Source organism: the organism of the source record quoted next, unplaced genomic scaffold (assembly GCF_019419815.1).
Source record: "Pyrus x bretschneideri cultivar Hongxiangsu unplaced genomic scaffold, Pyrus_bretschneideri_v1 Contig47, whole genome shotgun sequence".
NCBI lineage: Eukaryota > Viridiplantae > Streptophyta > Magnoliopsida > Rosales > Rosaceae > Pyrus > Pyrus x bretschneideri.
In genome coordinates, this window is record NW_025999784.1 from 2515001 (window position 1) to 2569509 (window position 54509).

Sequence of the window (54509 nt, forward strand, 5' to 3'; positions counted from 1 at the left end):
CAACTTGAAGATCACCCATCATATCGGCAAGACTTTGACTACACCGAACAAGCTTGAGTGACTACCGTGCAGAGTAATACACTACTCTCGACACAAAGAAGCTCCCTCTCAAGGTTTGTGATAACCCCAGCAATAATCTCAAGAAATTTTTTCTGATGTGGAAGATCAGTCAAAACTGCAACCACAGAGCATACTCGGAATTTCAAGAGACTTTACAACCAATGCTCTACCAAGAACGATCCCTGACCGACTTGGCTCTAGATACCAATTGTTGAATAAGAAGAGTATCCAAGATAACTCTAATGATCCCAAGAAGAAGAAAATAGAGCACACTCTTAAAGAAAACTCACAAAACAAACTAATTAGTAAAGCTTTTCTTATTTAGCTCTAGGCTTTGTTTTTCCTTGGATGATATACAATGCTTGGGGACTTGGGTATTTATAGCAAACCAAATGAAAGCTACACCACACACTTACTTCACCTACAACATCCACCTACTTCACCTACAACCTCCACTTACTTCACCAACCTCACACACTTTGCAATTGTAAGCAATTACATCATCAAACTAGATATGGACTTGGGCTTTAGATTGGGTTGTGGATTACTTATTGTTTTGGGTTGACATTGATTCTCAACATAAACCTCAGGCTGTTTGATGCAAATCCAGAAACAATGCCAACCGTAGATGTATCCGAAGCAAGCTCTTGGTCAATCTGCAATACACCTCTTCTCAAAAGAATCTGGTTGTAGAATTGGTTATCAAAAGTGGAAGATGTGTTTTGGTCCAAAAATGTAGAAGAGTTATTGCTAGCTACACAGAGTGTGCTCAACTTTGAAACCAAAGCTGGATCCTGAGGGATCAGGAGATCGATCCTAACCCTTGAAAATTTGAGAGCCTGTTTTGGAAAAAATTACCGTGGCAACACCAACCGTGTGTCCACCCAATAGGGTCACCATGGCATTTAAGGTCATCAGAGGGGGCGTTGGGGGGGGAGCGAAAGGTGCAGTCACATAGGGTTCCAAATTTGAAGGGGCTCCCAAAATTTTGCCATCTAATATTATGTAATAATGTTCTATATTTAGAAAATGACTCTTGTTAACATTTTAAAATCTCATTGCATTCCTTATAAGAGTAATTTTTTTCCTTTTTAAATATAAAAGGGCAATGCTAGGAAGACTAAATTTTTAAACTAAATGATGTGTCACCAATAGAAAATGAGCACGTATATCAACTCATATGTCTAATTTACAAAATTTAGTCTACAAATTTAATCTCTCTAACGTTACTCAATATAAAAAATTGGAGTACAATGAGATATTCTGATTGTCAATAATAACACCCCAAAATACAACGGTTTTTCAACTTTATTGTATAATAATGTCATATATTCAAGTGAAATTTTATAGTTAAAGTTTTGAAGTTTTTTTTTTTCATGTTTGGTTGTTTAAGATTGAACTGCTTTTGATTATTTAGTGAAGGTTATGCTTGCAGCTTTTTTAATTATAATTAATGACATATGTAAACTTGCAATCAGTGAGTGCTACAATTTGTTTTGATTTAAGTGATTGTTTTCTTACATCAATACATTGTTTTACCTTATTTTTTTTTTAAAAAAAAAAAAACTATCTTAAGGAGAGGCCATTTTATAAATTTCGCACATGACCTCTGAAATCTCAGAGACGGCCTTGAGGGTCATCCCTTTGGTAGTGAAAGATTGCGAAGCCTGAGACGCTGAAAATGATGGACTGGGCAAGTTAACAATGTTTGGGTTTGATACGAGCCCGTCATAGCGTCTGTGGGAGCAACATAGCGTGGTCCTCCTGCAAGAACAACTGAATCTCGGGTTGCTAGGGTTACGATATCTGCGCTGGACACAATTGAAGGACATACAGCCTCTAGGCTTTTCTCGATCTCGTCAATAAGCTTGTATCCTCGTACAATCAAGTTTGGCCCTGCCGATTTTTTAGATGACTTCTTCTTGGTTGAATCTATAAGTATTGATATATCACAAACTTGCAATACATATAAAGTTCATTAGTTCATAGTTAACGTACTTATCAACTTCCTTTTTTCTCTTTCGATGAAATGCTATTTAATTAAAACAGCATCAACTTTTTATTTTCTTTTTGAAGAAAATAATTTAGGCGTTAATTGTTGATGAAATGAGAGATTGATACTGATAACTAGTATCAAACTACATTCGAACTGATGACAAAAAATTGTGTAACACCTACACTTTGGTCCTAACTTTATAAAACAAAGTTAATTACTAAAATATTACCTAAATTAAGAAGAAGAAGTATTACGCAAGTAGACGTATATATAAAAAATAAATGATAAAATATGTGTTTGAATATAAGAATGTAGCTTTACCCTAACAAAGCAGTCATGAAAATGCACACGAATAAAATATGTGTTTCAATATAAGAATGTAGCTTACCCTAATAGAGCAGTCATGAAAATGCACATGAAGCAAGCCTCCAGTGATAGATGAATCAGTTGCAAACCGTCTCTGCACGACTTGCCGTTTGATCGATTCAGCTTGGGGACATGTAGCATTATAGAAACCAACCCTAAGGTCAGCCAATACAAGCGGAAGAAGAAAGAAAAATGCTAGGAGCGAAGTCTTAATGATCTCCATGTCTAATGTTTGTCTCTCTCTACAAAAGTAGTAGCCTAAAGGGGAACAATAATAAGGAATCTGATGTTGATAAGGAGTATTGGTTTATGCAAATACTTGGGAGTTTAGAGGAGTATTTATAGAGGGGAAAATACGAGTGATAAACTGGGAGATCATTAGTGTTAACTACATTGAAATATTTGAGAATCGAAGAGAAAATGGAGAAGAAAGAGTAACTAAGAAAGATGAACGAGGGAGAATTTAGAGAGAGAAATATGAGACTTGTATATTGACTTAAAAGAATGAAGATTACACACTCTGTTTTTATATTAGAAAGCCTAACAACTCTAACCAAATACTAACAAACTTGCTAATTGTATTTCTAACTGTATTGTTGACTTGTACCTATAATACTCCCCCTCAATCTCAACTATGGAAACCCAGTTTGAGATTGGAAGAACATCTGCAATCACTGTTATGAAACCAAAAAACAGAACAAAGTTGAACCATCTGCAATCTTGCAATCCATCTTCATCCACCTCAGATTCATTCCATGTCATGATATCTTCATGTATATCACCTTGTTCCATATCAAAACCATTCCCATGTGGGTTATAGAGCATATGAAAAGTATCATTTGTGCCAACATCAATCAAATTTTGAATATTTTCCAAAACCTCTGTCTCTTGTTGATCTTTCCAAATTTTGCATAGTTCTAACTCTAACCAGTGTACTGAAATCATGACACCCTTCCTCTGCCTCTAGTAGGAGCTTCACAAAGAACAACCTTCTAAAGTAGTCGTAGCACACCCTCATGCCGGTATAACAACTTCTTACGAGATTACCCTTCGTGGGATTTACCGTCAACAATTTCATTTAACATTGGCCTCGGCCTTTAAAACAAAAAATTAACAAACTATAGTGTGACATCGGCCTTAACTATAGTACCATGGGATCACCCTTTGTGGATTTTACCAGAAACAACTACTTTTAACAATGGCATCGGCCTTCACAATTTCAACAACAGAAAATCAACATCTATGTAGGATTACCCTTTGTGGGATTTACCTACTCACAACATGGAATTACCCTTCGTTGGATTTACAGTTGACAACTTCTTCAAACTTCATCTTTTCCTAGGACACTTATAATCGGACTTACAGTAGATACATGCTAACAACTGAGCTAGTTAAACTCAACATTATAGATTGTGATAAGGAAATATACTGCATAAACTCCTCAGTTTGCCCCTGAACAATCTTCTTAGACATTACACTTCTCATTTTAGCACATACCATAATTAATCTGAATAACCATGAACTAGTATATGCCAGAACTCAAGAATTCACACCCATTTCTCCAAACGTGTCAAGATTCGTAGAAAAATCAAACCCATTAAAGAGAGAAAGATTCATTTCTTCAAATCAATCTTCAGCCCAACAATGCAATGTGTGCATTTCAAGATATGACCAACGCTTCTGTAAACCTTCAAATGCAGACTGCTTCAAGGCAAAAGAAAGATGGCTCCATGCTCTTAATTCTCAACATATCAACTTAAATGACTTCTAATCACAAGAATGGCTTACTGTAATTTTTCTCATTCCATAACTAGTTTGATAATGGTGTAACGTCCTTCTTGAACCAGAACAACTTTGTGCCCAATACTCTAATTGACATAAGCAAGAAATATGACACCATTTTGCCGAGAAAACCCCATTTTAATGAAATCTCAAAACACGAACCAAGAGAGAAAATAAGCAGCAAAACATTAAAGATGCAGAACCCAAAGAGAACAAAGAACTATCTTGTTTGGAGCAATTAGTCGAAACCGTTAAAAACCCCCAAAAAACCCAGAAAATATTCATTCTAATTGTTCAAGAATTCGGAGAAAAGAGACTGAAAACATAACCTTCACATGAAACTTCTAAGTTGGGCATTTTGACAAACACCTGGACTGCACACATGTCTAATCTTTCTTCCATACTAGAGAATAGAGTAGAGATCAAAGAATTCACTGACGCATTTCTTCAAATAGTTGGAGAGCACAGAATCGAAGAGAAAATGGAGAAGAAAGAGTAACTGAGAAAGATGAATTAGAGAGAATTTAGGGAGAGAAATATGAGACATGTATATTGACTTAAAAAAATGAAGATTACACACTTTGATTTTATACTAGAAAGCCTAACAACTCTAACCAAATACTAATAAACTTGCTAATTGTATTGATATTTGTATTTCTAAGTGTATTGTTGACTTGTACCCTTAATAATTAGCTGGAGTACTTAAAAGAAAGCGGGAGTGTGTGAAAGGTCAAAGGGTTAAGATATACGTAAGTAAAAGGACAAGGATTTTGAAGAATTATTTGGATGCTTACAAAAAGTATTTGCGCGTTGAATTATTTCTGTTATACTATGGAAGTAAATACATTTTTCCGAAAAAGGACAAACATAGGTGACAAAGTGCTAAATAAATAGCAAATTGACGAAAAAAAAAAAGTGACAATTCTACCGTATATGTACACTATTTAGCTCTTTACATGTAAACTTTTTAGAAGATGATGTATTACAATTTGACGGTTCATCATGAGTATATTATTTGTTACTATAATTGTCGATTTGTCCGACAACTATAGATGAGTAAATAGTCTTCAAAATGAATGAACTTTTCCAAAGATGATCATAAAGAGAATGAATCATTTCAGGCATAGTGCTATTCACACTTATTTTTACTTCCAACACTCTTATTAATTTTTTTGCCATTAATCTCCTTTAATTCATTTGATATGATGGTCAAAAATTAAGAGGGGTATGTGAGAAGTAAAAACGAGTGTGTAAATAATATTGCCCAATTTCAATTATTATGTATATACCATAAAATGATGTCAGATCATCACAATAATAGGAATGACTTCGTATACGTTAAGAGATAAGTATTGTTCCTATGTACATATCTAAGTTGGTATATTAAAACAACGACAGAAATTATCTCACGTGGTTCTATAGTTCCCATCCATGCAATTTCCCTAGCAAGAGTCCTCTAGTCTATAAATGATGAGCATTTGGCTTTCTGGTAAACATTGTGATTTGTGTATGTGGACTGACTTAATAACATTCTTTTTGGCGTGTGATAAACACATCGGGATCAATTTATGTGGGTACTAGGGCTGGGTTCGGTTCTTAACGGTTCGGTTTTTTCTTAAAACCGAAACCGAACCGAAATTTCGGTTCGGTTCGGTTCGGTTCAATTTTTTTTCTGTTTTTCTCGGTTCGATTTTTTTTCGGTTCGGTTTTTTTCGGTTCGGTTTCGGTTTTTTTTTTTTCCCTCCAAAATTGAAAAAAAAATGGAAATATGGATGCTGAACAGCTGCCTGACCAATGTCTTGCACAAGCTTTACTTCCCCAACCTGGATTACAGAAATCCAATAGTATCCATCTTTCAAAACCTTTTTGATTTAGGGACGGGAGGGGGGAGAATATCACACTTAATAATCATAACAAATGATAGGCCATACACAAAAACCAGGGTGCCAAATCACTACAAAGTATAATAATAAAAATTAGAAGAAAAAAAAATGAGAGTTTTAACAATATATTAAAAAGAAAATAAAAAGAGCTGAAAGCTGAAAAGTGAAAGCTAAGCCTACACTAAACCAATAAGCTGCAAGTTGATTTGGGATTAAGCTAAATGCAGAGTGATAAGAAGTTTCAGAAAATATGGATATGCTAGCACAAGGAATGCATTTCTCAATCATCTTCACACAAGTAAACAAAGCAAAAATTTCATATAATATACGAACTCTGACAACTACTATTAGAATCACAGAGCATTTTTAACTCTTCAAGCTCTCTCTCTTCTGCATAGAAAACTATAGATAAGGAACCAATATGGGAAATGGGAGGAAAAGAATGAACAAAATTAGAAGTGCAGCCAGACAAAACATCCATTTACAAAACGGGTAGAGAAGTGAAATAACAGGAACATACTGAATCTCAAAACTCCAAATAATTTCATCATTGGCAGCATAATAATAGACATCCAATCTGTAAATCCAATGACACGATTGAAAAAAAAAATAAAAAAAAGAAAATCAAAGCTCATTATTTTAGCTAACACCGTTCATTTGCCTATTAGACTGTACAATCACAAACATAACATCTGGTCTTTGTGATCATTTCGCAATTCTGCAATTACAAGCAAGACCACAAAGAAATAAGAAATACCAACATCAGAACCGCCATTACAAGCAATAAACAAAGCTCCCCAACCAACTTATAAGTGAAAAAACAATAATTTATTACGATTAATTAATTTAATATGCAATTTGTTCAAATACAACAGTAAAATATCCAATTTTTACCAGCAAGACGACGCCTTTCCGCTCGCACAGCTGGGATGTCAATGTCTTCGCGAGGAAAACCCTACACATTCGAAGAGGACGGAACACCAAAAACCCTAAATCCCCAAATATTGTTAATTAAAAAAAAAAAGTAACTATATTAAAAATAAATAAATAAAAGATTGACCTCGGAGTCAAGGAGGTCGCCGGAGATTCCAGGGCCGCCGGGCTGAGTAAGAAGCTCGATGATAGCGTTCATCTCCGCCTCCAGGGCAGTCATCTTCTCCATCAGGCCCATCGTCTCCCCTTTCAGATTCGTTCCCACCATTATTAGGTCATTGAAATGTTTGAACTACTTATCAGGGAGTCAGGGTTATGTGTTAAGGCTTAAGGGTTTTGTTAAAAACATTAAAAAATTAAAAATAACCTCACAAATCCTAGAGGCATGAGGGTTCGAACCCATGCCTCCAGCTCCCTAAAGTTTCATTGAAACCAACTTGGCAACAGGTTCTGTTTTGTTATGATTGTATGACTAAACAATTTATAAATATTCAAAAAAATTATATATATATATATCGGTTCGGTTCGGTTTTCGAGCCTCAAAAACCGAAACCGAACTCCTTAAATTTTGGTTCGGTTCGGTTCGGTTCGGTTTGAAAATTTCGGTTCGGTTTTTTTGCGGTTCGGTTTTTTTCGGCCTCGGTCCGGTTCGGTTTGAAAATTTCGGTTCGGTTTTTTTGCGGTTCGGTTTTTTTCGGCCTCGGTCCGGTTCGGTTGTCGGTTTTTTTCGGTTTTCGGTTTTTTGAACCCACCCCTAGTGGGTACAGAAGTATGAGAGGACAATGATTATTAAGGATAAGGATGGCTGATTATTGTAAACAATAATGATGATGTTTGTTGAGACGTGATCAAAATTGATTTAGAAATGCAATATGTATAGTAAGGATTTTGAGTTTCTCAATTCTATTACAGTAATGTTTGGTAAGAAGCCACTCATGTTTACGACGTGATCATACAAACGTCATATCGAGCCGTTTATTTACTTATATATATATATATATATATCATTATTTAAAAACAATCTTTAAAAAATTCATCCAATTTGAATACTATTTAGCCATCTATACATGTCAAATAAATTGATGTTTATGGTAACAAATAACATCTGTCATGATATGTGTTTGATTCGTATGATGACTATACAGTATCCAAATTAATTAGATCATTTTTTTCTTTTTTTTACAAAAATGATCTCTAAATGATCAAAAGAGAATGAATGATTTTATTTATGATGTTTATATGGTACAATATTGTTACGTCGTTATTAAAAAGAAGAATAAGTTCTTACATGAAGGAATTCAAACAGTATCCTCTCCTAATGCAACTAAGCGTTTAATATCGTAACTTTGATCAAAAGTCATGAAGGCCTGCACGTTCAATGCAAGCGCCAAATGCGTTCCTCTGCTTCATATATTCCAGTGTCAAATATATTTTAGATTTATGGGTTTCATTCTCCCAAATATACAACTTTCGAGTGTCATTTGGCCGGTGTTTTTGGATTTGTCAATTTTCTATTTACAAGTTCCTGTTATATCCGGTATTTTGGTAAAACCAAGGCGGCATTCAAACTAAATATGTGAACTGCATATATTAAGTGATGTCAAGCACGTATAACGATTTTACACATCAACAAATACCATTAGGCGTTGAAGTTAAGGTGAGCGGCCAACTCCTTAAAGTATCTCAAAGGGTACCACCAAACTATCGAATTGATCGAGAGGTATTTTGCCATTGACACAGTCCGATCAGTGAAATTTGCCTTTAGAGCAAGGATGAGATTAGATAGGTGCTGCCACCAGAGGCAATGCCCAAAATCTTATCTCGAATGATCGTTTGTACATTCAACGGCTTTTTGATTGGAGACTCCCCCCGTGACGCTTAACCTTTAGGATCAGTGATTAGATCATCAGTATCCAAAGATTCACAAAGAGGTGCTTGAGGACCAAATTTTAATACTGTTCCAGCTCTAGCTGTGGTTTCTAACCTGGTTGGTGATTGACTCCATCGGAGGATACTATGTGATGGTATCGTGAAGCTAATTTCATATGGTACGATCAGCTAACACTCCTAACACCAACTAAGCAAGTTCGCCTATAGAAGAGATGCTATGAATTATGACTGAAACCGGATAAAATTCAGTTCAGCTAAACAGAAACTTGTAAGCCAATTAAATTGCATGCTATTATCTTGTAACCACTTTTCCTGTCCTGATAGATTCAGCAATGTTGTACACTGTTCCACGGCAATATAACAACTCATACAAATTTAACTGTACCTAAATGATTGCCTAATTTCAAGATTAATAAGGAATCAATGAAGCCGACAGGTAAGCAAGAGGATCTTCCATTGTTGAATATATGTTTACAAATACCGCAAACAAAAAGAGAACAGATAGCTCAACAACCTTAATAAAATCACGGTATCTAAACTTTCGTAAAATTGCCTTTCCTTCATATTTCAAAACTCCAGAAATGATCAACAATTCAGTTTGAAGTGCAAAATGTACTAACCCAAGCCAGAAGGTGATTACCACATCTGACCAGGAAGCAAGAACCAGCAATAGGCATCCAAGACAACTCATGTAGTCTCAAGCAAAAACACAGCAAGGGTTTACGTGCTTTTTTATGAATTTGTGAGACGAGTATGAGCTGATGGGTTTATACACAATCCTGTGCACTAGCATTACCTTGTAGAGGCTGGGAAATTAGTGATAAACATGGATGAATTCAAGTATATGGCTTTTGCCTCCTGTTTTAGATTCTAAAGTTCTGAGAAACATTACAGTTTTGAGGTGGATTCCATCTGGTTAGGCTTAATGCCTAAAGCGATCCATTTATATAGGACTGTTTGAAGCCTCATCCGGGTCATCAACTCTAAATGTTTTCGGAACAAAAACACAGTTCTGATTTCTCCAGATCAATAATGTTTTAAACCCTCAGATTGCTTTCCTAGGTTCGGCATACCTGAGCAGAGACTATTACTGGTAGAGGAGGATGGAAATAAACAACCATTAGATCCTGACAACAACACATGTCCCAGTCCAGCAGGAAGCCATAGTGGTATACAACCCCAACGTAATGTTTGAACAGTTTGTAAGGAAATGCTTAGAGAACAAGGACCAGGAACAACCACCACTGATGCGGCATACCACTGTATTTGATTTTGAGCAGAAGCTGCATTTGTCCAAGATGGATTACAAGGGTAAACCCATGGAGCAACTGGGTGACAATTCAAAGCATTTGACACACAAGATCCTTGTAACCCCTTCCCCTCCCCTTGCATTATGTGTTTGGGTAATTCACTTCCCCGGTTATTACACGCTGTCTTTGAAGACATGCTTGAGGAGGGCTTCTCTCGACTTTCTCTACAACTGACAGAGCCCATCTTAAGACATGTCCTCGGGTATCTAAGATTAACAACAGTATCCAAAGATTCACAAAGTCGTGCTTGAGGACCACATTTTAATACTATTCCAGCTCTAGCTGTGGTTTCTAACCTGGTTAATTGGTGATTGTACTCCATCGGAGGATACTATTATGTGATGGTATCGTGAAGCTAAATGCTTGTTCTTTCGTCGGCCAGCACCCACAGGAACATTTCTCAGTGTTCCCCCAGCTGTCTAATATCTCTGGCAGTTTTTCCAGTAGTGGCTAGGCTGGTTGACATTGTAGTTATTGGAGTAACAAAACTTGGTGTCTAGACTGCCACATCGCGGACATGGAAGGAATTTGTCTGGCTTCTTAAAACCTTTTTCTTGGTCTAAACTATTGTCCTCCTCCTTCATTCTAGGATCTATTCTCACCACATTCACCGATATCTGCCTTTTCTGCCCCTCGATTTAATCTTTGATTATTACTTGGGAGCATGCGGAAAGACACGTTGATTGAACTAAATCACTTTAACGAGACCATTTGCCCGTTAATGACCAGTATGTTAACCAAGATTAAGAATATAATTCATAGTTCTGAAGTAATTATTAAGAAGTTAAGAAATATTTATGAAGTAATTATTAAGAAGTTAAGAAATATTTATATATAGAAACTTAATATGCTTTAACAATGTAAAGTGTGAATAAGAAATATAATACATTCATCAATTAAACTGAATAGCTAAGACGGAAAAGTATCTTCCATTCAATCTTAAGAGCAGAGGAGATATGAAAAGAGGAACAATATTAAATATCCTCACAATATATTGTCATATATAATTTAACATAATCTAGTTAGCAACTTGTTTTAGAGACTAATCTGCCTTTTCTGCCCCTCGATTTAATCTTTGATTATTACTTGGGAGCATGCGGAAAGACACGTTGATTGAACTAAATCACTTTAACAAGACCATTTGCCCGTTAATGACCAGTATGTTAACCAAGATTAAGAATATAATTCATAGTTCTGAAGTAATTATTAAGAAGTTAAGAAATATTTATGAAGTAATTATTAAGAAGTTAAGAAATATTTATATATAGAAACTTAATATGCTTTAACAATGTAAAGTGTGAATAAGAAATATAATACATTCATCAATTAAACTGAATAGCTAAGACGGAAAAGTATCTTCCATTCAATCTTAAGAGCAGAGGAGATATGAAAAGAGGAACAATATTAAATATCCTCACAATATATTGTCATATATAATTTAACATAATCTAGTTAGCAACTTGTTTTAGAGACTAATCTGCCTTTTCTGCCCCTCGATTTAATCTTTGATTATTACTTGGGAGCATGCGGAAAGACACGTTGATTGAACTAAATCACTTTAACAAGACCATTTGCCCGTTAATGACCAGTATGTTAACCAAGATTAAGATATAATTCATAGTTCTGAAGTAATTATTAAGAAGTTAAGAAATATTTATGAAGTAATTATTAAGAAGTTAAGAAATATTTATATATAGAAACTTAATATGCTTTAACAATGTAAAGTGTGAATAAGAAATATAATACATTCATCAATTAAACTGAATAGCTAAGACGGAAAAGTATCTTCCATTGAATCTTAAGAGCAGAGGAGATATGAAAAGAGGAACAATATTAAATATCCTCACAATATATTGTCATATATAATTTAACATAATCTAGTTAGCAACTTGTTTTAGAGACTAAGCTGCCTCCTCACCGCAAAGATTTGATCCATATTTCCCAAAAAGTGGATCCTGCTCTAATAGCAGGTTTCAGCTTCTCTACTGGGGCGCCTTCCACCTCTCTTTCCCTCGTTATTGATGCCACTACAGATGCTCCTATCAGGGTGATTACTCCCACTGGGAAGAGAAGACAAGAGCACCCGGTCCTGTTTTTGAAGATTCAGCGGTCGGCTTCGGTTGGATAGATGCGTTGGGGTGGCATTGTTTATCCTTACGTAATATTCGGTGTTGATTGCTTGCTGCTTTTACTATATTAGAATGTTTTCATGGTTTCGGTGTTACCGGTGAAGTAGACAGATAAAAATACTTGAGACCAAAGGGGCGGGGGAGTGGTTTATCGCTGGGTAGAAATGGCTTTCCAGCCCCCTGGATGGCTTGCTGTGAGGAAATCCTGTGCGGTATATGGCATGTCTAGTGGACCCAGGAAGGCCAAGACTAGCTCATTCCCCAGAATTTGGTTAGGGCAGCGGTGGTCTTAGTCCTACCGGGTTACCTTGATGCATCTCTCCCAGCTTCTCCTTTTGTAGTTGAATGAACTCCTACGCCTGGAACTCCTCTTTACCACATTTCTTCCTTCCGCAGGAGCTACTGCAAGGGTCATGTTCACTACTCCTGCACCTATAACTCCAACAGGAACTTCCGTATCTCTATTCGCATTTTTTACCCATATATAGTCTCTACGCTTGAAAAAAACTTTTCGATCGCATCTGAAATGACAACAAGTGCTTGCATTTCCCTACCAAAGCCCTTGAACTAACCTTTTAGGCATGAAGGGCATTCTGAGGCTGAATCTTTTGGATTCATAAGGCACCCTCGCCACACTACTGCATAGCCTCTTCTTGTCAAAGTTGTGCGCCTTTACTTCGTAACCATCTCAGTTGACTATTAAATTACTTCGCGGCTTCTCCTGTCGCAACACGAGAAGGCGAGATGGCGCCCATATGGCCTTTCAAAAAAGCTTGGATGACAGATCATTTAAAAAAAGCTACGAAAACCAAGGTTGGGTTCTCACCTTCCTCCAACGGTCGTGCTCCCATATACAACCGATTGTGCTTAATTATACAGTGAAATCTTACTTTTTTCTATCAATATACAAGCTAGCGGGTGGCCAACCCACCCGGGGGACTGCCGAGCAACTATTCCATGGGACCTCTATGGCCAATGTAGAGAAAAGAACTCCATACTGATAACTGATATAACAAAAATATAGTTAGAAGGATATTATTGTAATTAAGATATATGGCTATATAAGGGATTGTATAACTATCATTTTCTTAAGTTCAATTGTATACATTTTCTCCAATCAATCAATACAATCTCTCTTGTTTCTCTCTTTCATCTTCCTCTTCTTCTGTACCAATTCTTCATCTTCTACAATGTAGTTAACATGGTATCAGAGCCACCAGGCTCACGCCTTTGATTCTGGTGGTTCCATTTCCTTTTTTTTTTCTCTTCATATGTTTCTAGCTTAGTTTCTTTCCAAATTTTCATTAGATATTCGGTGCTTCCGCAATTGTTCTTTAGGTCTTCTGGAGTTCACAAAATCTTGTGCTGCTTCGTTGGTAAAATTGTCCTCATGAATTGATGTTTCGTCAAACTCCGTCTTCAACCTTGGTTTTGATAAGAGACAGCAATCATTCCCATTTGATTCAACCACCAGCGTGCCACGGCCCTGCTTTTGTTCAGCCGTCTTCTGGGACTTCGCCGTCGATTTCGACGTAGGGGAAACATTAGTGTTCGAATTCTCAGTGTATCTTGAGTTGTGTTTCTTGGATCGAGACCCATGTTGGTTTTTCACAGGAGTCACTGCTCTGGCGTTCTTGCTGATCAAATCCATAGGAATGTGACAGGAAAAAGAGAGATTATTCGCCAGACATAACTGGGTTCATTGAGTTTAGATAAGAAAATCAATGAGTGCCTAACCAGACCATCTTCGTGGGTTCTCAAGGGAAGCCGAACTGCAGCGTTTAGAGACAAACCCACCGCCATTTCTCACTCGGGTTTTGCTCAGTCTTGGTTTTCTCAGTGCAAGTTGGTAGATTAATTTGCCAAGGCTTCTGGTTTGCTTCCTCTGCATGCTTTGGCTCAAGATTAAAGTTCTGATTAGGTTCTTGATTTCTGGTTTTCACAGTGCATATAATATGTTTGATTAAATGTTTCAGTAAGAAAATGTTTGCTATTTTGTCAATTAGTAAGGCTAATAGCCAAAGAGTGGTATATTGAATTTACACTCCGCTTGTTCATCTTTCTTGTGAGTCTTTTCTGGGATATTAGTGTGATATTTAGGATATTTGGGTTCAAGATTCTTCATTGCTTCAAGATCAATGGTTTGTCATGGACTTCATTTGGTTGACTGGATTTTCGAACCATGAACTGTGCAATTTTATGGTGTCCAATTCTGCCTCTCTACCTCACTGAAATTCTATTGTCTCTTTATTGGGTTTGAATTGTTCAGAAGCTTATAACAGCCTATAATGTTGATTTCTTGGATTGTCATTCTCCTTGGTTAATTTTGGTATCTGGGAAGATTTAGGAAGCTATTAGGAGTGTCAATCTCCTTGGTTGATTTGATGTCTTGGAGTGTCATTCTCCTTCATTAATTTTGGTATCTGGGAAGATTTAGGAATCTATCAGGAGTGTCATTCTCCTTGGTTGTTTTGGTTTCTTGGAGTGTCATTCTTCTTGGTTGATTTGTTGCCAGTCTCTGTAAAGATTTAAGAGGGGTAATTTGCATATACAGTGAGTTTGTTACTATGACTTCTCAGTTCAAAGTCAAAAATTTGTTGGAACTACAGTTTAGCTTCAGCAGTAGTAAAATGTAGAGAGTTACTTGTTGCATTTGTTCCAGCAAGCTTGCTATTAGGTTAATACAAAGTTGGTGTAGTTAAAAGTGCTACAATGTTGGATCATCAACTTTATTCGAAATGGTTTGAATTCGGTTTCGGTTTTGCGATTAACTGCGGCTTCTTCAGACATGTTTGATTGGAATGACGAGGAGCTTGCAAACATAATATGGGGTGCGGCAGGTGAGAATGATGATCATATTGTACTGTAACGAGGCAAGTGATGATTATTGCAGCAAGAAGGAATGGAAACAAGAATCTCAAACCATCAAGCCTACCGAACAGAAGACCCATGGGCCAAAATTGACTTGCAAGACAGAAAGTTGGAACGCAGTTCTAATTTTGACAAAACCTGGCTACTTCAAACTTCACTTGGATACTCCAAGTATAGTTTGAGGGGGAGTAATAACTGATATAACAAAAATATAGTTAGAAGTGTATTATTGTAATTAGGATATATGGCTATATAAGGGATTGTATAGCTATCATTTTCTTAAGTTCAATTGTATACATTTTCTCCAATCAATCAATACAATCTCTCTTATTTCTCTCTTTCATCTTCCTCTTCTTCTGTACCAATTCTTCATCTTCTGCAATGTAGTTAACATGGACAAGCTCACCTCAGAGGTGAGAACTGAACAAATTGAAGAACATCCCAGACCTGGCTCCTAGGGCGGCCTCCAAGACCTGTTTTCTTAGAGTTCGGGGGCAGAGATTGTTCGTTGACGGCTCGTCGAATGAAAGAGGATCTGGTATCGGTATTGTTCTAGTAACACCAGAAAAGATCGAGAAGAGCACCAAGGTTGGAACTTCGTAAGGACTGGGGCTAACCAATTAATCAATAAACTTTGGCACAACTACGTCCATTTTAGCAGCACCCATTCAAGTTCAATTACGGCTACGACCCTGTCAAATTTTCCAGCATCTCACTGGGTGCCAACTACAACTTCCTCAAATTTTTCGAAGATGTCGACGACAATGGTTAGCAAAGGTTAGTAAAGCCACAAAAGGGCAGGTACATGAGAAACCCTCGAAGCATGTGATCCTGTGCTCGTTGTACTGAGTTCTCTGTTTATATTATTCACATACATGGGTTCAAGTAGTTGTAGCTCGACTTCCCTCCTTATGACATTCTATCTCGGCATTTGACTCCAACAAGGACTTCACGTTCTCTACTGAAAATATATATTGAACCCTATTGAACTTGGATGGGAAAACGTCATTCAACTAACTCCAGTTCTCGTAACAGTGAAATCATCGGCAAGTTAATCACACCTACCGATCTCAGGAACAAAGGATCATATTCCTACATGCTACTACCAGAATCCGTCTTCGACAAAAAAAATTAGGTGTCGTAGGATTGAAAGAGCATATCAGAAACGCAAATTCTGATTTATAGTTTCAGAAACCTATTTAAAGTTGATTGTTAACACATCTTAAAGGTGAGTAATATATATGTATTCAAACTATCAAAGAAAGTCACCCTCCCACATCCTCATTTCTATTACCTGGCATTTCACATTCCGAGTACAAAGTTTACATTTATTAATGGGCATTTTTCTATAATATAAAAATCAATTATTATATTTAAATCGTTTATCATTTTTATAATAAAATGTATCAAGTTCGATTCTCTCACACCATTTAATAAATAAATAAAAAATTATTGCTTCTAAAGTTTCATGTAGTTTCATACGAATATTAAACGCATAAAAAAAGTTCGCTTAGATCGTGACTTTACAGCTTACAGATATATAGAACATCCTCAAACCAAAACTTGGGACTTGGGAGTGATCTTTAAGCTTTTCCAGGGGTTCTTGGGTCATGATGGCTGTTTGCTCCTGTTCCCGGATAGTCTTCACTTTCTATAGTCACCCTTCCTTCAATAAACGCCTCTCCCCCACCCACATCAAACACCTCCTCTCCATTCACCAAATCCACTAGACCCTGCCAGAAAGATAAATAAAGGTAAAATTAGGCGACAAATTACAATTCATTAACACATATATGTTTTTATGTACGAATCTCTGCATATTTAGATTGCTGAATAAATCAGGTAAATGAGATAATTATTATTAATATTTTGAAAAAGTCATTATGCATTGTTTCATACTTTATTTTTTTTTTAAAGCTTTTTAACCAAAATGGTCACTGAGATCCGCATAACTCCTTACTTTGGTCCTTTTGATTTAAAATCGATAGAATTGATTCCTAAGTTTGTCCATCATCAATTATTTTGGTCATTCGGGGAAAAATCTCCGGGAAATAAGGAGAAAATGACAAAAATACTCTTAATTTTTGTCAAATTAGTTTGGCCCTTTGTTTATTAGTTGAGGATATTTTTATCATTTTGTCCTTATTTAACAGAATTTTTCCACAGAAGGTTCAAAATAATTGATGGTGGACAAATTCATGAATCACTTGGATCGATTTTAATCTCAATAACTAAAGTGAGAAGTTATGCAAATCTCAAAAACTATTTTGACTAAATGCTTTTTTTTAATTTTCTTTTTACCGTGTGGAAGTGCATGATAACTTTTTTCACTAAAAAGGACTGCCTTATGACTTTTCACTAAAAAATGATAATAACAGCGCTCTAAAATAATTATCATTGGTAATCACTACTTTAAAGAAAGAACAAGAAGAAAACAATGAATGAGAAGGCGAAGGAGCGAGCTGACCGGAGATTCTTGGACCGATAAGTCTTCCTCCTCTGATTTGAGGCTCCCTACAAAACAAGAATAATTTAACCAATTATTAATCCATTTCTTTTATATAAGAAAAATGAAATAAACCACTATTTTTACACAAATAAACTTGTGCATATAGATAGACTGCAAATGTTTATATCATGTTGCATCAGCTTAAGACTTACCCCAATTGACCAAATAAAAATATTTAAAAACTAAAAGGAAAGAAAAAGGGAAACTCTTGAGCCTTACTGGTTGCAGGAACCGCAGACAAAAATAGAACATGAGAGAAAACCAATAAGAGTACCAGCAGCAGTCTAAGGAAAGGCTTCTGCAGCATATTGATCAAACACAAGGAAGAAGAAGAGGATAATGAGGTTAAGAGGTTGGTGAATAGCAAGAAGAGGCTTGTAGTATGATTGCTTTTATAGAAAGACCACAAAGAATATTTATGAAATTCTTTATCCCACCGCAAAAGTCAGGTCAAATTATTTCGACCTATCCAATTTAATTTGATATAATTTGACAAAAAAAAAATAATTTGATAATATAATAAGGGCTAATAACATTTTAATGGTTCTCAAAAACAGCAATAAACTTCTCTAATTTTCACACAATACATTTTAAGATTAAAATTGTGTTAATTTATTTTGTCTCTTTAAACATCTAATTTCATTAAATTGATTTTTTTTTCTAATGTGGTGCACATATAACTTATATGATGGCTCATATAGGTTTTACGCTCTCCTTATCACCAATTTAACATATGTTCAAAAGATCATAAATGAATAGACTTTTGGTTTGGAAAAAAAAAGGGACTTTGTCCTAAAACTTGATTATAAAAACATTTTATGACCTAAATCTTTATTTTCTATATTAATCGGAGAAATGTGGATATCCTGCTTGTAATATATATATCCACCACTTGTGAAAGAAAACTAATAATTTGGTGTCATCTCATTTATCGGCATAACATATGAATAAATAAAACATACACTCGTATATTATTTTGTTCTTACAAAAGTTCATTTGTGAATTATTTGAAAATGTTTATTTTTGTTTTCAATATTATTATTATTTGGCATATGACACTTTAGAGCAGTGGTGGCGCTGTTGGTGGGTAGCAGAGTGATAAAAATTCAATTGAGACTTAGGTTCTGCAAGAAACAGTACGAAAATAGTAACATTTATGCATTCTAGTGCAGATTTTGCTCTCATCAAACTTCCTCTTTTAATATTTAATAATTTAACTTATTAACATTATGGTTGGTAAAAAAGAATATTATTGATATGCCACTAAATAATGTAAGGAATCTCCGTGACTACAATTGATGGACCTCTTGGGAAGTTTGGAGAGCTTGGACGGTGGAAAGACGTCTTACTTTCGGCTTTGTTCCATTGTCGCATATGGCAACGTCGGCAAGTTCGTTTGTCATTAGGGTTAAGATCCCACTGACTCACTGACTCACTGACTTAGGGTTTGTGGCTGCTGGCCCCAGTGATGGAGATCGACTCATACATGTTCAAAATAATAGACAATTACAGACATCCCCTACCAGTTCTAGGGAGAGCCACCTAAACCTTATCAGCTTCTTTTTCTCTCTCTTCCTTATTAGAGATCAAATGAGATCTCACCCAAAATAAAGCGATCGAATGAGATTGGTTTCTACACTAGTGAGTTTGGTACTCCTTTTTGACCTCTGGCATGCACTCCTTTCATATATATATATTTTAAGGGTTGCCCTCGATCCTCATATGTTGAGTGCACGAAAAACCTGAACCTGTTCCATAGTTACAGTGTTTTAAGGGTAATGCTAAAGAGACAAATTTATCAAATCTTATATACTAACTGATATGATTATTGATGATTAGATTATTACTTAAGTGTTGATTAACATGTTTATTTCTTATTAGTGACACATTATTTAATTTCTAAATTAACGTGCTTGTTTCTTATAGCATTTTAAAGTTTTGAGGACGTTTAAGATACTTTGTTAATGAGTGATCAAGATTGGGCAACATTTTTTTATATTCATTTAGTAAGGCCTACTTCATAATGTATTTTAACGATCCGAACCGTCTATCTTTTAGGTCCTCTCTCAAAGATATGTCTACCACAAATCACCAAAATCTGAAACAATATGACCCGTTAGATTAAATAATAGTCATTTTAGTGTTTCTTTGCAAAACCGTATTGTCCATTTTCTCTACAACAATGAATGTCTTAATAGTTTTGGGTTTTTAAGGATGAAGTATGAATGATAAATTGAAATACAGTTCAGGATACACTCAGACAACAATTAAAGATGAAATGAGACAATAGACTAAAGTCATTTTGTAACTAATTTTTTCAGCATTTGTAAAAAAAATTAGCTTTATTTGACACAAAAATGAGCTAAAATTTTTTAAGGTGCCCTCTTAGTTAAATTTTTGACTTCGTCCCTAATCTTATCAATTATCTTTTAATAAACTTGGAGATTTCTCATACTTTATGGTTTCTAGATCTCTTGTTCTAAACATTAACGTTGATTGATCTTCTCTTTGTCACGCTGCGTCAATTTTACATTCTTATCTAGATAGGAGATCATTTTTGGTGTTCATTGAACATCATCACATGGTGATACTATTCCACTAAAATTATAAAACATGTATTTGGTTTTTTTTTTATTAAAATACCCTGAAATAGGGTTGTATGAACCTTGTTACTTATCATTTTAACACATGAAAAAATACATCACGTAACAAGTCTTCCAGAAATAGATTAAAGGGTAATTCTCAGTTTACCATGCTAAAGTGAGGATTGAGTGACACTTTCATAATTCTGTTAGAAGCTCAGTTAACTGATGGCATGGTGCCTATGTAGATGAAAATTTGAAAACCACGATACTTCAGGGTAGTAAACTAAAAATTACCCTAGATTAAAATATCTCCTGGTCCTAATAGGTGTGCTAGACTTAAAAGTGAATCTAAATAGGAGTAGGATTCTCCCCTCCTATTCCCAACCCCTTCCCTCCCCTTCTTTCACACTTTACTTTTTTGTGACACGCCGACCCTGATATAGTCTAAACACCAAGGTAAGCACTTGATGGCTGACACCCGAAGGTGACGAAGCCATATTAGGATGCATGAGAACTTAGAAACAATTAATTGACATAAATGAAACTTGTATATTTAATTATAATAAATATGCAATTGTGGAATGTATTCAGAATATACAACTAATATGAGACACTAAAAAGGAATAATATAAAATTGAATGAACAAAGAGATGGGGTCCTACACCGAGAGGACTCAAAGATGCCGATGCAGGAGTGCCTTGACATCAGGATTGTACGTCTCTATTCTAAGTCCTGAGGGGGCGCAAAATAAAAACATGAGTGGACTAAGTTGATATATAAGTAATATTGAAACAGTTATTCATCAACGTAATAACCCCCAAAGTTTATGAAAACTCAATAGTATAATATGTAATAGGTTTTCCGAAAACCTTAACATGCCATAAAACCTTTCATAAAACATATATCGTATATAATGTGCTTAGTAGTAGTAGCACAAGGCATACACACACACACACACACACACACACACACACACACACACATATACCTTCCTTCGCCCGAAGGCACTACATCTCCTTGTCAAAGCCAAATATACTATATAAGTATCTTCCGACTGAAGCCAATGTAGTATCCTTCGCCCATAGGCAGTATCGTATGAGTAACTGCTAAGTAAGCACATAAAAACATTAACATAATATTTCTAATATATATATATATATCTATCTCAAATCGGAGCTCAGTAACTAAAACATCATATCGTAAAACCATGTTCATAAGTAGGTATATAGTCATCAATCATATATACCACAAAGAACGTAAAATCGAATAAGCATGATAATTCATAAAGCGTGAAACCAATTTACTCATAAACATTTCATAAAATGTAGACATAAAATCATGCTTTTCATGTATGCATTTCTAATAGTAAAATATGCATTTTAGAAGGGTCCACTCACAGATACTCCGCCGTCGAAAAGCTGTGCAAACTAGCGAAGACAATAATGTTGTAATAAATGCACCTAAGCACATAAATGGTCCAATTAATAAAACTCTATCACAAATATTGAATTTCTAAAAATGGACATAAAAAATGGATTCACGACGTCGAATTACCCTAAAATGAGTTGGGCCCAAAGTTAGGTTTTGGGCTGGGTTTGAAATTGGTTTATGAATATCGGGTCGGATCGACCCATTTCAAGTCAGGTTACCCGTTTTCAACAGAGAAGAACGCTGGAGCATTCCTAACTCCGATCAACCCCAAAATTTAACCAACATAAGTCATGTGATACATGGATTTAAAGCTATGGAGGAAGGGAAGAAAACTATACCAAACTTTGGTCCAGCCGTGGCCGGAGTTGGCTGGAAAACTGCCTGAAAGTCACGAGATTCCATGCCGGAATCTGGGGAAAATCCCTCCGAGTTGTTTTCAAGCTAAACCTTCACCTACAATGGGTATACATACTTTATAAATCAAGGCAAACAACCATTAAGACAGAGAAAGGGACTCCGAGGCTCACCTAATCAGAGGTTGATGCTTGCTGAATTTCACCAAATTTTAGCACCGGTTTCCATGGTGCTACAACCCTAGTTTGCAAAGGGAGAAAAGGAACGAAAGAGGTAAAGAGGTCCGAGAGAGAGAAGGTTGGTGTGTGTGGGTGTGGTGCCATGTGTGTGAAACTCGAGAGAGGAGAAGATGAGAGTGAGTAGTGAGAGGGCTAAGAGAATAGTGAGCTATTTTGAGAGAAAGATAGAGAGGATCGAGAACTTAGAGAGAAGAGAGGGAAAGTGGAAGTGGGCAGGGGACAAAATCAAAGGGTGGGCCCCCCTTAGGCACATCAATGAAGACCAAAAGCAAACCCATTTCAAAATATCTATCTCATAGTGAAAATTTACGAAAATACCCTTCAGTTTCGTAAATTTCGGGACAGGTTGTGACATTTTGTCTTATTGTCTTTGTAAAAAAGTTAATAGAAGATGTTAACATGACTTAATCGTAACCGTTCAACTAGAAGAAAAGGAAAGGAGAAAGAGATTAGAATGAAAGAGAATCATCCTCCAACTTTGGATCTTCAATTATGTTCTAAAGAATGTGTTGAAGATTAACACAAATGAAATACAGTGGATAATATATGGAAGTGGAACTAACCCACAAATGAAATGTAAGTTGATTCCCCCTATAAATAATTAATCAAGTTGACTTTAGGAGAAATATTGTTATTGGTTACGTGTTGGCTTTTGCATGTTCAACTTGTCCTTCTTATCTTAATATAAAACGCCACCACTTCCACATGTTTCCTCGTGCCAATTGCCATCATCACTCACCCTCTGCCCCCTTCCTTTTTCTTCCCGTCTACTGCGTAGATCCATCGAGTGATTCATAAGAAGCAGAAGAATGGCGCACAAGTGTAATTTTATGACACAACTAGTTCTCTTTCTGTGTTTCACGTATGTCTTCTCGTCAATTGCTATTGCTCCTACGACAAGTAAGCCTTTTGTCATTCATTTGTATTATTTAAAAAAAAAAAATTGAAAAAAAATTAGAACAAGGATGCTCGGCGAATGATGTTTATGTTTATTTTCTTAAGGAATCGATCATATAGGAAGCCAGAAGATAAATAAGGAAGACCTACTGAGTCAGGTAATTATTCCTCTAGTTCTTGTTTTATTTTTCCTAGAAAATATATGGCTTTTTTAGTTAAAATGATCCTTAAGATTGTCATAACCTTTCACTTTGATCATTAAGATTTAAAATAGATAGAAGTAGTTTTTAAAATTGTCCACCATCAATTATTTTCATTCTTCTGTCCTCCATTAATTTGAAGAAACCATCAATTCAAATAGAGAGGTTGATTTGACAAAATACCCTCGGTTTAAAAGAGATTTTTTACGGAATGACCAAAATGATAAATCTTAGGGACCACTTCTATCAATTTTAAATTTTGGAGACCAAAATGAGGAGTTATGCTAATCTCATATATTATTTTGGCTAAAAATCCAAAATATATTTAGTGCACAAATTAATTTGAGTTTTCTATTGTTATTCAGAATTTGCTGGATGAAGGTGTCCTGGATTTGGGAGAAGGATTTGTGGAGGGGCGGATGGAGCTGGAAACTAATGATTATTCAGGGGTAGGAGCAAATCCGGATCATGATCCAAAACCCCCATGAAGAACTTGAGCCTTATGGTAGATTTTGGTTTCGAAACTTAGAGCTGGTTGGAGTTTTCTTAGTTTTCTTCGGTTGTATGTCTTCCATGTCCATACCTGTAATAATTTCATGTATAATTATTCTTTGGGTGATAAAAATAACGTGCTTGTTGAATAAAATCTTTCTGGATTTTGGTTGTTGTAATCTAGTATGTTTTAAATTTTCAGTTTATGATATATATATATATATATATATGGAAATTAGAAATGAACTCTCATAGGGTAAAAGATTGTGTTGAGATCATAGAATGGAGGAGCACGTGAATGACACACAGTTCATAGCATTATCTGACAACCTTTCCAAAGTTCGAATGATTATTTGTAAAATTTGGATGGTAAGGTCTCGATCGTGCGAGTCCATGTCGAAATATCTTAGGTACCAAATTTTTAGTGGAGTGTGAAGCATGTGTTAGTCACTTATAATTGGTAAAAGAGAAATAAAAGGTAAATAAATTAATAGTTTGGTTTGGGATTGTGTTGCTTTTAAAAAATAAAAATAAAAAACGGCTTATTAAGAAATTTGGAACATCAAATGCGTTTGGTAAAAAAAAAAAATGTTTTTTAAAAAAAAAAAAAAAACTGTTGTTAATGACAATATAAAAGTATAGAAAAGCAGAAGCAAGGTCTACCATGCTTCTAAAAAAATGTTTTTTTTTTTTTTTCAAAGCATAATAATCAGTGCTCATTTAATGAAATTTTCAAATGGCAAGTATACACCCACATATTTTACAAAATTACAATCATTACCCCTATAATATTCTTTTTGACAATTATTATATCATATTAAATACCATATCATTTTTCGTCATTTAATATATTCACAACAATTTATTTAAATTAAAGTTTACTACATTATTTTTTGGTTAAAAGCACTTTTATGCGCACACACACAAAAGAAAAAAAAAGTTTACCAAACACTCAACAACTTTATTTTACAGCTGTTTATTCTCACAGCATAGTATAATCAGTTTTTTAAAAGAACACAACAACACCAAACTAGCCCTAGAGATGTCCTTCAAATAGCAGTATTTTTATAGATGTTACAACTATTACTTGAAAGATATATTAAACTAAAATTGGCACGTAAAAGCATCTTTAAAGAAGATGTGAAAAAGTTTACATCAGTAATAACAGTAAAAATAGACAATATTGGCAGTAAAAGCATCCTATCGAAATGTCAATTCTTATGTAACATGACGTGAATTGGCAATAAAAATGGTTACTGTCAAATTTGACAGCAGCTTCAAATAAGTTTTAATTCATTGTTAAATTGTGGCATCCCACATCGCCCAGGGGAGTGATCCTTAAATGTATATTCTCATTCCTACCTAGCACGAGGCCTTTTGGGAGCTCACTGGCTTTGGGTTCCATCGGAACTCCGAAGTTAATCGAGAGGGAGGCTAGAGCAATCCCATGATGGGTGACCCACTGGGAAGTTGCTCGTGAGTTCCCAAAAACAAAACCGTGAGGGAATGTAAGCCCAAAGCGGATAATATCGTGCTACGGTGGTGGAGCGGGCCCGGGAAGTGGTCCTGCCCGGGCCAGGATGTGACAATTTGTTCTGGGAACTCACACAAGAACTTCCCAGTGGGTCACCCATCATGGGAGTGCTTTTGCGCGCTACTCGCGTAACTTCGGAGTTCCCATGGAACCCGAAGCCAGTGAGCTCCCAAAAAGTATCGTGCTAGGTAAGGATGAAAATATACATATAAGGATCATTTCCCTAGGCGATGTGGGATGTCACAATCCACCCCCCTTAGAGGTCCGACGTCCTCGTCGGCACACCACGGCCAGGGTTAGGCTCTGATACCAAATTGTCACATCCCAGCCCGGGGTGGATCACTTCTTAGGCCTGCTCCACCACCGTAGCACGATATTGTCCGCTTTGGGCTTACCATTCCCTCACGGTTTTGTTTTTGGGAACTCACGAGCAACTCCCCAGTGGGTCACCCATCATGGGATTGTTATAGCCCCCTTCTCGCTTAACTTCGGAGTTCCTACGGAACCCGAAGCCAGTGAGCTCCCAAAAGGTCTCGTGCTAGGTAGGAATGAGAATATACATTTAAGGATCACTTCTCTGGGCGATGTGGGATGCCACATAAATTCTTTTTATTAACTTTGTAATATTGGTTTAAAATATTACATTTTCGCCAAACCATATTACTAAGTGGCCAAATGAGAGTTTGAACCATATTATTGCTAACCCATTGTTAGGCTAATACCATCCATGTCCCTTAGTGTAGATAATATTATTTATTAAAAAAAAAAAAAAAAAGCGTTGTATTTTCATTTACTTTCATTACTAATGCAATGTTTAAATGCTTTTATGACACTTAGTACTATGGTCTAGTGATATTCCTCTTCACTTGTAAGTGAGAAGTCTTAGGTTCGATCCTCGTCCAAGGCGAATTTGAACCACATTAATGCTAGACTATTGTGAGGCTAACTGTACCCCATCTTCATTAATATAGATACGATCGTTTGTTAAAAAAAAAAAAAAATTATACTCATTAGTTTATTTCCTTTCATTACTTATGCAAAGAAAATAAATATGAAATTGTAATATCCATTAATTCATTGCTTTTCATTAATAGTGCTACCTGATAAGAATTTATTATGAATTATTTATGTCAAATTTGAAATATAAAACATTAATATGATAAGATAATAATGTAGTAAAATAATAATTTAATTTAACATATTGAGTGGAGAACAAAACTTTAAAAGATGTCGAAGTGCCATATCGTTTGTCAAATTTAAATTCATTTTTAAACTTTTTTTTCAAATTTTGTTCTCCATTTGGTTAACCTCACAATGAACTAATAGTAATGTAGTTCAAATTCGTCTTTGTGGAGAATTGAACCCAAGACCTCTCACTTACAAGTGAAAAGGAATACCACTAAATCGTAGTACTAAGTGGTGATGAAAACATTTGTTAATCACTAAAAATATTTGAAGCTGCTGCCAAATTTGACAACAAACTTACTTGCTGACATTCCATATTATGTCACAAAGGAATTGACATTTCAGTTGGAAAATATTAATATTATTTTTTATAACTGTTATTACTTTTTGACTCTTAATTTGATGATGCTCTACGAGATTTGACGAAAGATTGAGTTTAATGAACTCAGTTTTTAACCAAGATAATTATTTTTTAACTCTAACCCACTCACATATATTTATTGCATTAAGGTGGATTGAAGTCATTGCTCTCCTAAACCTATCTAATCCCAAGAAACTAAAGGTTCACCTCATTAAATTAAGGATAATACTTAAATTTCTTAATAAGGATACACATATCTCACTCATTACGATAACATATTTTTGTCGTCTAAATTTTATAATCGAAGTTGTTCCTTTTTACTCTTTGTTTGCTCATTTGAAGATCATTCCTACCAAAAATCTTTTGAATTGAAAATAGTTTGTGTTAAAAAAATGTATGGAGCAAATCAAACGTGTGAGTACCAAATAACTTGGATAACTAAACAATTTTTTATTCAAATAATATTTTAATATGGATGATCTTCAAATGAAGATTAAAAAAAATTAAATAATTTCGATTATAAAATTCATACATTTGAAAATATGTAATTTGCAAGAGAGTGAGGTGCATTCCTCAACAAAGGGATGCTAGATAAGGTACGAAGCATGAAACGATCAAAGATTTCATAGTCTAAATTGACAACCATCAAAACACGTCCTAAAAATTAAGCATAAAGAAAGAGCGAGTAAGAACCCCGATTGCTTGGAGGGCTGTCATGCCATTTAAAGGAATGGAAAAATTAGCAAAACGATTGATTTAGTAATACAAGTAACATGGAACGGGCTATCAGAGTAATTGCTCAAAAACTTGGAAGGCTTCTACTAATACAAAATTTAATTAAACCCAACTGAATAAACCTAAAGACCTTCTCGAGGTTACAGGCCCAAAGAGAAAAGTGACCAACTCGACCATATTAATTAATTACAATACGCTTTCAACCCGTTTCCCGCCCATCCAGTCCGAATTCGAGCTGCAAAGAATTCTGTTTCTGTTGACATCCAAAGTAATTCAATGTTCTTAAGCATTCAATCGATTTTGATGATTGGATTGAATTCTTGTGATTCACACTTTTTGCATTTTTCTGAATTTTTAGCCAAGTCATTTAGAAAAAACAGTAATCGCCACTTATTAAATTATAGGCTAATTGCTTATGCACCTGAGTCATGTTACTAATTCACGTGACTAAAGCAACTATCGTAAACAATCAGCATATTCAGTAGGAGACAGATTGAACTATTGTAGAAACGCTAGTGCAGCAATCCAGTTATAATTACTTAAATTAAATCATTGAAATGCATTTTAGTTAATGTTAGAAACTGACTCAACTGAGAGAAGATTGGTTCTTGTGATACTGATGTTGGATAAAGCACTCAATTCGTCGTTAGGAACATTTTCGTGCAGTTGATCCTAGATTTAGTTGGCTGCCTTATCTAATCAGTTTCTTGTATGCTGCTTGCTATGCTTGTTGTTTTATTCAGGTTTGAAGATTGGCATTCAGATAGATGGATTCTAAGTTTTCCAAGTTCTGAGGGAAGCGTCCGCTGATGATGGACGATATCCAAGAAGAGCGATACCATCTGCATGTAAATGCAGTTTTGAGGAGTAGTCGGAGAGGATCTCAAAACTTGAATGCTTGTGCAGTAGCAGCTTATCAGCAACAGAAAGATAGCAGCATAGTTAATGCATCCAGCTTCAGAGATTGTTGTGGAATCTTTTATCCATTCTTAGTATTTAAGAACTGAATTGGAAGTTCCTAGATGTACGAACCAGCTTAGCATGGTGGTTTTCTATTGATTTCAACTTAGCTTGATGGATTTCTAGATGGTTTTCTCTTGTAAAAACAATTTTCAATTAATTTGATTATTTGATTAGCTTGACCGTATTTCTCTGTCATTTCTTTATGATATTTCTAAATATGTTGTGACTAATACATTTTTAGTAGTCACAATAGTTTCTAATCTTAAGTCACGACCTTCGTTGTAATTGAAAGCCTGTTTTTTTTAAGTCTCTATATAATGTAGCTTGCGACATGTTGATACCAAAAGAAGGTCAAAGCGATAACTCAGATTAAAAAGCGAGTTAAATCAAGAGAAGCAAAAAGCACAACAGGCCCAAGAACCCTAAAAGGATCAGCTACCATGCATGCACAAGAGAGAAGGTCACACCATTTACGCGCGACCAAGATAGAGAACAAGACCCCTCATTCAACGTGTATCGTGCCTAACTCAGCCACTATGAGTTGGAAGAAAAAGGAAAGTTCATAATGATACAAGGACATATGGAATATTTGGACTTTATAAGTGATGCATCAACCACCTAAACCCCAAGCAATGTGCCTGTACTTGTCCTGAAATTTAGATTAAAGAAGAAATCGTATCCAAATTCCAAAGAGCAGATCCAGATATTTATATAAAAAGGTTCATTTATTTTCCTTGGTATTGGGGTAGGTTAAATTTATGTTTTGTACGCAATATTTAGACTTGAGTATTTCACAACATGTTTTTTAACACCCAAAATTTTCATCTTTTGGGATGTTTTGGAGCCCAGGGCAGATGCCCTTGATTGTATCCTTCACATCCAATGTTAATAGTCTATTAATGAACAATATTGGACTGCTCAAAGATGAGTAAGAATTTATACTCAAAATTCTATGCGGCTGATTCATGAAATTTCGTGCTAAAATTAAAATTGATTATTTATAAATCACTCTATATAGATCACCTCTACAAAAAAAAAATCAATTAAAACTAAACAAATAGATTATTAACAATGGTAAATAGATAAACATTCCTTCCTTTAGTCAATCAACTATCACAAACCTTCTATCTATTAAACGACCTTAATTTTAACTGATTATTTACAAAATGATATTTACATATTAATTCATAATCTAACCAGTTCCGATCCTAAACACGAAGTTTCTTGAGTTGGACACAAAAAGATTTGAATAAGAATTTATACTTATCTTGAGTAATCAAGTACTATTCTTTTTAATTGCTTTGGCACTAGATAGTTTAATGCAAACTGCATGTCCTTCATATATACACACATTTCTCCCACCACAATTTATTTATAGTTCAATTATTTTTCTTGGCAAAGAAAATAAAAAACATTTTGAGAACATTTGCATGTACACAGTACACCACCGTCTTTGGATTCTTGAGATCTTTTCCAATCAAGTGCTCTTTTTTTTTCTTTTTCTTTTTTTTCTAATACCCAAGTGCTTATTAAAAAATGCTAAAGTTCAGACCAACTTTTTAAATCCGTTTCCTTAGTGACTGAGCAAAGTATATATATTATGGAGCACAAGAACAAAGCAACGTTCATTTTTGCAGAAGGCTGCAAGAGTCCACTTACCTTACCTGCCTCTAAAAGAAAAATAAAAAAGGGCTTTGTGCGTACGGGCAAATAAGCCAAATGAACCAAAATCTTATGAGCATCTTCATGTCTATATATAATTATTAATATTTTACTTGCATTTTGTATCAAGTTACGATAATTCGAATCTTTCGTTAATGTATAATTACCAATGTGGCCTAATGGATTTTCTAAGTAAATCTTTCTCTAATATTGTAAGTAAATTAAGTTGTAAGCATTCAACAACAACAACAACAAAAAAAAAAAATTATTCTATTGCACTCAGTCTTACGCTAAGTTTTTCATTAACTCTAAGTACTCCACATCTCTTGAGGCTCTGACGTATTTGTAGGTCTTCGATTCACATTTCCGAATCACCTTAATCCATTTTCACTCATCTTATCTTCAATTACAGGTCACTCGTACTTTACCTTATACATCATCATTTTTTCGTGTGATTATACATCCAACGAAGCATTCTCATCTCCGCTAGCTACATTCATTTTTTGTACGTGTTGATGCTGGTAAATGCATTCATAGAAACAAAATGGTAAAAGCTTGTATGATTCTGGTTTTCAACGTCGACTAACTATCTTTGAAGTGATTTCACGTTCGAATCTGTTTCTTTGTCATTGTATTGAAAAAATAAAAGAGAAGGTAAATATTTCTGCTCAAATGATAATGTCCCAGTTACAACTTAAAAACCTTTTGCAACAACACAATTGTAGCAGAAAACCGACTAATATATGCTTTTGACATGAAAATAAGATAGATTTTGGCTTATGTTGTATCTTTTTAAAAGTAGAAAGGAATAGAATGCAATGTTCAGTGAAATAAAGCCGTTGTAGAAAGATAAAGAAATATATATAAATGAATACTGCATCTTAAAAAAAAAAAATTGCAGACAATAAATCGTGCATGCCCTACTGCATGTAACTACTACAAGAAAGCATGCATACCCTACAATGTCATTTTACGTATTATGTGGTTTTTATTTTGTAAATTTGACACACGTGTGTAATACTTCAATTTTCGATGGAGATGTTACATAGCTGCATTCTCAGCCTTGAAAAGCTACAAGTGTAAGAAAAGTATCGGTTGATAAAATGCAGATAATCATCTCATAGCTATTGGAAATGAATCAAATCAAATAGTTCTTATTCTCAATCTTTCTTCCTTGCTCCTATGCTACCAAGTGAGAAAAAATTGAGAAAAATCTGTCGCTTACAACCACGATGAATGAATTCCTTAAAAGCTAAGGAATAGTAATCAAATGCGAGAGAAAACTTGCTATCTCAGATGTTGGTCTCCTAATGAATGATTTCACAACATTGTGTATTTTTGCAACATTGATTCATATATGTGACGCCATATTAATTAGTTTGTTTAATGTACTTTCATGATTAAGTATTAAAATGAAAATTGGTTAGTTAAATTGTCGTTTGATAACCATTTCGTTTTTATTTTTTAAATTTTCAAACGAAATTGCAGAAAATATAAAAATTTGAAAACAGAATAATTAAGCACCGGCTCCTAAATTATGAATAAATGGCAAAATTTGTAAATAATCAGAAACATTATCCCTCCGATAAAAACCGATCGAAAAATCCCTTCCTGCTCTGCAGAGCAGCACTAGGCACGGTGGTCAGCCCTCTCAGGAACCCACGCTACTATTGCCCCCACAATCCATCCAACATCTCTCGGGCCCCAAGATCCCGCCACGCGGCCAACCTTGTCTTACGTAGCCCTGCTGACGTGTCCCCGCTCTCCCCACCTCTTTTTAAAACCCCTTTCAATTTTCCGGTCCCTTGTCATAAGAGTAAGTCAGTGACACTCTCTCACTCATCTCTCTCTCTCTCTCTCTCTCTCTCTCTCTATAATATTTCTTCACCATTTTCTCTTTCTAAAATCTTCATCAATTTCTCTCCTCTCTGTCTCTGGAAACAAACATGGCGACCCGCAAGCTGATCGTGGAAGTGTGCAACGCCAAGAACCTAATGCCGAAAGACGGACAGGGGACGGCGAGCGCCTACGCGATCGTCGACTACGACGGGCAGCGGCGGCGGACGAAGACGAAGCAGCGAGATCTCAACCCCGAGTGGGACGAGAAGCTAGAGTTTCTTGTCAACGACAGCGAATCCATGGCCACCGAGATGCTGGAGATCAACATCTACAACGACAAGAAGGCCGCCAAGCGCAGCACTTTTCTAGGAAAAGTAAAGATTCCGGGAAATACTTTTGTGAAATCTGATGCGGCGGCGCTGGTTTACTTTCCGCTGGAGAAGCGGAGCGTGTTTTCTCAGATCAAGGGCGAGGTCGGATTGAAGATTTATTACATTGACGAAGATCCTCCCGCGCCCCCACCGGCAGAGGAGGAGAAGAAGCAGGAGGCAGCGCCTGATACTCAGCCTGCGACGGAGGAGAAGCCGCCCGAGAATCCAAAATCAGAGGATCAAAATCCAGAGGCTGCTGCGGCGAAAGCAGAGGAAAAGAAAGAGGAGACTGACAATAAACAAGAAGAAAAGCCTAAGGAGGAGGCGAAACCGGAGGAGAAGCCGAATCCACCGGAAAAGGCTGAGGAGGCTTCAGCTGCTGCCACACCACCAGCTCCGCCGCCGGAGGTTCAAAATCCTCCAATCGCGTACGCAGTGGCGGAGAAAACAAAGCAAACGGAGAAAGAGAAGAACGCGCAAGTGATCAACGGCGGAATCAGCGAGCTCGAGCTTCAGCCGTTGGTTCGGGATCGGAGCCGGAACGCGTACGATCTCGTCGATCGTATGCCGTTCCTATATGTCCGGGTCGTCAAATCCAAGAGAGCAAATGCGGGTCCTACCAGCACCGAATCCGTTTACGCAAAGCTGGCGATCGGAACGCACAGCATCAAAACCAAGACTCAGATTGACGGCAAAGATTGGGATCAAGTATTTGCTTTTGACAAGGAAGGATTGAATTCGACGTCGCTGGAAGTTTCCGTATGGGCGGAGGCGCAGGAGAAGAAGGAAAACGAACCGCCGATTAAAACAGAGAGCTGCCTCGGGACTGTGTCGTTCGATCTGCAGGAGGTGCCGAAGCGAGTCCCCCCGGACAGTCCTCTGGCTCCTCAATGGTACACTCTGGAGTCCGAGAAGTCGGCGGGAAATGACGTCATGCTGGCGGTGTGGATTGGGACTCAGGCGGACGAGGCGTTTCAGGAGGCGTGGCAGTCCGATTCAGGCGGGTTGATACCGGAGACCCGAGCCAAGGTGTATCTGTCTCCAAAGCTTTGGTATTTGAGACTAACGGTCATCCAGACCCAGGATCTGCAGCTAGGTTCGGGATCCGAAGCTAAACCCAAGGCTCGAAATCCCGAACTTTACGTGAAAGCCCAGCTGGGTCCGCAGCTTTTCAAGACCAGTAGGACGGCCGTAGGGTCCACGTCCTCGAGCTCCGCCAACCCAACTTGGAACGAAGACTTGGTGTTTGTGGCAGCCGAGCCGTTTGAGCCGTTTCTGCTTTTGACCGTTGAAGACGTAACTAATGGGCAGTCTGTGGGCCACGCCAAAGTACACGTGCCGAGTGTCGAGAGGAGGATCGATGATCGAGCCCAGCCAAAGTCCATGTGGTTCAATTTGGTCGGCGACGAGACGCGTCCTTACGCGGGAAGAATACACCTGCGAGTTTGTTTGGAAGGCGGGTATCACGTGCTGGATGAGGCGGCGCACGTAACCAGCGATGTTAGAGCGGCGGCGAAGCAGCTTGCGAAACCACCGATTGGGTTGCTGGAAGTTGGTATTCGCGGGGCCACCAATTTGCTACCGGTGAAGACCAAAAATGGCGTGCGTGGGACCACCGATACTTACGTGGTTGCCAAATACGGGCCGAAGTGGGTCCGGACCCGAACCATTCTCGACCGGTTTAATCCACGGTGGAACGAGCAGTACACTTGGGACGTATACGATCCTTGTACGGTTCTCACTATTGGAGTTTTTGATAACGGAAGGTACAAGAGCGATGAAGCGGGAAAACCCGAGAAGGATATTCGGGTCGGGAAGATCCGTCTGCGGCTATCGACTTTGGATGTTAATCGTGTGTACATGAGTTCATATTCCCTTACGGTGTTGCTTCCTGGTGGGGCCAAGAAAATGGGAGAGATTGAGATAGCCGTTAGATTCTCATGCTCATCGTGGATTAGTCTGATCCAAGCTTACACGTCACCAATGCTTCCTAGGATGCACTACGTGCGCCCACTAGGTCCGGCGCAGCAAGATATTTTGAGGCACACGGCTATGCGGATTGTTACGGCTCGGCTTGCAAGGTCCGAGCCGCCTTTGGGACAAGAGGTGGTTCAGTTCATGTTGGATTCGGACACACACGTGTGGAGCATGAGGAGAAGCAAGGCCAATTGGTTTCGAGTGGTGGGGTGCCTGTCACGTGTGGCAACTTTGGCCCGTTGGCTCGATGGAATCCGCACGTGGATGCACCCGCCCACCACTGTTTTAGTTCACTTGCTGCTTGTGGCGGTTGTGGTTTGTCCGCACTTGTTGTTACCCACCGTGTTCATGTACGCCTTCTTGGTCCTACTGGTACGGTCGCGGTATCGTCAACGGGGCCCACATAATATGGACCCAAGGATGTCGTACGTCGATGCGGTGAGCCCGGACGAGCTGGATGAGGAGCTCGATGGGTTTCCGTCCACGCGACCGGCGGATATAGTTCGTATCCGATATGATCGACTGCGAGCCCTCGGAGGTAGGGCCCAAACACTTTTGGGAGACGTGGCAGCCCAGGGGGAGCGTTTGGAAGCCCTGTTTAATTGGAGGGACCCAAGGGCAACGGGAATATTTGTGGTGTTTTGCTTGGTAGCTTCTTTGGTGTTTTACATGGTTCCTTTCAAGGCCTTTGTGTTAGGGTCAGGGTTCTACTACTTGCGCCACCCACGGTTCCGTGACGACATGCCGTCGGTTCCGGTAAACTTTTTCCGGCGATTGCCGTCGCTCTCTGACCAGATTATGTAGGGTGATCCGTCTGTATGGGGTGTATTTTTTGTTGCACTCTCTTGGTGAAGTACGTAGTTACTCGTTAAGTTGCTAGCCGCAAGCTGATGATGTATTATTTTTGTTTTTTTTATTATTTCTCATGGGTATTTCATATGAAGATTTTTTTTTTTTTTATTAATTAGTTGAATTGAACTTGAAATAATGCGTGAAAAAGGTGGAAGAAAAATGGCCGTTGTTGTCTATGGGGTGTGGACTATATAATTAATTTACTCTGACTGCGATTTCATCTAAATTCAAAATTAGGTTTAGGTTCCAGAAAATGCAGAAATGCAGGCAACGGTCTAAATCCACTTTTAAAGTTGGCTAATCGGTGAACAAGCTCTAATTTCCATGTTTTTTTTTAATCTCCCTAGCGGGTTATAGCATTGAAAAACATTAATTTAAGAGTAATGCTAAAGAGACTAAATTTTTAAGAAAGCATTTTTGTTTAAGTGTTGATTAACGTGTTTATTTCTTATTGATGACACATCATTTGATTTGCACATTTGGTTGACCTAACATTGTCCTTAAATGGAAACTAATTTTGGACAGGCAAAGTTTAATGATTCAACCAAAAATTTCGAGTAAACTCTCATAACTCGTACTTGAAACTTTTTTTAATAAATACGTTATTATGTATTGTTGGATGCTAATCCTAAACCCTAAATCAAATAGTGATCGCTATCAAAAACTCGATGCAAAAGTGAATGATCTTAACTAATAAAGTTGATAACCTCTTACCAGAAAATAATCCCCTAATTGAAATATTGGTCTCGAGTCATCCCAGCACAATTGCATATGATCCATGGACTCAAAACAAATATTTGAGGCCCACTCAATTGTAAGGCTAAGAATTGTGTTGAACAAGAAAAAACACCCTAAACAGAAAATAGAGGGGCAATATAATGTGTTCAATTGCTTGTTTAGTGCCCCGCCCAGACGCCTAAGTTGCCCGCCACACCACTACCACCTTTTAGAATTCTGTATAAAATATTTAAAAAAAAACCCCAAATTTCAAAAAATCATGTAGAACACTAATTAAAAGCATACAATTTATTCCTTTTGGCTAAAGGAATCATCTGCATTGTTGTTTCTTGAAGTTCCTTGTGGAGAGGAGTTTCGTTAACAAAGATTTCAACCTCCTAGACCCGGGTCCGGGCCTTAAAACGCCATAGTTTTCACTCTGCAAACTCGAGCATACATTTTGCGTCTTCCCATTACTCCCAGAACACCACCCCCCATAAGCAAATTGTCCACGACGTCGTTTAAGAAGTTCACGATCGATTTTGTTTAGAACCGGGGCGTTTTTCTTGAACTTTCGAGCAAATGGACGGTTGCTTAGAATCATTCTTCTAAAATCTCTGAGTCCAAGAGACCTCGGGTGCTGCTTTGGAGGTGTATCCCATGTAATGTAGTGAAGGTCATGATTGACCGTGGTGTTCTTGTAGTATTCGGAGTTGCATATTACGGTTTGGAAGTAGCCTTCCGGTGATGAGACAAAGTTAGTGTAGTAGAGGAGGAGAGTCCTTGGCAGATTGTCCCACCCTACTATGCAGTACTCGGAAAAAGATCTTGATAAAATTGTCCAAGCTGAACCTGGATTGAAAGCAAGACACAATTATCAATATAAATAAGTGTATATGGTCATTTTAGTAAGAGCGTTGCTATTCAAACCACATTAGCGGCCATATTGCCAACGTGGGCAGTACAAAAGCTTCTTTCTATTAGTAAAAGAAATCTCAAATTTAGACCGTAGTACTATTCATTTTCACTCGTAATGAGAGTTTTTAGGTTCTATTTTTGCCGAATGCGAATTCAAATTAAATTATTGTAACTAACCCATTATAAGGCTTAATCTGGTATTAAAAAAAATAAAGGAAGCTCAAATACATAACCCTAGAGGCACTCCAAACCAATATTTTACAATTTTAATTAACAAAATGAGAGTGCGTTCAATATTTTTTTAATACAATATATAAACTTCCATATTTGCAAGCCATTGATATATTTATGTGTTTAATAAACAAGCGTATATATTGGAAATTACTCCTTCAAAGAATCTATAGAAGCAAGATAACACGTGCATTCCCAGTAAATTAAAGGCCTTATCATTTAAATGTGTGGTGCATGCAGATTGCAGGTGTCTGGTTGTCTGCCATAGCTCTGCTGTCTCTTCAACGCTTATTACTCTTTTTGGTTAACCAGTGCTTATTACTCGATCTACACCATATTACCACATGCAGTAAAAAGAGTTCAACCAGAATTAACCCCCAAAACAAGAAAGTTTCTTAACCAGGTTAATTAAGAAAATGTTGGGTTTAAAATTAGGAGCATTAGCTAAACGATCAGTTTTCAAATCTCAATCTCAATCATTGAAATGATTTATTTTTAATGTCTGCAATATCTTCTTGCAATATCGCCAAATATTTTATGGCCATGTTGTCGATATTCAACTTTAAACAATTTAGAAATTGAGATTGTATATCTGATTAGCCAATATCTTTTCAAACTTCTAACGTTTTTGTGTTGCGATTAAGGTGTGTGGAGTGTTGAACAGTAGTTTGGTCCAGCCGACAATGGTTAGGTGGAGAGAGCAAAAATGCCAAAGCATGTTCTTCAGAAACGTGATGCATACAATATCATGATAAATATGAACTGTCACACAAACCTACCCCAAGAAGTGGAAATAAAGAAAAGGGTGAAAAGGACATCTGAAGCATGCCCCAAACGAAAAGACCACAACTTACTTATAATCCATAAATTTAATCATATCTTTCGTCTTGTTATGGACTCATCATGGGTTCCAACTGGAATGTTCTCTACCCTAGTTTTTTTATTGACTTTTAGATAAAGAAGCTTAATGTTGACCTATTGATTTTTCTGCCTAAATTGTTATTGAAATTTGTATAACTTTTCATTTTGATTTTAAGTTTAAAATCCATAAAAACGATTCCAAATAGGAATGTGATATCCACACATCCCTATTTTACTTCTCACACACTTTTTTAATTTTCGATCGTCGGATCGAATGAATTGGGGTGCGATATCCACACATCCGGTTTTACTTCTCACACACATTTTAAATTTTCAGCCGTCGGATCGGATGAATTGAAAAAGATCAATGGATAGAAATTATCAAGGAGTGTGTGAGAAGTAAAATGGAATGTGTGGATAGCACACTCCTTCCAAATATTGTCAATCATTTTGGTCATTCTGTGAAAAATTTCCATTAAATTGAAGAAACTGTCAATTCAAGTGGAAGAGTTGCTTTGATAAGAATACCCTCAATTTAACAGAAGTATTTCACAAAATAACCAAAATAATTGACGGTGGATAATCTCAATGATCACTTCCATCAATTTTAAATCTCAGAGACCAAAGTGAAAAGTTATGCTAATCTCAGAGACTATTCTAACTGAAAAAAACCCTTTACATATATATATATATATATATATATAAGTATTCTATTTGGATGATAGAGATATGATATAAGTGGTGGAAGGAGATATACAATACATTGAAAAATTAATAATCAATTAGTACTAATTAATACTTGGTTCATTAAAATTTGATAAATGGCTACCTTTAAATAATGCACTTTTTTCTTAGCTAAGGAAAACTAATCCTCAATTAGTATGACGAATTTGTAAGCGGTGAATTGTCATAGTGGTTAAGGCATTCTTCTTCAACCAATTATTCTCTGGTTCAAACCCTCCTTTATAGCTTCTAATTTAGTGTAGTAACATCGCTTGTATTTGGAAAAAAAAAAAAAAGTAGGAAGAATTTGCTCATTCAGTTTTAAGATTCTGGCATCTAAACTAACCTTGACATGTGCACTTCATTTTATAAACAGGAAAAGTACTTAACAGTACTTAGCAAGTTCAAGATTTGATTTATATAAACCCTATACAAAATGCATAAACCACATGCGTGTTGTTCAGAAGTTCACGTGATACTGCAGTACCATTACCCACAAATAAAAGCAAAAGATATCTATTTGCTACTGGTTTTTCTCTAATTTGTAATTATCAACTTAATTAACGAAATTAATAATTCTTAATAAGAAAAGATTTGGGAGATGGGGTTGAACCTGTGTAAAGCTTGAAAGCAGTTGGGAGAGCCCTTTGTTTAATTACCCACCACAACTCTGATTTATTGAGGCTGTACAGTCCTGGGTCTATTATCATTGGCTTACCTCTCTTATTCCTGCAAGACCAGTAATTAGTTTTAACAATGTACAAGTACGGAAGTACTAATTGTTCTTTTAATCAGAGCGATAATTCTATTTTAATCTTAACAACAGCGGAGAACGAGTACATTGTTCTAGTCAAACTTAATTAGTTTAGTGCTAAACAAAAATTGTAGGCGATGAAATTACTAAATTAAACAAAAAAAAGGAAAGACTCACAGCTTCCAACCCAAGCGACTGGTGTGCTGTATAAAATTGAGATCTCTTGGCAAATCAGAAAACGCATGGATCATATCTGAAATTAAACAAATTTTAATAAAATTAATTAAGTAAAAATGTAAGGATGCAAGAAATTAAGTAAGAAAAACCCCAACACAAAAAAATAATTTAATTGCAGCAAAAACAAAAAATAAAAATTAAATTAAATTAAAAAATTAAAAAAAAGCACTCACCATACCATCTTGAGTGATTAAAGGATAATCAGAAGCACTGAGATTGATAAACCAATCCCAATCCCAAGTCCTCAAGAGCAAAGACAACGCATGAAGAGTAGTAGCAAGCATTGTTGGTCCTCTATAAGTGACCAAATTAGGTTTTCCCAAAATCCAAACATTACCAACTTGCCCAAAAACTGGATCTCCAGCCACGAAGTCAGCAATGTCCCTGTGCTCATCTTCTGGTGCACCGTAATCCATGTGGATTAGATAGTAATTTCCAGGATGGTATAGGGCGTACAGCATGCGTTTTAGCTTCATGGAATCGCCCTTGGATGCAGAGATTAGGTAAGCAAATGTCACTGGATATGGCTTGGTGTTGCTGGTGTTGGATATGGTGGTTAAGTTGAAGTAGTTTATGACCGGCTTGAAGTTGTGGATGGGGATTTTTAACCTCGTTGGGATGTATAGGAGAGAGAAGAGAACTGAGGTTAGGAGGAAAGATATCACACAAACTTTGATGGCCATTGCTGAAGATTTTGGGCATGGATGAATGTTTAGAGAGAAAGAGAGAGAGGGTAGTTAAAATGGTTAAGGAGAGAGTGCTAATTGCAAAGCTAATGAGGTTGGAGAATAAAATAAAGGAGAGATTGGGAAGTGTGTGGGGGAGAGGGGGGGGGTTAGATAAAAGTTTGGGTTCCTTGCTTTGAAGAGAAGGCGATGCAGATGTATGATGTATCACTCAGTCTATTCTTGTTGGGTGAGGAGAGACCTTTTAAGGCTTTAATTAGTATTCTGTTGAGGCGTTTGTTAACTGGCTTAGCTTTTGAGCAATGACAGGAACTTGATAAAATGATGACTTTTATGATATGAGTACACCTGTTATTATATTGTTTTATGCGTATAATATAATTATATGTGTAGGTTTTTCCACATAACATTGTACATTGAGAAAGAATATCACACTAACAGTGTATCTGTGCTATGTAAATTGTTTAAAACACTAAAAGAATGGTCAGTTTCAGTTTAGTACTATTTAGGCTTGTTTGATGCCTTGGATAGGTTTTGATTTGACTGTGTAACTCATAATATTTACATTATGGTTTGGTGAGAGATTTCCAAGTTTCATGTGATTGAGGCCAAGTTAATGAGAAATGAACTACGAATTATTATATACGAGAAAGACATGTGGGAGAACTTTACAAATGACTAGTTGGAATGAGTCATTTACAAATTCATCATACATGCCCTTGCAAGTGCTCATGATGAATATTTGTAATTTCCTCTAACATTTTGTAGTCTGTTCTGTATCAACCTTTTGATTGTATTTTCAGGTATGTTGAAGTAAGAATTGAACGTAATCCACGTAGAGTTGTTTCGCCGGTTTTCTCAGGAGAGCCTTTAAGAGAGTAAAGTGCAGAGTCTCTAAAGAAAGGGTGAGGGAGCCCTTTGGACACAACCTCATTTTTTTTTGTTGACGTATTTCTATGTTAGGCCCAAAACGAAGCCCAAAAATACGAGGCCCAAGCCATGTTGTGAGGCCCAAACCATGTACCAACAAAATGTATAGAGTAGCAGTTCAACTTGACCTTATCATTTCCTGGTAAGTAGTTGGAACCTGGAAATTGAACATCCCCCCAAATATTGTTGAAGGGCAACCCTGTAATTATGTTTGCCCTAGAAGGAGTTAAGGGTAAGTCAGTGGTTAAACCAAACAATCATCTCTTTCTTTTTTTTTTTTCTTTTTTTTTATAAATTGGGTTGCTTGTTTTATTACTAACAACACATAGTTACAAGAGAGAGGCCCACATACAACACAAACACAACAACAAAAGTATGGACCTCCAAAGTACAACAAAACCAAGCTCAACAGAAAACCAAAAAAAACCAAACAACTTGCAACCTCTGCCGCTGCTGCCATCTGAAGGACCTCTAGACTCGAACCAATTGCCCCGAAAACAAGCCAAATCGAGCCCCCAAAGTGGATAAAAAGAAGGCTCCAACAACCGCCAAAGAGCACATCGAAGATTGGCAGCACAAATCGAAGGAAGCTTGCAGGAAACAACCTACGAGCAACAAAGGCAACCAGGCCAAGTTGAGGCAAGAAGGTGGTGCGAACATCCAAGCATCAAAAAAATCCGAAACTCTACACATCTCCCTCCTAAACAGGAATCGCGAAGATTTGCGTTCACTGTGTGGATTAGTGGAAGTCGATCTAGAGGATGAGTAGCACTAGAGGAGTGAGCCAAGTGGAAAGGGTAGGATGTGGAGTGATGAAAATTAAGCAGGTGGAGGGAAAAAGAAAGGAAGAAAGGGAGTTGAGGAAGGGAAACCAAAGGCAGCAGAGAGAAGAGGAGAAGGTCGAACCAACAAAAAGGTAGAGGAAAAATCAAGCAGGGACAAAAGGAAAGAAAAGGAAAACAAGAGGAGCAAGGGGCTACCACCAACCCTAGCCATAGCTAGGATCAGTGGAAGGGAGGAGGAAAACAGAAGCTGGATATGCACTCACATGCGGGCGGTGAGAAGAACTTTCATGAAGGAAAGGAGAACTCTCACGAAGGAGAGAAAACTAACAATCATCTCTTTCTTTTGAACAAATTAAACAACTTCTTTTCCTTACTGCTGCACATTTTGTGAGGGGTATTGGCGCTATCCCCACACTCTTTTTATCTCTCACACCATTCTCAAATTTCAGTCATCGGATCGAATGAATTAAAAAAGATTAAGAAACATAAACTAAAAAAGGGTGTGTAAGAAAAAAAATGTAGCCCAACTGCCTCACGAGGGAAAACACAGGGCCAGAAAGTTGGTTTAACTCTTGCGGATCACGTCACCTTTGCTGACCTGCCTAATTAGCAAAACCTAAACGCCCATGTGGAGCTAGCCAACCCATGATGCAAAGAGAGAGGGAAAGAGCGAGAGTTGCGTGACTAACAAGTTAATCTTACTGAAGAAAAATTGACGAAGTATTAAGGCAGACTTGATCAGTCTGTCGTATTTTTAAATCGATTTGTTGAATCTTGGAGCCAAAGGAAGCGAAGGAAATCACATATATCTAACAAGAGAAAGCAACAGTAGAATTGGGAACAATTGACTTACATATATTCTTGTATACACATCAACACGCTTTCTCTCTCTCTCTCTCTCTCACACAACATTTCTTGTTACTCCTTTCAGATGATTAGAATAACAGATTCCTTGCAGTTTACCTCTTTCGAAATCATTTTCGTCTGTCTTCGTTGATCTTGATTCATCCGGTTCGGTTTCTGTGGATGCAGACGCAAGAACGTTTAATTCAAAGTGCGGGAATTTTCAGTGCATCTGATTTTGTTGAAACTTGGAGGCAAAGAAAGTGGTAGAAACCTTCCTAGAACTTCTGTAAGAGAAAGGACAGTTGATTTCGGAATTTTGAAGCCATTAAGATATGTGAATCGAGTTATGGCAAGTTTGGAGACTACCAAGAACATCCACGTACAAGTTCAAGAAGCAGAACTCAGACCTTCCTCCATAAACCTAATCAAGGTTCTCTCTCTAATCTTTCTTTCTCTGGCTCTCATCTCTGTCACCAATTTATTTCTTCTTTCTTGCTGCATCTTTCTTCCCAATATCGATTTTCTCGGTCTTCTTTGATCTTCTTGTTAATCAATACATTGGACTCATTTTCTAATTTCTGTGGATGCAGACGCAAGAACCTAGCAACTTTCCACCCGAAACAACGACAGCCGGACAATTTCTCAGGAGGCTCTTTAAGCTTCTTTTTTACTTGCACTTGATCCTCATCACGATCTTCATAATCTTCCTTACGCTCTATGGCCTCATCTTCAACACTCGCACTCACCATTTCCGACCCCTTGAGTATTACCCTCCATTGCTCACTGCAATTGGGTGCTCTGCAATTTTTTCTTTCATATGGCAGTGGATCACTAGCTCAAGCCCTTCCAAAGCCTTCAAGGCAGCGTTCTGGCTTAGCCCTTTGCTAACATGTGCGGTCGGTGTACTACTCATAGACATAAGTTCTCCTGCGAGTTTGGCTGCAGGTGTGGTTGCAATCGTTTGTGCCGTCGTTCAGTCTCTGTATGCCTGTTGGGTCAGTCCCCGTTTTGACTACGCAATTCGAGTTTTATCAGTTTCCACTGCCTTTCCTACTCCGAAGACTACAACATTAGTCATTCGATCAATTTCCGTCAGCATTCTTTACTCGTGTCTCTTGGTGTCCGGCATTGGAAGAGCCACTGCTATCAGGAGTAGTTGGAAAGTCCTGTTCATCGCACTAATCTTGCTAAGCATGGCATGGACGATGCAAGTAATCAAGAACACGCTGCTAGTTACTGTCTCGCGAATCAAGTATATGAACTTCACATTTGGAACAGAGATTGACACGAATGAGGCTTTTCGTGACACCATTAAGCACTTGACTGGGTGTATCTGCATCGGCTCCATCTTGGTCCCGGTTCTTGGGGTTATCCGTGGTTCAGCCCGAGCCATGAAACTGACTGCAGGGGATACAGACGAGTTTCTGTTTTCGTGTGCCAACTGCTATTCAGGAATGGCTTCGACGCTGGTGATGTATGGGAATCGCTGGGGTTTTGTGCACGTAGGAGCGTACAATAAGGAGTTTGTGCAGGCATCGTCGGATACTTGGGAGATGTTCGGGAACGAAGGACTGAAAGAATTAATCGACTGGGATCTCACCGGATCGTTCTGTTTTCTTTCAGGGGTGGCAGCAGGTGCAATCTGCAGCCTAGTGAGCGGGACTTGGGCTCTTATAATTCACAAGAGCTATGCTACAGAAGTTTTAATATACGCATTCTTCATCGGATACTTCATGGTACTTATCCTTCCTCAGTAAACTTAGCAATATCAAAACACTAATGTGTTTTAACTTTGTCTTTGATGTATGTGATTCAGTGTAGGGTTGCTATGGCATGGCCACAAGCATGTGTCTCGTCTTACTACGTGGCGTATGCAGAAGATCCGCGGAGCATTAGATTTGATTCGACCATACCTGCTCGTATTGAAGAGCTCCGGAGATTTCAGGCATAACAATTGCAAGCTAAGCTATCAACAAGTAATCAAGCCTATCGCAGCAGCAGTCGACTAGAAAGACTCATTCTCAAATCATTCAAGAGGCATATATCAGAAAGTACCATAACAGAAATAGATCAGACGAGCTAAACATGGAAACTTGTAACTTTCGTGTTTGTATATGTCGAAAATCTTAGACTACATCTTACCAGACCATGAAACTAAGTACGTAGCATTTTTCTGTTGATTATACTACATTTTCCAAACTAAACTGCGATCTGTACATAGAAATTTTACGAAGATATAACAGGTACATGCAATCCTCTTTGTTTCTCCATCAAACTTCATATATTCTTGTTGAGCACTGTATAAAATGACCGTAAAAGTAACATCACCCAGTTTTCTGCAAATGATATGTAGTTCTGAACATTCAACGTGATTAAGAGCACATTAAAACTGAGGAAAAATACCATTTAAAAGTAAATGAATTAAATTCGATACTACTACACTTCAATGTTAACTCATCGTGTAATCAGTCACAAAAAATTCGAGAAGGCTTCATGACTAATACAAGTTACTTGCACATACAACAAATCCAAGGAAGATAAACGAACCAGTAAGGTCATCCTAGATGCCCGCGGCCACCACATTCTCCACACATAATGTTGCCACTTCCCCCGCAACCTACATGGAGCAACTATTGCGTTAGCATACTCTCATTGGCCATACATACTCAAATCAACAATATAAAACTTTAATATTTGACAATCAAGTGCAAGCATCTTTTTCTTTTTCAAGTCAACTATAAACTCAGTTAAGAGAAGATAAGCTAATTACCTAGGCAGCGAACTTTGACAATAATACCCTGGCTCTCCAATATTGAATCAACATACAGGCCTGAACCAGAACAAGTGGTGCAAAGGACTGCACCTTTGGCTTCACAATCAATGCATCGTGGTTTGTTTCCAATGAATTTCTCGGTCAAAGATATCCCAACAGGTTTCTCAATTCTCTCTTCCGGTACAGACTTGTCATAACAAAACAGAGATTCAAGACTACTTCTTTGTTTATCCGCATCATCCAGCTGAGCACCCAGACTACAAGATCAAATAAATGCTGTAAGAGATTTAGACTCACGATAAACATATTATGGACGAATAGGCACCCCAAATTTTAACTAGTAACAGAAGTGCAAGTCTTCTGTCTTCGATCTGTACAATGTGCAAACAGCTACTGGCATATTCATGCACACTAAGAAATAGAACTCTAGATAGAATAAACTATTTAAAGAGCCAAATTAAATTGTACTATATGTTGAAATAGACTATTCGTGAGAAGGAAAAGCAACCAGCAATCTGTTACAAAGAAAGTCAACATATATTTGCGTTAAGCACGCACCCAAGTGTACATTGATTGATTATGTTACTCCATCCAAATTCATTACCTTATTTCATCATTTTCCGTCAATCATGTGACATTCTCACATTTCCCTGGTTTTACTCATTCAGGCTAAGAAATCATCTCAATGCACAATTTATGTAGTTAAAGAACAAAAAAAAGACCCCTAACAAGCTTTGATATTTTCCTAGGTAAAGGCTTCCTTTCAAATAAGACAGTATAATTTCAACTGTTTTAAACAACTCTTCGTCAATTGGAACTCAACGCAGACTTGCAATCTCGGCAAGGCCTTGAAGCTTCCTCAAAAAATTATCTTGACCTCATCTTTTGATAAAAAGACACCCCTTTTCATTTCCTTCCAATCCCAAACTTCAACATTCCTCCTAGATATGCACGTGCACATTCTTAAAAATGACAGAAGCTGAGAAAAGCTTATACGCCATCAATCGAAAAACCTTGGTTATAAGGACCAAATGCTATACGAGGTTATGGAATTATAAACTTTGGAGATTACGAATCAAATCTGTGAAAACATAAAGTACACACGAACCAGACGAGCCTCAAATTAATAAATGAACTTACTTCAAATCCATTACCGTTTAGAAACAGTCAAAATTAAGATTTTAATACAAAATCATTTAGCTGTAACAACAACAGCAACAAAGCCTTCGGCTGTATGAACCCTAAAACGCCAGTGCGCTCAGTTTGCGCTAAGTTTTAGCTCCCAATACCCCATGTCTTCTGTTAACATTCCAAATGTCCAGCCAACATCAATTTGTACGAGTCATTTGGTGGAACTTCCACATTAATCAATAGTAAAATTCAACCAACACTAGAGGTTGATCACTAAAAACGTAGCCAACCCACAGAAACAAAAACAAAAATTGATACAAAATTAAACCATCAAACTAAAAAGAAATTAAAAACAAATAAACAGCTCAAAATACAAAAATTTCCAGGGAAATAAAATAATATGAAGGAAAAGTGATAGAGGTGAAGAAACAGAGGCCTACCCCATGTGAAGAAGAAGGAGAAACAGAGCCGTTGGGAGAGATGGCGGCAGCAAATTTGGCGATCGACCCACCACGTTTGTGATGAAACCCAAATGACAACTTGTCATGGACACTCAATCTTGTCGAAGAAACAGGGACGAAAGTAATCAAAGACGCCATACTTGCAGCAGCAGAAGCAGAACCCATATGATCAAATTTTGAATCTTTGATGTCAAATATCACATAGAGAAATTACAGGGAGGGAATGAGGGAGAAGAAAATGCTTCGGTGTAATCGACGACGACGAATTGGGTTGGGAAAGTCTCTCCAGTTTGGTTGGTTGGTTTCTTGGTGTTATCGAATAGTTTTCTTTGGGGTTTGAGGATGGCAGATGGGTCAAGCTTACATGTTTTAGCCCAAGTTTTTTAAAGATTTTCTTTTTGGGCCGAGCTCGGCCCAATAAGTAGTACTATCCGAACATCACCGGTTTGATTAATGCTTCTTAAACAGGTTGTGTTTGAAATTCTCGGAATCAAATTTTCTTTCCAATTTCGAAAACATTTTTGAATTTTTGGAATCGGTTTGATACCAGGAATCTTTTTAACATAATTCAGATTTCATATAATTTACAAGCTTAAAGAAGCTTTCATCTTTTTTTTTAGTAACGACAAAAAAAATCATCATGCGTTCATTCTTTTTTTCATTTTTTTTATTACAAAAATGTGCTCAACTTCATGTTCTTGCTTTTTCGTTTATCTTTCGTATTTTCGATACTTTTTAATCTAACGAGTAAGGCTTATGTGTTCTTGAATAAGTATAACTTTCTTTAAAATTAAATAATCTTTCTCTTGCCGTCAAGGGTTTCTTGATTATGAAAGTTTATCAAATTTAATAATCTTTTGAATATAGGAGTTATCCACTCCAAGGCTATATGTTAGAAAATGGTTAGTGTTTTAAAATTTCCATTAATGAGATCTCTACTTGTGCTTTTTGGATTGAGATATTAGTCAATTTACTCCCTGAGACCTTGTAAGTCACTATTATTTTTATTTTTAACTTTAATTTTAATCAATTAACTCTGTGAACTTTCACAATTAGCCTAATCACCCCATCACTTAGATTTTTTTAATTTCCCATCCACTATTTCGTCCATCTAGGTCACGTGCTGCCCATGCAAGAAAAATTGAGGACAAAGAATTCATTTTATCTCTCATCAAAATCGATCCTAATTCCCTGCTCTCATCAAAATTCAACCTTGATTCCTTGTTGATAGAATAGGAAGGCACATACACTGTTGAAGCATCAACTGGGATTGGGTTTTGGTGAGGTGCAAAATGACCTTTATGCCCTCATAAATACCGAGATGGACAGAATAATGAATGGAAAATTAAAAAAAAATCCAACAGCAAGAATGATTTGGCTAATTATAAAAGTTAAGGAGTTAACTGATTAAAATTAAAGTTCAGAGAAAAAATTGATAATGACGTACAAGTTCAGGATAAATTGGCTAATACCACTTGGGGATTTCTCATCAAATTTATGTCCAAAATGTATGTCATTTTGAGATTGAAGTTTAAAGTTGGAGTATAAATATAAAAAAATAATTAAATGAATGTTTTAAATGATTATGTGTTAAAATATTGTATTTAAATGATTATTTATTAAAACATTGTATGTAAGATTCCATATCGTCCAAGGATGAAGATCCTATAAGCCTTATATGTATGTTCCCATCTTTACCTAGCACGAGACCTTTTGAGAGCTCACTGGCTTCGGATTCCGTAGGAACTCTAAAGTTAAGCGAGTTCGCACGAAAGCATTTCCAGCATAGGTGATCCGGGCATGGTCAAAGCTCAAAAACAGACAATATCGTGCTATGGTGAAATCGAGCCCGGAATGTGGTGGGGACCGGAACCGGGACCGGAATGTGACATTATTTTATTCAAATAATAAATTTAAGAATGTAGCGTAACAAACTAGTTACATAACTTTTTCTTAAGACGAAATACTGCAAGCATAATTTTTTCTTAAGACGAAAAGTGACGTGAAACAGACTAGTGGAAGCATTTGCCATTTATCAAAGAACGTGATCCACAAACAATTTATTAAGAAAGAAAGTAAAATGTAAAGCACATTGGCAAGGAGGGGAGGATTGATGTTGAAGCTTTGAGTACGACGCAAGTCTTGATATCGTGGGGTCTCTTTGTTCCCACAGATCAGACGCTTGACTCACTTTGAAAGCCGACGTCCACCAAATTCCCACGTGTAGCTTTATCGTGGGGACCACTTTTCATTACACAGTGATGGGCCCCAACGGCACCATCATTCGACATCTGTCGCCCAAATTGGCACAATGTGGAAACTCAGACCACTCCTCTCCACATAGAAAGAACAGAGACCTTTGAGCTTACCAAATTCATAAACCCTCCATCCTTTTTAATTTCCACCCCTTTATATTTGTATATTTTCCTGTATTTCTTCCTAATTTTTGGGTTTTCATGATCTTCTCCAATTGCTCTGGAGCACAATCATAAAGGTAGATTCAATTTCAATCAATTTCTCTACTTTTCTTTTTTTTTTACTTTTAGTTGAATTTCTCTAATGGGCACCTTAGTTTTCTTACCAAAGTACAAAAATTACATAATTTTCTTGAACATCTCGTTTCTGCTAGTGGGATGTGCTTTCTTGATTGTACATTTTGAAGCTTCAGATTTTCCGGTTCTAAGCACTTCTGAGATAAGCGCTTCTGGGATTTCCAGATTTTCTGGTTCACTAGATTGCAAGGGTTTTCTTAGTTTAGATGACTACAAAGCAAAGTGCTTTCACCTTAAATCCAAAAACCCATGTGTCTCCCAAGGCTATATAAACTATCTTAAAATTTTCTACTGCAAGTTTGGAACTTTTCCTCAATTGGGTTATTGCTGTATGTTTCTTTGGCTTCTGGTTTTGTTCTATTTGATGGGAAACACAGCTTCTGAGTACTTCTGTTCTTCACTTGATAGTTTATCTAGGCTGTTAAAATTGTCCCCAACAATTGCTGGGGTAACTCTGCTTTCTCTTGGCAATGGCGCCAATGATGTGTTTTCCAGTCTTGTTTCGTTTATGGGTGGCGGGAATGGCGAAATCGGTCTTAATACAATTTTGGGTGGTGCTTCTTTTGTGTCGTGTGTTGTGGTTGGAATCTTAAGCATTTCGATGCGCAAAAGGCGCATTCGAGTTAACAAATCGGACTTTGTGAGAGATATTTGCTTCTACCTTTTGGTCATTGTATGTTTGGGTGTTATCTTGATTCGCAAGGAAATGGATGTGTGGGCTGCAATGGCTTTCTCTTCACTCTATATTGTCTATGTGATTGTGGTTTACGTTTCACACACACGTCGGAAGAAATGCTTTGAATTGAGCTGTAATTCGAGCAATGAGAGTGACTTGACTGTGCCAATTCTTAGCAGCATTGAAGAGGAAGATCTCAGTGCTGCAGAGGAAGGAGCCTGCGCAAGGCAGTTCTGAAGTAGTACAAGTCAAGAAATGCTGCTGTAATCTTATATCATCAGCTTTTTTTCGCACGCTAATTTTCATACTTGAGCTGCCACTTTATCTGCCCAGGAGATTGACCTATTCCTGTAGTCTGTGAAGAAAGATGGTGTAAGCCATATGCAGTTGCTTCAGTGACACTAGCACCAGTGCTTTTGTCAACACTTTGGAACCATCAATTTGGAAATGTTAGCTTCAAGACAAAGCTTGCAATCTATATTATTGGATTGGTTTTTGGAATCACTTTTGGGATTGCTGCTTTTTTAACAACTGAGAAGTCAAGCCCACCAAAAAAGTCCTTAGTTCCTTGGCTTACTGCGGGGTTTGTAATGAGTATTACCTGGAGTTATCTTACAGCTCAAGAATTGGTAGGGTTGTTAGTTTCATTAGGGTACATATTAGGTGTGAGTCCTTCAATTTTAGGGCTAACAGTCCTTGCTTGGGGCAACTCACTTGGAGATTTGATAACCAATTTGACAATGGCTTTGAATGGTGGAACAAAAGGAGCTCAGATTGCATTTTCAGCATGTTATGCTGGCCCTATCTTCAACACTCTGTTTGGATTAGGGTTATCGCTTGTTGGCTCAGCTTGGTCTAAATTTCCATCACCCGTCTTGATACAGAGCGATCCATACCTCTTGGAGACGGTGTGTTTCTTGGCCATCGGCTTGCTTTGGGCACTCGTGGTTTTACCGAGAAGAGGTATGAGGCTTGATGGGGTGTTGGGAGGTGGGCTTTTGGTTGTGTACATCGGTTCCATGTCTTTGAGGTTGATTCAAACACTTGGGTCTGTAAAATTTTAGCTAGTTACAATGTAAATAATTACTTAACTACACGCGATTGCTGCTTTTATATAGCTTAATATGAGGTGTTAAGTGTAAGTTGATAAGCCTTTAGTTTCTAATTCTTGTGTAAAGTATATCCTAAAGCAATGAAAAATATATGTAGATTGAATTGTTTTGTTTGAGTCTAACCAAACTGTCAATGATTTGGCATCTATTTAGCCAAAATAATTCTTGAGATTGGCATAACTCCTCACTTTGATTTATGAGATTTAAAATCGATAGAAGTGGTCCCTGAGTATGTTTGCCCTCAATCATTTTGGTTCTTTTGCGAAAAATCTTGGTTAAATAAGATCAAAATGACAAAAATACTCCCAATTCAAAAATTGAGGGTATTTTTGTCATGTTGGTCCTTATTTAACATAGGTTTTTCTCGAAATGACCAAGATGTTTGATGGTGGACAAACTCAAGGATTACTTCCATCGATTTCAAATCTTAGGTACCAAAGTGAGGAGTTATGCCAATTTCAAGAACCGTTTTGGCTAAACTGCATTTTCTTTTGCATATGGAAACTACGTAGCTTGGGAAATGACATGTCTTTTTGCCAAGGTATGACTTTGGCAAGAGATTCAACAATTGCATGTTTGAGTTATAAAAATAGTCTCATTAAAAACAAAAAGTCGAACGAGTTGTGTTAGCACTAGTCACCCATTGCACATAAAGCTACACGCGAGAGCATGTGATATGAAAAAAGCGATAACCTTAATCTTCCCCCAATCTGAGCAAACATGAGCCAACAAGCATGTGGTTGTGTTGCCTTAGGCACCCAAATTTGTGGCGGCTCTGCTTGCTTACCTTATGGAAGCTACAAATCTCACTTGTGTAATGAAGTTGTAGGTGGTATTCGATTGTGTGTCCTTATCCTCCACTGAGATTAGGGGACCGGTGGATTCTATTATTGGATTAGTGTAGATTTTGTTTGTGCCTCATTTGGCAGAATATGTGGTCTTGCCTATGAGTGTCAGCTTGATGTGGTCTCATCTTGGTGGCTTGAGGTGGTCTCACTCTCCTATGATGACTTTGTGTGGTCTCGCTCATCAGCTGAAAATTGGTGTGTGCACTAGTACTAGTTTGTTGAATCTATCATTCTTATGACAAATTTGTACTAGTGCACCTTGCTTGTGGTAGCCGTGTAAGGGTTTTTAATTAATCGTTTATTTGTGCAAATTCACTCTAAATCAACATATTAGTCACTGAAGCAATGTATCCAATTGGCACCCTTATATTTGTTTGTGATGATCAATGAAATACCGCTATCATTTATTATCCCAAAAAATAAAAAAAAAAAATTATTCCTATACGTGAAAAGCATACATGCTACTTTGTCTCCTGGTCTAGCCTCGTTGCCTCAATCACATCAAACACCTTTGCCCTAGATCAACCGTGCCGAAGACATCAATGAAATTTTGGACAACTATAAGTGTAGTCCTATCTGTATTATGCTACTTTGCCTTGGATTTGGATCCTTTCCTGAGCTAATGGTGAGATCATTTTGATCCATTATCGTGGACCATTAGATTTTTATCCAACGAGTCAATTACTACAAATAGGAGAGTCCCTTTAAAGTTATAATAATTATAGCCGTTAGATAAAAATCTAACGGTCCATTATGATGGATCAGGAGAATCCTCTCCATTAGCTCAGGAGAGGATCCAAATCCCTTTGCCTCCTGGTCTAGCCTCATTGCCTCAATCACATCAAACACCCTTGCCCTAGATCAACCGTGCCAAAGACATCAATGGAATTTTGGACAACTATAAGGGTAGTCCTATTTGTATTATTTTCACTTTACTACCTGAAAGTTTACCAATTTTCAACATTTACTATCTAAATTAAATTCAAAATGTTATCTAACAACAGATTTTTAACCTCCATCACCCTTGCTAATAAGAGATTTGTTAACTCGGAATGTTAAAATAAATGAGCTCTAAAATGATTTAAAGTAACTAATCAAATAATAAATAAATAATTTGTGAATCCTTCCATTTCTTCTATGTCTATAATATAGTAAAGAAATTAAAATTTAAAAACTAAAGTCTTTAAAATAAAAAATCATATTCTTCAACGTTGGCAGCGCACCATTTCACCACGAAATAACACTCTCCCACCTCTCTCTTCCCTCTCTTTTCCTTTCCTTTCCTTTTCTCTTTGACTTGCTCTCTCTCTGTCTCTCTTCTATTTGCCATTCCAAAAAACCATACCTAGTTGTAATGGAGCAACTTCCAATACGTATGGCCTCAGTTTTGTGTTAACCCTAGGACACGAAAATGCCATGGTTGGCCCTAGAGAGATTTTTCAGTGTATGTATCTTTAGTGGCATTATACAAACAATTGAATACTTAAAAATAAAATTTTAACTATTTATATTATGTCATTTAGTACTGCAATAGTCGTGTTCTTAGCATATTAAATTTTTTTTCCCCAACTACACCGCAGACACAAATCATCACATAAACAAATTATGGGATTTCGTGCCAAATCAACTTGCATCTTCATCACGAAAACAAGTACTAAGCAAGCAGAAATTGAATAGAAATCCAAAGGGGGTAAGGATCACACAGTTTACCTTCGAATCAAAAGAGAAGAGAGGCACTTGACCTTCGTTTTTATGCTCAATTTTGCTTAATATTTGTTTATGAAGGATGATTTCCACAAACCTTTCTTCTATATCCACGCTCACCCTTGTTTATTTATGATTTTTGAATCAAATAAAGCAAA

At 37.0% G+C, this 54509-nt stretch overlaps 6 protein-coding genes, 1 long non-coding RNA gene and 1 pseudogene across 12 annotated transcripts; 3 read left to right on the forward strand and 5 right to left on the reverse strand.

Annotated features, from left to right (window-relative positions):
* LOC108866214 overlaps positions 1-2645 on the reverse strand; it is a 6012-nt pseudogene extending 3367 nt beyond the window's left edge.
* Positions 2646-5944: 3299 nt separating this feature from the next.
* Positions 5945-7341, reverse strand: LOC125469914 (26S proteasome non-ATPase regulatory subunit 9-like). The gene is made up of 3 exons (XM_048568088.1): positions 7148-7341; positions 6982-7042; positions 5945-6805 (listed from the first exon to the last, which is right to left on the reverse strand). The coding sequence occupies exons 1-3, from the start codon at positions 7286-7288 to the stop codon at positions 6765-6767; spliced, it is 243 nt and encodes an 80-aa protein (XP_048424045.1). The 5' UTR covers positions 7289-7341; the 3' UTR covers positions 5945-6764.
* Positions 7342-20849: 13508 nt separating this feature from the next.
* On the reverse strand, positions 20850-22534 carry LOC125469898. 3 transcript variants are annotated; one of them, XR_007252189.1, is made up of 5 exons: positions 22273-22534; positions 22084-22198; positions 21712-21774; positions 21303-21417; positions 20850-21046 (listed from the first exon to the last, which is right to left on the reverse strand). It is a non-coding gene; the product is annotated as an uncharacterized LOC125469898 (long non-coding RNA). The 3 variants fall into 3 exon arrangements; XR_007252188.1 differs by having other exon boundaries at positions 20850-21417; positions 22273-22530; XR_007252187.1 differs by having other exon boundaries at positions 20850-21774; positions 22273-22520.
* Positions 22535-32172: 9638 nt separating this feature from the next.
* Positions 32173-35514, forward strand: LOC103935012 (FT-interacting protein 7). Its single transcript, XM_009344781.3, has one exon. It carries the CDS (start codon positions 32314-32316, stop codon positions 35356-35358), a length of 3045 nt encoding a protein of 1014 aa, XP_009343056.2. The 5' UTR covers positions 32173-32313; the 3' UTR covers positions 35359-35514.
* LOC103935004 (beta-glucuronosyltransferase GlcAT14A) lies at positions 35476-40800 on the reverse strand. The gene is made up of 4 exons (XM_048568104.1): positions 40026-40800; positions 39788-39863; positions 39470-39585; positions 35476-36975 (listed from the first exon to the last, which is right to left on the reverse strand). The coding sequence occupies exons 1-4, from the start codon at positions 40528-40530 to the stop codon at positions 36455-36457; spliced, it is 1218 nt and encodes a 405-aa protein (XP_048424061.1). The 5' UTR covers positions 40531-40800; the 3' UTR covers positions 35476-36454.
* A 2226-nt stretch (positions 40801-43026) lies between these two features.
* On the forward strand, positions 43027-45323 carry LOC103935000. The gene is made up of 3 exons (XM_009344769.3): positions 43027-43524; positions 43685-44830; positions 44911-45323. Exons 1-3 carry the CDS (start codon positions 43441-43443, stop codon positions 45043-45045), a joined length of 1365 nt encoding a protein of 454 aa, XP_009343044.2. The 5' UTR covers positions 43027-43440; the 3' UTR covers positions 45046-45323.
* Positions 45181-47766, reverse strand: LOC103935003. 4 transcript variants are annotated; one of them, XM_009344772.3, is made up of 4 exons: positions 47439-47766; positions 45865-46124; positions 45642-45711; positions 45181-45391 (listed from the first exon to the last, which is right to left on the reverse strand). In XM_009344772.3, the coding sequence occupies exons 1-3, from the start codon at positions 47543-47545 to the stop codon at positions 45650-45652; spliced, it is 429 nt and encodes a 142-aa protein (XP_009343047.2). In that variant the 5' UTR covers positions 47546-47766; the 3' UTR covers positions 45181-45391; positions 45642-45649. The 4 variants fall into 4 exon arrangements, with proteins under 4 accessions (XP_009343047.2, XP_009343046.2, XP_048424062.1 ...); XM_009344771.3 differs by having other exon boundaries at positions 45181-45430; XM_048568105.1 differs by having other exon boundaries at positions 45181-45449.
* Positions 47767-49789: 2023 nt separating this feature from the next.
* LOC103934999 (cation/calcium exchanger 2-like) lies at positions 49790-51902 on the forward strand. Its single transcript, XM_009344768.3, is given in 3 exon segments — positions 49790-50906; positions 50908-51030; positions 51032-51902. Coding segments are annotated over 3 exon segments (1731 nt in total). The 5' UTR covers positions 49790-50018; the 3' UTR covers positions 51752-51902.
* Positions 51903-54509: the final 2607 nt, after the last annotated feature.

Coding starts and splice junctions, on each gene's coding strand:
- LOC125469914 (XM_048568088.1), bottom strand. CDS start 7,288: ATGGTGGGAACGAATCTGAAAGGGGAGACGATGGGCCTGATGGAGAAG. Junction 7,043..7,147: donor GCGACCTCCTTGACTCCGAG/GTCAATCTTTTA, acceptor TCGAATGTGTAG/GGTTTTCCTCGCGAAGACAT. Junction 6,806..6,981: donor GGAAAGGCGTCGTCTTGCTG/GTAAAAATTGGA, acceptor TTGTAATTGCAG/AATTGCGAAATGATCACAAA.
- LOC103935000 (XM_009344769.3), top strand. CDS start 43,441: ATGGCAAGTTTGGAGACTACCAAGAACATCCACGTACAAGTTCAAGAA. Junction 43,525..43,684: donor CCTCCATAAACCTAATCAAG/GTTCTCTCTCTA, acceptor CTGTGGATGCAG/ACGCAAGAACCTAGCAACTT. Junction 44,831..44,910: donor TCTTCATCGGATACTTCATG/GTACTTATCCTT, acceptor TATGTGATTCAG/TGTAGGGTTGCTATGGCATG.
- LOC103935004 (XM_048568104.1), bottom strand. CDS start 40,530: ATGGCCATCAAAGTTTGTGTGATATCTTTCCTCCTAACCTCAGTTCTC. Junction 39,864..40,025: donor TCCTTTAATCACTCAAGATG/GTATGGTGAGTG, acceptor GTTTAATTTCAG/ATATGATCCATGCGTTTTCT. Junction 36,976..39,469: donor TGCTTTCAAGCTTTACACAG/GTTCAACCCCAT, acceptor CTTTCAATCCAG/GTTCAGCTTGGACAATTTTA.
- LOC103935012 (XM_009344781.3), top strand. CDS start 32,314: ATGGCGACCCGCAAGCTGATCGTGGAAGTGTGCAACGCCAAGAACCTA.
- LOC103935003 (XM_009344772.3), bottom strand. CDS start 47,545: ATGACAAGTTGTCATTTGGGTTTCATCACAAACGTGGTGGGTCGATCG. Junction 46,125..47,438: donor CTCCTTCTTCTTCACATGGG/GTAGGCCTCTGT, acceptor TTGATCTTGTAG/TCTGGGTGCTCAGCTGGATG. Junction 45,712..45,864: donor TGTCAAAGTTCGCTGCCTAG/GTAATTAGCTTA, acceptor TGCTCCATGTAG/GTTGCGGGGGAAGTGGCAAC.